Source organism: Lissotriton helveticus, chromosome 6, assembly GCF_964261635.1.
Source record: "Lissotriton helveticus chromosome 6, aLisHel1.1, whole genome shotgun sequence".
Taxonomy (NCBI): domain Eukaryota; kingdom Metazoa; phylum Chordata; class Amphibia; order Caudata; family Salamandridae; genus Lissotriton; species Lissotriton helveticus.
The window spans coordinates 2,074,196,150-2,074,268,238 of NC_136067.1; the positions used below are offsets into that span (position 1 = coordinate 2,074,196,150).

At 45.2% G+C, this 72,089-nt stretch overlaps 1 long non-coding RNA gene and 1 pseudogene across 1 annotated transcript; both read left to right on the forward strand.

Annotated features, from left to right (window-relative positions):
- The first annotated feature begins 3,764 nt into the window (after positions 1-3,764).
- LOC144762043 (homocysteine-responsive endoplasmic reticulum-resident ubiquitin-like domain member 1 protein pseudogene) lies at positions 3,765-5,098 on the forward strand (annotated as a pseudogene).
- Positions 5,099-18,961: 13,863 nt separating this feature from the next.
- Positions 18,962-47,371, forward strand: LOC144764016 (uncharacterized). The gene is made up of 3 exons (XR_013596296.1): positions 18,962-19,084; positions 21,604-21,750; positions 45,968-47,371. It is a non-coding gene; the product is annotated as an uncharacterized LOC144764016 (long non-coding RNA).
- Positions 47,372-72,089: the final 24,718 nt, after the last annotated feature.

The window sequence follows — 72,089 nt, forward strand, 5'->3', positions numbered from 1 at the left end:
TTCTGTCATAAATGCATCTGTAAGGAAATTTATCAGAGATGCGGTATTGGTATTCCCCACTAAACTGGTCATAATCCAATGAGAATTTGTAATCAACAAGAACCAGTATGAATTTTTCTGCCTACATGAAAACCTTCAATGGACGAATAATGTCAATACCAATTTTGTCCCAAGGTTTAGTAGGTACCACTACAGGCGACAATGGGGCATTCTTAGTATATTTTGTTTGATCACTCATATCACATATTAGTCAATCCTTATTTTTATCTTGAACTATCATGGCCATCTGGGGAACCATTATGTGGCTCTAACCTTGGATTTGGTAAGACTCCTAACCAAATGCCCTTCATGAGCTTGTTCAGCTATTCTGTCCCATACGTCTTAGGGGGGCACTAGTCTCACCCTTCACATAACCTGATTATTGACGTGCTTAACTCATGGCGTACGGCCAAGAAATCCTTTATCGCACCATCCAGATTACCAGGTTTAACAGTCCAACCCTGGACAATTTTCTCCTTAACTTGTCGAAGAGAATGATCTTTATCCATGCATTCTTCCCAATCTTCTTTTGAGATACCAGGGACCTCCACTAGCCCCACCAGATACTCAAAATGTTTGCCAATACAATTTAGCCTGTCACTCGGCAACCTAGAGAGACAATCAGCAAAAAGATTTTCATTTCCAGGCCCATACTCAATTTTGAATTTGTATCCTTCCATATCAATGAGCCATGTAGCAATAGGAGGAGTGGTGATATCTCTCCCTTTGGTTGAAAAGATGTACACCAGGAGTTTGTGGTCTGTACAAAGAGTAAAAGGAAAACCCCATAAGAAAAACCTAAAATTACCAATGGGCCAACAACACGCTGAAGGTTCAGCGGTGGAATAGCTACACTCCGCGTCCTTTAGAGCTCTTGAAGAGAATTGTTTTCTTTTCCTTCCACTATCTGAGACAATGATGCACCTAAGCCATTTCCACTTGCCTCAGTGGTCAAAATAGTCTTCCTGCTGATGTCAAAGTTCCCTAGAGACTGTGCCCCAATGATAGCCTTTTTAGTAACCTCGAAGTAACTTTGGCAATTCAAATCTCATTGAAACTGTACTCCTTTTTTTAATAAGGATCTCAAAGAGACAGTAAATCAGCAACATTAGTCACATATTTAGACTTGTATTCAACCAATCTAAAAAATGATTCAAGTACCTCTTTGGGGGGAGGTACTTCCCTCACTGCCTTAACTAGATCAAATTTAGGTTTAACACCCTGTTTTCAAATTGTGTGGCCTACCAGTCAACAGACTCCATACTAAACAAACACTTATCTTTCCTGATTGTTAACCCAGCCCTCTTGAGTGCCACCAATACTTATTTTAATGTGAAGTTGTGTTGTTGTTCTGAACTTCCATAAATCAGAATGTCATCTTGGAAACACAGAAAGTCTTTTATCTCTTCCAAGACATTTTTTATTACTCTTTGAAAAACTGCCATTTTCAGCTCAATTTGATGGTATGTGGAGGAAAGGTCAATAACACTAAAACATTCATCATCACCTATCACACAAATCATCTTTTTCATACGGCAAAGGGAACAGCTCTCCACCCAAGTGTTCGTTTTAAGGTCTCTCAAGTGCACACAGAGCCTTAAGCCTCTGCCCCCTGACTTCTAGGTGACAACAACCGGAGCTAAACATATCAATCTCTCTATTGGTTCAATAATGCCTTGTGACACTAATTTGTTTAATTCCTCCTTAAGATGTTCTTGCATCAAATATGGAATAGGCCTAACTTTGTGGACCACTGAGACAGCATTGTTTTTCACCTTAATCTTGGGTGGATTCATTGAGGATATTTGTGGGACTGAGTAACGGTCTAATTTTTGGGGTGAACAGGGCGAACTAGCGGGCAGTTTGTAGGTTGCGGGGGGGGGGGGTTGTTGGGGTTAGTTCATACATTGTTCAGCGGGAAGGGATTATACTGGTCTACCTCCTAGCTGAGCTGCCACAACAGTGTTCTATGACAGAGAGACTACCTCCACTCTTGGGAGGCAGGACTGAGAGAGGGGCACCGAAACAACATGGGAATTGGAGACGATTGCATTTTATTTTACTGCCTGCCGCCGGACCTCCGGGTTGTCGCCTAATTGGCTGTGTTTGTTCCACGCAGATAGCGTGATCTAACTGTCTATGTTTTGCTGCCGGCCCCCTGGGTTGTAGGCTGATAGATGTGTGTGGTGTACAATGTCTGAATAAAGGTTTTTGAAAAATAAAAAAAATAAAAAAATGATACCACTAGCAAATCATACAGACACATGCTTGCGTGCTTTTAGGCATATGGTGAGACTTATACTAGATATATGCGAAGTGTTGTTTGTTTAGTTTTGGCTAGGATCAACACTCCTAACTAATTGCTGAATAGCGAAGCTACAAGAGAAAAGTGAGGTTTAAGACATGCCTGCAGAGGAATTCGTGATTAGGTGACTTCGAATGAATCTGTGGAAAGGTACACTTCAAGTACGCCGTATACGTTTGGGTATCTGCTTGAGATGGGAAGTGCAGTCTTTCAAGTTGAAAGTACTGCATGGTCTTGTGACTGAGTTATGTCTCTACCTTGACATGTATTTCCACATGTGTTATGCATCTCAATATGCTAGACCTATAAAACACAAGTATAGATCTATTTGCATGTTTTACCTATGTATGATGGCACTAACAAAAGGCATAGGCACATGCCTGCATGCTTTCAGGAACATTGTGAGACTTACAACAGAGACATGTGAAGGGTAGCTGCTTTATATTTGGCTTGACCCAACACTCGTAGTAGTCACTGAATAGTGAAGGTGTAGGGGAAAATTGGTTTAAGACATGCCGGCAGAGAGATTCGTGATTTGGGTACTTCATATGAGTCTGTGGAAAGGTGTACTTGAAGTACTCCGTATACATTTTGGTGTCTGCTTGAAATGGAAATTGCAGTCCTTCAAGTTTAAAGGACTTCATGGTCTTGTGACAGAAGTATGCCTCTGTGTAGAAGTATTTTCACATGTATTATGCATCTCAAGATGCTAGACCTATAAAACACAAGTATATATCTATCTGTATGTTTCACTTATGTATGATGGCACAAGCAAAAGGTACAGACACATGTATGCATGCTTTTCGGAATATGGAGAGACTTACAAAAGTGACATGCAAAGGGTTGCTGCTTTATATTTCAATAGGGCCAAAACTCTGAGTAGTCACTAAATAGTGACGCTGCAAGAGGAGAGTGAGGTTTAAAACATGTAGGTAGAGGGATTAGTGATTAGGCGACTTTGTATGAGTCTGTGGAAAGGTATACTTGAAGTACGTGTATACATTTAGGTGTCTGCATGAAATGTAGAGTGCAGTCTCTCAAGTTGAAAATACTGCATGGTGTTGTGACTGAGGTATGTCTCTACTTATACATGTATTTTCACACGTGTTATGCATCTCAAGATGCTAAACCTATAAAACACAAGTATATATCTATTTGTATGTTTTACTTTTCTATGACGGCACTAGCAAAAGGCACAGACTCATGCCTGCATGCTTTCAAGAATATGATGAGACTTAGGTGACCCAGGGACCACTGCGTGCCCTTAAGGAAAATGGGTTGCCCGTAGAGCGCGCCCTTAAAGAGTTGTGCTCCGTGTTCTGCAGCCATGGCGGCAGCGCAAGTTACTCTGCTTATCCGCAGCCCCAGCCAGAAGCAGCAGGACCAGCTAGCCTAGGCGGAGTGGGACTGGACGGTGCGACAGCTGAAGGGACACTTAAGAGCGGTGCTTCCTGGAGGGCCGCTGGAACAGGGTCAGAGATTGATTTATTCAGGGAAGTTCTTAAGTGATGATTTACACTTGGATTAAGTGCTGCCAAAGCACGAGTCCAGGCATACTCTACATCTTGTTTGCAACTTGAAGAACACCTCACCAGTGCAGCCATTAAAGACCTCAGAAGTCCAGCAACAGTCAATACGTCATCCCACAACCGGACCGTACCCTTGGGCGATGCCTACAAATGATGGCCTGAGGCAAAGGGGTCTTCCTCAAGTCGTGGCTGCTCCACCTGGCAATTCGCCTGCCGCAGAGGAAAATATCCCTGGAACAGCCGCAGGTTATGCACCATATACTGCGTACAGTCCACAACACATTCTCTGGTACCAGCAGTTTTATGCAAGGCAGTACTACATGCAGAACCTGGCGGCAGCTGCTGTTGCTTCACCTTCTCGAAGAGCCCAAGAGATACCTGTAGTACCTGCTGCTGCTGCCCCACCAGATCCATTACGCAACCCCTTCCCTGTGGGCAACCAGCCCATCAATCCGAATGTCCAGCCACAGGTTGTTCCAGGTGCCAATCAGAACCTGCGAATGAATGCCCAGGGAGGTTTGGCAGACGACTAGGACGATGTTAACCGCGACTGCTTAGACTGGGTTTATACTGCTGCAATATTTTCAGTGTACGTCAGTATTCTGTACTGCTACTCCAGCTTGAGCAGGTTCAGGATTGTCATGGGAGCCATGATCCTCATGTGTCTGCACCTTGCCTGGATATTTCCATTTAGGCAAAGGCCTGCTCGTCCAGTTTTCAACAATCCTCCTCAAATTGCTCAAGACCAGAACAATAATTTACAGCAGGAACAACCAGCAGAAGATGGTAATGAGGTAGAGGGCTCTCCTAATGAAAGAGCGACTGCTGACTTGCACACCCCCAGGGTTGTAAGTACAGCCTGGGTATTTTTCAAAACGTTCTTTGCGTCGCTGATACCGGAGGGCCCTCCGGGTTTAGTCAACTAGCCACTTCTGTGAGCATTGTGAAATAGACTACAGACTAGCCTACAAGGAACGAGGTGAATCACAGTAGACATTGTCCTGCCTTGTGTGCCATTCGTCACTCATGCTCGTATGTGGTTAACTACTTCCTTGGACAGCAGGTGATTGGCAGGCCTCCACCTAACAAGCAGCAAGTAAGAAGCACTTAATCCTTTCACTTCGTTCTCATCTTGGATCCAGAGACACCATCTTCTAAACGCTGAGAAGTATGAGTGTCCTTAGCCAAATGGAAAACATTTTGAGGTTTTACGAAAGCTAACGAACTAAATGTTGTATTTAGCCTGTCTCTTTTCTGCCTGTGGGATTTCATTGTCACTCACATGATGTCACCACTGGAACATTGGGTGACATCATGGAGTGTTGGGGGCTTAGCCTGGTGACAACTGGCAGTTGAAACCAGGCAGGCTGAGTGACAAGCAGGTCACTCCTGGTGGGTCTCTTTATATTAACATCTTGAAAACTTGACCTAAATATCTATCTTGAATAAAACAACCTAAATTATACCAGGATCTAGGCTTCTATTTACAACATTTTTGGTGATGAGGTGTCACTCACATGATGTCACCACTGGAACGTTGGCTGACATTATGGAGTGTTGGGGGCTTAGCCTGGTGACAACTGGCAGTTGGAACCAGGCAGGCTGAGTGACAAGCAGGTCACTCCTGGTGGGTCTCTTTATATTAACATCTTGAAAACTTGACCTAAATATCTATCTTGAATAAAACAACCTAAATGATACCAGGCTCCAGGCTTCTATTTACAACACTAAATATAGAACTTCTCTTGCAATTTTGTAAATACATTGTGTATGTAATGTATAGCATTGCACTGTTGCACCTCTCTGTATGTGGAGCTGAAAGGACTGATCAGTGTTAAAGGAATAGTGTTGGGCCCACACCTGAGTATATTGGTTATTGGAAGCATACATTGGAACTGCAGCCGTCTTCATTTTTTGGTATTGTGGTTCCCACTTTAAAATCTTGATTTTTCCTAATTGTCCATCTGTAGGCATTGGAAAGTACTGTGCACCGATGTGTTTGCCGTGAAATCTGTATGTGGGTGTTAACTGAACGTTGAAGGGTCAGACAGTACCTGCAGAGGTTTGTGGATTGCTGTAATTCTCCTTACATTGTAATATAACCCCCCAGATCTACGTGTTTTAATGAAAATGTACTCCGCATGTTAAATACGGATCTGTATGTAAAATGTATATACACATTGCACACTATAGAAGCGGAATTGTTCTGTTGGTGCAATTGTATTGATGTTGGAATGTTTTAAAACAAAATCACATTACACTAAGTGCAGTACCTTATTGTTCAAATTGCTATATATGTTTTAGCAGACATTTGTAGCCTACATATATGCTTGAGCTGCATACATGTTGCATTCCAGTCAATTAAAAACTTTGTTGATGGAGTCTTCCTATTTATGTGTAGTCGTCTGAAAGGAAAATTGTTGATTCATGACTGTTAACATGTTAGGCTCCTGTTATGCAAAAGTCGAAGCGTTGGGTCTCAGGAAGCTTTCCCTTGGATATTTGTGAAATGTTCATTTTAAAATTTACCCAACTTGATTTTCTGAGTCAAAGCTCGTAACTTATCAGCAAAAGGTACAAAATCATGATAATTGAACATTTTATTTTATCTTTTTTGTTGCTGAACATTGCCTTGTCTGTTCAATAATCCAAGGAGCTTTTTAGTTTGAATGTTTCTTTGGTGGTGACATTTTTGTTGCCCATTAAGATTTCCAATCTACACCCCTCCACTCTAAGACATTGTTCAACAAGCCACTCTACCAAACATCACTCCACTCTGAAGCACAGCACGCCACTACACTCTAAGCCTCGCAACAATCTACTCCCCTCTATGCCCCCCAACGTATGTCACTCTACTCCCCTGTATGATGTCCTACAACATGCCACTCCACTCTACGACTCTCCCTTCCACACTCTGACATGTCACCCCACTGTAAGACACATCCCTCAAGTCTACGACACTCCACACCACACTACGACACTACACGCCACTCCACTGCATAACACCTCACTCCACACCACGACGCCACGATATGCCACTCTACTCTAAGCCACTCCACGCCACTGTACAACACTCTGCTCCACTCCACACCACTTTATTCCATGACACAGTACTAAACTATACTCCACTGCACTACAGCACTCCACTTTACTCCACAACACTCTACACCGTTGTATGACACTCCACTATATTACACTCTATGCAACTTCACTTTACCATGCTATATAGCATGCCACTCCACTTTGTACCACTCCAATCTACAACACTTTACTCCACTCTAGAACACTCTATGACATGCCACTCCACAGGACCACACCCCACTTCCCTCTAAGACACACCACTCCACTCTATGACATGCCACTCAATACCACTCTACGACACAGCACTGCACTGTACAGCACACCTCTCAACTGTACACCACTCTACTGTACGCCAATGTAGTGTATGCCAGTCCACTCAGCACTACTCAACTCTATGCCAGTCCATTCTCCCCAACCACACTCTATGTCATGAAATCCTATGCCATGACACTTGACAAAATCGCACTGTAAGGTACTCCACTCTACATAAGTCAACAGTATGCATCTCAATTGTACTTCTTTTAAAGACATACCACACTACCCTATCACATGCCACTCCACTGTACAATATGCCGCTACACTGTATGATATTTCATTCCACTCTTTGACACTCAACGCCAATCCATTCTGCGAAACACCACTCCATTGTATGACACATCGCTCCACTTTACGGCAATCCACTTTAATCCCCTCCACTCTTACAGCCACAAAGACCTCTATGACACACCATTCCACTCCACTCTATGATGCACCACTACAGTCTAATCTACTCTACAACATGCCACCCCATTCTATGCCACTCCACACTACCCCCTCCATTCTAAGCTAATCCTCTGCATGCCTCTGCATGGTACGCTATGACACTGTACACCATGACATTCTATGTCACAACATTCTTCTACACAACACTCGATGACACTCCACTCTACAACACTCCACTATATGCCACTCCACTGTACATCCCTTCATTCTACAACACTTTACTCCACTCAATGCTACTCTAAGACACTGTGCAACCCTATACTCCACGTTATGCAACTCCCTCTTCACCACTCCAATACTTAATTGTCCTCTCTATAACACTACTCCACTCCACTCTGCTCCATTACTCCACTCTACAATATTCCACTCTATGCCACTCCCCTGTAACACACTGAACAACACACCACTCTATGACATGTCCCCCCACTCTGCTCCACAGCACTCCATTCCACTGCATGTCTCTCCACTCTGCAACACCCTACTCCACTCTGTGCCCTTCAACTCTATGCCAGTCTACTTCACTATACAACACTGTATGGCATGCCACTCTATGACATGCAACTCCACTCCACACCACTACACTGTACAGCACACCTCTCAGCTGTACACCACTCTACTGTGCACCAATGTAGTGTGTGCCAGTCCACTCTTCACTACTCAACCCTATGCCAGTCCACTCTCCCCAGCCACACTCTACGTCATGACACTTGACAACATCACACTGTGCGGTACTCCACTCTACACAAGTCAGCAGTATGCAACTCCATTGTACTCCTTTTAAAGACACACAACTCTACCTTATCACATGCCGCTCCATTGTACAATATGCCAGTGCACTGTATGATACTCCACTTCACTATTTGACACTCAATGCCACTCCTTTCTGTGGAACACCACTCCATTGTAAGAGACATTGCTCTACTTTCCGGCAATCCATTTTATGCCCCTCCACTCTTACAGCCACAAAGACCTCTGTGACGCACTATTCCACTCTACTCTACGATATATCACTACACTCTAATTTACTCTACAACATGCCACCCCATTCTATGCCACTCCACTCCACCCCTCCATTCTAAGTTAATCCTCTGCATGCCTCTGCAATGTATGCTATGCCACTGTACACCATGACATTCTATGTCATAACACTATATGTCACAACACTTCTACACAACACTATGCCAATCCACTCTACAGCACTCATCTCTATGCCACTCCACAATATATCCCTCCACTCTCCAACACACTACTCCATTCTATGCTACTCCAAGGCACTGTACAACACTATACTCCATGTACGCAACTTCCTCTTCACCACTCCACGCCACTTTACTCAATTGTACTCCATGGCACACTACTCCACTCTACTTGACTCTGCTCCATTACTCCACTCTACAACATTCCAATCTCCGCCACTCTCCTGTAACACACTATACAACACACCAGTGGAGAAGTGTGGCTCAATGGTTAGAGCGGCAGACCCTGATGCAGAGGTCTAGCCCGGGACCAGGGTTCAATTCCCCGCCTCGGCGGGTCTTGGGCTCAAAAATTCCACGGACCTGATAATTCTCGCCTTGGTGCCTATTCCAATCATGGTGTCCCACTCTGCAACTCTGGGCAATAGCTTGCTTAATCTCCACAACGGCCCCACAACGCTAAAGATGCCTGGCCTCCACCTTGGGGGTGCCCAGGAGTGGACACCTCACAGGGAAAGCCAGGATGGGTTCCACAGCGGTATTCGTACAAGCGCCTTGAGACCCTTGCGGGTGAGTAGTGCACTATACAAGTATCAATTTACTCTGACATGACTCTCCACTCTTCTCCACAGTACTCCATTCCACTGCACATCTCTCCACACTACAACACTCTACACTCTACACTCTGCAGTCTGTGCCCTTCAACAATATGCCAATCTGCTTGACTCTATGACACTGTATGGCATGCCACTCTATGACACGCAACTCCACTCTACGCCACTGCACTCTACAAAACTCTGCTCTACAACACTATACAGCATGCCACTCTATTCCACGGCACAACACTCCACTTTATGATACACCACTCCACTCTGTGACACATCACTCCACTCTGCAGAACTCCACTCCACTCTCCAGCACTCTATACCACTCTACTTTAGGACACGTCACTACACTCTATGACATTTCACTATATTACTGTATGCCACTCCACGCCCGTCCACTCTAAGACACTGTACGACACAACAGTCTATGACATGCCACTCCACTCTGCTCTATGACATGCCAATCCAATCTAACACATGGCACTCCACTCTACAACAAACCATTCTACTCTGTGACACTCCACTCTATGTTAGACCGCTTCACTCAATGATATGCCATTCCACTCTACCACATACGACTCCACTCTATGACATGCCACTACACTGTACGCCACTCAACTCTGCAATATCCCAATTCATTCTATGCCACTCACATCTATGACATTGTACCACTTGACACTTAATAACACACCACTACACTCAATGCTATTCCACTGTACAACACACCACTCCTCTCTCTGACTGTTCACTCTACTTTATGACACTAAGCGCCACTCCACTCTATGACATGCCACTCCCCTCTACCACAAGCCACTCAACTCAACCACACATCACTCTACTGTATTCATTGATACTCCACTCAACGACATCCCACTTCACTCAATTTACATGCCATTTCACTCTTCGACATACCACTCAACTCTATGCTACTTTACTCCGTTTTATGACTTCCCACTTCACTCTAGGCCCTTCCACTGCACGACATGCAACTCTATCACATGCCACTGTACTCTACTGTACGACACATCACTATACTCTACTCCACTCAACACTCTACATCACTCTACGCTATATTACATGAATGGGGAATGTTCATACCCAATAAGATGGTGTTTGTTAACATATTAATATATGGAGCCCAGACAATTTGGTCCTCTCTTTACATATCACTTGGAATTCGGTCGGGCCAGGGGCTCTAGCCTGGATGCTAGAACTAATCGCCACCTGTGTTTCTTCCAAAAAGAACTCCACAGGCCTCCTTCGCACCACACAATGTTTACCCCCGGTTCAATTTGGCTCTCAATCTCATTACTACCTGTTGTTAACCCACTCTTCAGGTAGGACTGTGAACTCCAATTTAGTCTTTCTACCGCTTGTTTCCAGAAAGTCTTTGAATTCTTAACTGTAAGTGCCTTTTGTAGGGATGACCAGAGGGAGCTTTCCCATATTTGTTTGCAGACTCAATTGCTTTCCTATATCTTTTTCTACAAGCCACCAGATCTGAGTGTACATTAGATTTTGCTACCCGTACAAGGTCAGCCTTACCTACCCTATAGTCCCCATTATATATAGGGATGTTTGCTCCCTACGTGGTTTGCCCAGCAGATCCCTGATCTCATTAAATAAGGTTTCATGGTGGGTGATCAGTTTTTTTGCTACTTTATCTTTAGAGAGTTTTAACACCACCAGACGTGTTTTAGCTTTAGCTACTTCCAGGGCCTTCACCCTGTCCCATCTGATCGATCTCAAGTTGTTCGTAATGGACAATTCACCCAGGTCCATCCTACCTCTAATAGCGGGTTCACTTTTGCCCTGGTTTATTAAAGAAAGGATCAGGGTGTTATGGTTGCTATCTGATCGGTTGGCCACTGCCATATCGTAAACCAGTGACCGAAGACTTAGGGCAACCAAGCAATAGTCAATCGTACTAGTGTAACTAGGTCTGTTAAAGGTTAGGTCCCCATTTTGATCTGATTTCGTTCTCCCGTGGGAGGGTCTCAAATCATGGGGGAAGATCTGGCTGTGCGACAAGCCAAGCACTATCCCACTGCTCAGTCAGATCTCGTGGGTCAGAGCAAATGGTTCAATGGTGCAGTTAAAATGCCCAGCAACCAAGACAGGAACACTGTCTGTGGATTTGGATAGGACATAGTCGAGAACTTTTATGGTATTAGTTTTTTCAGAACCCCTAACAACTCTGTTGTAAACATTGCAAATATTGCTTTTCAAACCACTAATAGTTCCAAAACTATGGCTAAAATATCTGTGGAATCTACATGGACCTGCCTAACTCTTGACCTAAGAATGTTTTTGACCTAAATAGCCGAACCCCCCGATGGTCTCCCCTTATCTTTCCTTGTGGCACTTATCCATAGGTAGAAAACCCACTTCTATTTGGTGTTTACAAACTCCAGGTTTCTTGGAAGAGTATCACATCAAATAAGTCCACAAAGAAGCCCACGTTGGGGTCTGCCAGCAGTGTGTGAATCTCTGCCACGTTCAAAACCAAAACTTTAGTATTGATATCAGTAGTACTACTCTCAGTGATTGCTCCTCGTTGCTCATTATCGGGGAGATCCCCCTCTCCCCTTAGTTTCAAATTCAAATACTCACTATTAGCCTTGGATTTTGTGGCCAACCCTACATGGGCTTTCATTAGGGACCCGGTCAAATTTAGACCATGGGGGTTACATAAGCATCTTGGTGCTTCGGTCCTCCTACCTGTAGCAATAGCTTTGTTCCCGCGCCATTTGCTTTAATGGGGGGCCCCAATCTCATAAGGGCCCTAGGTGACCTGTATAGCTCTTTGTCCATTCCTGCTGGCAGTCTTTATCTAATAATGATAGAGGTATTACCAGTAGGGATGGTACAAGAATCTATAGACATTAAACCATCTACCGGGCCATACCAAAGAAGATAACTTTGGCTACATCGCTTGGTAACCCTGGAACAGTTACTTTTTCAACATACCTGATGTCATCTCTTATTATTGAATAGCAGTGTTAGGTATCCCTGAACCAATAGATGACCTTGTTCTTAAGTTAGTCACAGTCTTCATATCCATCCCTTGGGAATTTAGGCACCTCTGTTAGGTAAACTACCGTCTTGGTATTCTGGAATAGACTCCATCCTTCACTACCCCCTTCCTTAGAGATCCCCTGGGCCCAGAAATGGTTGGACACACTTCTACTGAAGCAATTTACATCTATCTATCACCCTATCCTATGCCTTCCCTGATAGGTGCTCTGGGGTACTGATAGCTTGGCAGAGTTATTACCAAAACAATTTTTGGGTCAATTAGGGCAAGTTGGAATAGTCTTAGCGAGGGCATAATAGGTCATAGGTGAGCTAGGGTGAGCAGGGACACCTTCATCCCCCCCCCCCCCGGAGGACCTGAAGCATGTAGAACCTAAATGCTATGGGGCACTAAGCGGGAGTTCTGAGCCAATCTCGAGGTGAGTATGCTTGTTAATTTTACCCCTCCCTGAAGACTCTTTAACTTCCGTCCTCAGAAGGGCTACCTCATCTCTCAAGGACTCGATGGAGGTTTTTAGAGCATGCAATAAACCAACCAATACTTTGCTTACATTACCATGGCTAGCTATGCCACTACCCAACTCTACACATGCCCCATCTGCTAGAACCTCAAATCTGTTGTGGCATTCTACTTCGGCTACGTACACCTCCTCACAGTGGTCCTGCAACTCAGTAGTAGATGGAATTAGATCTGATTGTAGCTCAGGGCTGAAAGGGCTTCTTATAGACCTCTTTCCTTCGTGAGAGTTCTTAAACATCAATGGAATTTGTATGGCAGTTTTTTTGTAGGGGAAGAGGAGAGCATTCCAACGGGGCTCCAGAGTTATTATCAAGGCTATTGGAAATTGCTAGTTTTGAGGGGGCAGAGAAATTCCCAAAATAGCTAACTCATGGCATTTGGTAAGAAGGGACTTAATCCTGTACCCCTTGTTTTTTAGTGTGGCACACCCTGGGCTTTGTCCTAGCCCTTCCTTTTTCCCATTGCCAATCAGTGGACCCTCCAAAGATACCAATGAACACAATTAGAGGGAAAACAAGGGTGGTAAGAAGAAATGATAAAACACTTTCCCTGTGTACCCAACCAAAATGGCTGGCAATGAAAAAAAAAACAACAGAAACTCAATGAGTAACCGCACACTCCCTCCGCAAGTTCCACAAAGTCAATTTCCAGTCATTACAATGGCGGAAAGTAGTAAAGAAACAATATGGAGAAGTAGAACAGTCGCTCAACACTAGGATCTGGGTGGATAGATCAGTACCTTGTTAGCAGGGGCTCTCCCAGTGTCAGGCAAATGATCTATGTTGTTTTCTCACATTATTGTCAGTCGTCCAGTGTCCATGGCCACAACCAAAGGATATGGCCCGCCCGCCTCTTCCTGACTCTGACGGGCACAGACGGCCTCGCCCTTGGCCCAGGCTTTGTCCAGGCATGTCTGCACATATCCCGCGCCGTGGGAGCCTTGAGCTGCTGATAAGCGCCTCCTGGCACACGGGCAATGTTGGCGGCGTGTCTGCCGCTGGGTATACTGCAGGATGGAGTCCTCTTGTGGCAATGACGGGTTCCTGCAGCTGCTGATAAGCGCCTCCTGGCATATAGGCAATGCTGGCGGTGTGTCAGCCGCTGGGTATACTGGGGGATAGAGTCCCTTTGTGGCAATGACGGGCTCACCAGCTGCTGATAAGCGCCTCCTTGCACGCGGGCAACGTTGACGATGTGTTAGCCGCTGGGTATGCTGAGGGATGGAGTCCATTTTGTGACAATGATGGGTTGTTATATTCATTTTATTTTTATTTCTGCAACCGATCTTGTCATACGCTTGCCTACATTCATCAAATCTTACATATCTATCAATTCAAAGTTAAGAACTTTGCCAGCATTTAGGTATTAATTGTCCAATCGATTCGGATCAGGAATGCAGCCCAACACATTTGAGTGTTTAAACGGCATTCACGCTTTGGGGCTCGAACCCTGGCCCCTCGTACCCAGACAGGTATTTACTTGATCAGCCATTACTCTCATTTCTTTAATGTACACTCCTGGGTGACGCATGGACCTACAGAACCTAATATAGTGTGTTTGTGTGGAGATAAACATTGTTTTGTGTTGCTGCATGGTGCAAAAGTGAGGGAGGGATAACGTGCATGTGTTTTGCACTCAATCAATCAGGACATTTGTAAAGCGCGCTACTCACCCATGAGGGTCTCAAGGCACTGGGGGGCGCTACTGCTCGAACAGCCAGGTCTTGAGCAGCCCCCTGAAGGTTAGTAGGTCTACAGTATGCCGCAGGAGAACGGGGAGGGTGTTCCAGGACTTGGCAGCGAGGTGGGAGAGTGATCTGCCACCGGTGGTCATTCTCCTAATGCGGGGAATGGTGACGAGAGCAAGTCGACGGAGCGGAGCTGGCGGGTCGGGGTGTAGAAGGTGAGCCGTTTGTTGAGGTATGCTGTACCGGTGTTGTGGAGGACTTTGTGTGCCTGGGTGAGGAGCTTGAAGGTGATCCTCTTGTTGACAGGGATCCAGTGCAGGTCTCTCAGATGGGGTGTGATGTGGCTGTGGGGTGGAATGTCCAGGATCAGGCGGGCCGAAGTGTTCTGTATGCGTTACAGTTGTTTCAGTAGTTTGGCCGGGGCTCCCGCGTAGAGGGCGTTTCCGTAGTCCAGTCTGCTGCTGACGAGGGCCTAGGTCACCGTTCTTCTAGTGTCAGTGAGACTCCGCTTGTAGATCTTTCGGAGCATGCAGAGGGTGTTGAAGCAGGAGGATGAGATGGCATTGACTTGCTTTGTCATGGAGAGTGTGGAGTCGAGGATGAATACCAGGTTGCGTGCGTGGTTGTTGGGTGTTGGAGCAGCTCCCAGGGCGGTCTGCCACCAGGAGTCGTCCCAGGCTGAAGGTGAGGAGCCGAGGATGAGGACCTCCGTCTTGTCCGAGTTCAGCTTCAGGTGGCTGTTCTTCATCCATTCGGCGACTGCTTTCGTACCTTCGTGGAGGTTAGTTTTGGCGGTGACAGGGTCCTTGGTGAGTGAGAGGATCAGTTGTGTGTCGTTGGTGTAGGAGATGATGTTGAGGTTGTGCAGTCTAGTGACGTGGGCAAGTGGGGCCATGTATATGTTGAATAGCGTCGGGCTGAGGGAGGATCCATGGGGGTATGCCGCAGATGATCTTGGTGGCTTCGGATCGGAAGGGAGGGAGGCGGACGCTCTGTGTTCTGCCAGAGAGGAAGGAGGTGGTCCAGTCCAGAGCTTTGCCTCGGATTCCTACGTCGTGGAGGCAGGTGCATAGGGTGTGGTGGCAGACAGTGTCGAAGGCAGCTGACAGGTCCAGGAGGATGAGGGCCGCGGTCTTGCCTATGTCCAGGAGGGCCCTGATGTCTCGGTGCTGTGGTTGCTGCTGAGCCAGGACTGTGATGGGTCAAGGATGTTGTTCTCCTTGAGGTTGCGGGTCAGTTATTTGTTGACCGTTTTCTCGATGACCTTTGCCGGGAACGGGAGCAGGGAGATGGTTGGAAGTGCTTGAGGTCCTGCTTTGGGCTTCTTGAGCATGGCGTTGATCTCCACATGCTTCAAGGTCTCCGGGAAGGGCACGATTTCAAAGGAGATGTGATGGCTTTGCGGAGGTGGGGTGCATTGGTGGTGATGGCTTTGTTGAAGATGTGGTGAGGCATGGGTCAGACAGGGGGCTGGAGCAGATGGTGCTCATTATTTTGATGGTGTCATCGTCGTTGATGTTGGTCCAGGTGACGAGGGGGTCGCCGTGGGCGGTAGCTGAGGAGTCTGAGGTGTCGTGGGCTGTGGAGGAGGCCTGGTTGTCGAAGTTGTTGTGGATGTCTGCAATTTTGCGGTAGAAGAAGGAGGCCAGGGAGTCGCACAGGTCTTGCGTAGGTTGGATGTCATTGGTGCTGGTGTTGAAGAGCCCTTTGCTGTTGGAGTGGAGAAGTGTGGCTCAGGGGTTAGAGGCGGCAGACCCGGAATCTGAGAGCGGTCCTGGACCAGGGTTCAATTCCCCGCCCCGGCGGGTCTTGGGCTAAAAATTCCACGGACTCGATAATTCTCACCCCGGTGCCTCCTCGACTCACGGGTTCACACTCTGCGACTCTGGGCAACAGCTTGCTTAATCTCCACAACGGCCCCTCGCGGCGGGATGCCTGACTTTCACCTTGTGGATACCCTGCGATCTCACAGGGGAATATCAGGAAGGGTTCCCTAAGCAAGCGCCGGGACACCTGCTTTGCGGGTAGCTGTGCGCTATATAAGCTCAACTACATTTACATTTACATTTACATTTACATTTGTGTGCGTTGAAGGAGGTTTTTTGGCGGATCTGATGAGGTGATGATGCTGACGTATGGAGTTCTTGTGGGCTGTTTGGTTCTCTGGTGTTTGTTTGTGTCGCCATTTATTTTCCAGCTTTCTGCAGCTTTGCTTGGAGGCCTGGAGGTCCGCGGTGAACCACCCGGCAGTCTTGTTCTTGCGGCTGTTGGAGGGATTCTTGAATGGGGCAAGGGTGTTGGCGCAGCATTTGAGGCTGCTGGCGGTGGCGTCAGGGTTGGTGGGGTCTGTGGGTGTGCTCCGGGCGAGGGCGGTGTGTAGCTGGTCTTTGGTGATTTTGCTCCAACAGCGGTGGGGGATCCATTGGGGGCGGTGGTGTGTGGTAGGCTTCTTGAAGGAGAAGTGGACGAAGCGATGATTGGTCTAGTGGAATTCAGTGGTGTGGGTGGGAATCGTGACAAGCTATTTGAGTCCGAGGTTGTCAAGCAGGGTGGTGAAGTTGGTGTCATTGTATTTCTCGAAGTGGAAGTTAAGGTCCCTGAGGACGATGTAGTCCGTGGACATAAGTGCGTGCATGCTGACGAAGTCGCCGATGGAATCGCTGAACTGTGCCCGGGGTCCGGGAGGCCTGTATATCAGAATTCCTATGAGGGTGTTGTTGGGATCAGTGTGGATATGGAAGTGCAGGTGTTTGGCGTGTTGAGGGTGTCGTCGGAGTTGGTTGAGATCTTGAGGGTGGACTTGTGGACGATGGCAATTCCACCTCCTACTCCGTTGGTGCGGTCTCTGCGGGTGATCTTGCAGCCGTCCTGGAAGGCTATGGCGATGTCGGGAGCCGAAGAGTCATTCATCGATGTCCTGGTCAGGAAGGCGATGTCCAGGGAGGATGTGTTGAACAGGTCCCAGAGTTCGATGGCGTGTTTGCGTGCGGAGCGGGTGTTCAGGAGTATGGATTTGAGGTGGTTGCGTCCTGTCCTGGTAGGTGGGTTGGTGGGTCTGTTGCTGGTGAAGGTGCAGTTCTGGCAGGAGAAGGGTCCTTGGGTGCGCTTTGGAGCAGCCTGGAAGCAGGAGTGTGTTCGACCGGTGTTCAGTGCGTGAAGAGTGCTGGCATCGTAGTGGAGTCGGGCATTATGGTGGTGTTCGTGGGGTGCAGGGGTTCTGGCGCTGGGCACAGTCTAGGTGCGGACAGGCGCAGACGAGCGCAGACGGGCTTGCCTTAGGCACGCCTTTGGCACCCCAGCGATTGCCATTAGAAGGGGCAGGGGGCGGGAGCACAGAGGGGGCGGGTGCGGGCTGGATCAGTGGGCGGGGCAGCAGGGGCAGCAGCGGCAGGAAAACACGGTCAAAACAGAAGGTGCCTGGAGGGAGGGGTGCACAATACCAGAACTACAAGTTAAAATGAAAACTTAACTCACACACAATACAGGGCACAAGAACGGTAGCAAGACAATTATGGCAAGCGCAGGATGGCAGGAGCAGTTACCGCCGGGCGGACTGCTGGCACAAACCAGGAGCTGGGAGTACTGACCTTGAACCAGGCATACCCTTGAATACTAACTCTCCTTACACAGATGACTGCTCAGGGGTCATTTGCATATTATGTCTATGTTTTGTGGCAAAGACATGCATTCCATATGGGAGTCTCACTCCTTTTGTCATGTACTTCTCGCTGTTCTGATTTGGCTCTAGGACGCCACTTAAATCAAAGACTCACTACCCATGACTTTAGCTGTTTTGGCTTTGCGTGGAAAAATCGGTGGTGTTAATCCAGTTCTCATCCTGTTACACCCCCTTTATATGAACTATATGAGATCAGTGCTATGTGACTCCGTCAACCTTATTAATTCTACACCATAGTTGCGTCATCCCCTCTGCAGGATCAATAGTCTTTGCCCCCATGGCAGAAGGAAGTTGGACTCAGTTGGAGCCATAAAAAGTAATTAAATGGCCTGGGGATGTCTCAAGTAAATGTATCTGACCTACTTTGTTGAATGTTCCAGTGGGAGATGTGTTTCGTAATGACCCAGTTGAGAAACCTTCTGGCAGCAGTGCTGGTTCATACCTACTCGGCCCCCTCCTTCCTGTTAAGGCAGAATGTGTCTGCCTATAAATCTGAGCCTCACACTCACTGGGCTTCAGATACAGGTCTGGAAGCCAAGATGAAGAGAGTCAATAACTACCTTTCCCTGGCACTTCTGCCTCTGTGCATGTGGCTACTTTGGGCAGCTGATAGTCCCTCAGTCTGTAATGACCCGAAGACAGCAGGTAAACAGTATTTCCTTACTTATGGCTGCTTACTAGGTCCTTTACCACTTGGCTTGACCCCTGACCTCTTGGCCCTTTTGTATACATCTGTTCATGCACTGACCCCATTCTATCTTTGCTCACTCCTCTCTCTTTCCTGTACACTCCACCCTTAATCCCACATATATTAGTGTCAGCTCTCATGCCCTTACCTGATTCCAGTAACCCAGTCCTGTCACCCCAGAATTCTGACCCAGCCCCCCCCTGCCTTGAATATACCCATCTCACTGGGCTTCCAGTTCTTCAAATCTAACCAGGAACCAAGTTTTCTGTACCAAAATACATCCTTCTGACCTGTATCCTCTTAATCTACCATTACTCTCATGCTGAATCTGTGTTTGCTCATTGCAGGCAATGCTTTAGGGAAAGCACAATGAACATTGAAATGAATGAATAAATAAATATGTCTACAGTCATCAGTCTGTCTGCTCCCTGCAGTGGGGAGATAGCGCTTTCCTGAATGTTGCTTTTGATATCCCTGTCCCCTGTGACGAGTTATTTTTAAGATAGTAAATAAACTAAATGTAAGGCAGTAGGGATATTAAAGACAGTTGTCTGGCTTTGGAAGGAGGCATTTGTTTGCTGACTCCTTCCCTCCAAGTAGAGGCAGAACAGTCCCACGGTCTGTGGGATCAGCGCGCCTGCACAAGAGATGGTGAGCTCAGAAGGACGGCAGCAGGAGCTGTGATCCAGACACACCATCATAACCAATTACTTTAGTTGGTTTCAAGACTCTCTGTGAGTATTTGGTGGCAGATTTACAAGAAAGTGACGCATCTGTAGAGATGCGTCACTTTCCCTGCACCACCCTGATAAACCCTTGCGCCACCATGGATGTGCTGAATTTAAAATACGGCGCACCATGGCGCAAGGATTGAGAGATGCCTCCGAAATTCTGATGCATCTGCTGGGGCAAATGTCACGCATTGCTAGAGTCGTGTCGCAAGCACGAGGCAACTCCAACAATGCATTTTGAGGCCTATTCCCACTACACTGCATCACTCCTTACGCATGCTCCAGCGTGGCGTCCTCGAAGTGCCGTAGTGAAATGTTGTAGATTTCCCTGCGTCACTTATGTGAGGCTTTGCTGCATGGGAACGCCCACCCCGCATACATTACACCTGACGCAGGTATAATGTGACACAAGGCTTTACAACGTGATGTATCTCCCTAGATGCTTCACGTTGAACATTGCCTGCATTTTTTACGCCGCCGCTGCGTCACAAAAGTACGCATCGGTGGCGCAAAAGTGTCACAAGGGGCTTGTAAAGCTGCCCCTTGGGATTTATTCAGATCACGGACATCAGGTACTTATATATAAAGGGATTTGCCAAAGATCACATAGCTCCACACAGGTGGCGGAACTAGCCTTGGAAATCAAGTGTGCGCGTTGTCTAATGAGCAACACAGCCAGTATACCCACATCTCTGAGACCCCTGCTGGGACAACAAAGATGGCGGCTGCAAAGGATGACTGTGTCAGCAGGGGGTTCCCTTTCATTAGTGGGTATTCGAGGCGCTATGGGTCAACTGATGCTGAGAGCTCTGATTGAGTCGTTTTCTGTGGAACAGCTGGTGTTAGGTGTGTGTAGAGCAGTGTTCCTTCATCGAAATGCTGCAGTGTGTCATGCTCATACTTTGAAAGTTACAGAAGTAAAAATGATTTCCAAAGTCGAAGGGAAATGTTTAATCAACGCCCTGTAATGTTTCTAAGCAAGACACGGTGCATGCATAATTCAGTAAAGTTGATGTGATAAAGGAATAGACATATCCGTGTAAGAACTGTATGTAGAGTTCAGCTTGGAGTTTTATGCTGCACAGTAAGGTGGCAGGACAGCAGCTTACCCTGGGTGGGGGGGGGGGGGGACACACATCACAGGAGCATTTTCTTGAATTCCCTTCCAAACACACAAGCGCTTCGGATAGAACTAAGATGCCACCCCTCACAGCGCTATTTTGGTACATTAAACCTGCAAACTGCAACAACATATGAAGAATTCAGTGCATTCCGCAGTGAGAGATACCTGCAAGCAAAGCTCCAGGCCAGGGTAACTCTGGTGGGAAGGTTTTTAGGAGTCTTGCAGCATGGTCAGGAATATCTGGTGTACCCCTGATCTGAGATATAAAGCAGACCCCACCCACAGGGATACCAAGGGGTGTCCTACAATTCCCCCCAGCAACCCACCAAACCGCCAGCTGTGGGGGCGGTGAGAGCCCTCAAGGCTCCGGGGGCTGCCCTGAGGCAGTGGGGGTCAAAAGGAGTATGAAGGCTTCGCCTCCACAACCGCTGGGAAATGTTATGCCTGTTCCAGGGCTGCCCTGCGAGGTCCCTACTGGCCACTACTACATGCTATGTTTATTACAGACTGGGTGCTAGACTCTTGTTATGACTGATGGTGATGATGATGGTGATTCTGGTAATCTTCAGGCTGTGAATGACACATCACTTGAATTCTCTACCTGCTTCCTTCTTATTTACAGTCCGACGCGGTGACTGCACTTATAAAGGACCTGTTTGCTTACCAGTGATCATGCCAACTTATTGCAAGTGCGATGGTCAATGCCCAACAGGACAGAAGTGTTGTCAGATGCCTTGCAACATCAGCTGCACAGATCAAGTGACGCAAGGTACAGTATCCATGTCAGCATTACACACTGTATCTCCTTAACCCCATCGCCGCGGGGCTAATTTCTCTGAGGCACGGAGGAGGGGGGCCGTGCTCGGCGCCGCGGTGCTGATGACGAGCTCAGCTTGTCATGGCCACGCCCGCTCAATGGAACGCCCAGCACAGCGGAAAAATTATCCCCGCGTGGGCGTTCCGCGCAGGCCATGACGAGCCCAGCTCGTCACCAGCACACGGCCACCGTGCAGCAGGACGAGCTGAGCTCGTCATCAGCACACAAGGTGTTAACCTACACTGGCCCGCCAAGACGCGAGTCTTCTGGATGGACGGCTGGCTCGGGGGGATATTTACAATGATATGGTGCAGCATGGCGCCGCAAGCAATTGTGCTGCACCGAGTTATGTTGTTTAAAAAATGCAGGGATGCGTCGCATTTAAAGAAATAAGTGGCACCCCTGTGCTCTCCCCTGCACAGGTAGCAACCATGCACCAACACAGGCACCCTTACACCATGGCGCAAGGGTGCCCGCGTTGCAGAGATGATTGTCTTGGTGCAGGAAGGGACACCTCCCTGCACAAAAACAATCTTTAATGGTGTTTTGCTTCTTGTATGTTTGCTGCAGAATGCAGCACAGATAGAAAGAGCGAAACATGACGAGAAATAGAAGTGTTTCTCCTCGTTGCGCCGCTCTAACGCCTCCCCTTGAACGTTTTCGGCGCGGCCTCAGATTTAAAAATTCTTTTATATCTGGGACAGTGTCAAGAAGCCATGGGTGTTGTGTGGGAACAACCACAGCATCACCCGTGACACCTCCCTTTAACACAGAATACTGTGTGAAGAAGTGCCATATTTACAAGGCTGCGTAAAGCCACGTAAAGTACCTTTGTGTGGCCTTGTAAATATGGGTCAGTACACAGCGCCACCAGAGCAACACAAAAGTAACGGTCGAGTGGTGGAAGGGGATTGTAAATTTGCCCCATAGTATGAAAAAAATTAAAAAAACAAATGTCTAAAAGTAATTCATTAGCAGACATGGCATGATAAAAAAAAGGTAAACTGTGGAAATCAATTGTTAAAAGAATATTTAGGAACCTCCATACTTTAGAGACTTGGAAATATGAGCTGCTTCATTGTTCAAAAAATAACCCTGAATATTTCAGTGGCACGTTGGAGGGAAAGAGCTCGCAAGCAATGAGAGATTTTTGCCCCAGAGAAACATTCATTCCTTTTTAGGAGGCACTGGAGGCCTTTGGTGTCTCCCTGGAGCAATTACTACTATGTGCCAGATTAAAGAAAACCTGCCTGGGTGATTGCATGAGTGCAACAGTAATGTCTGGGTGGTTACATGAGTGTAGTGGTAGTTCCTGAGTGATTTCATGATTGCATAAGTAGTGCCTGGGTGAATGGAGTAGTGAAAGGGTGGTGCCTGGGTGATTGGAGTAGTGCAAGGGTGGCACCTGGGTGATTGGAGCAGTGGATAGCTAATGTATTGGTGATTCCATGAGTGCAGGGGTAATGCCTGGTGGATTAGAGGAATCCATGGGTAATGCATGGTTAATTGCATGAGTGTAGAGGTAAGGTCTAGCTAATTGCATGAGTGTAGAGGTACTACCTGGGTAATTTTATAAGTGCATGGGTATTGCCTGTGTAATTATATGAGTACAATGGCAGTGCCTGAGTAATTGGAGGAGTGCATAAGTAGTGCCTGGGTTAATGGATGAGTCCATAGGAAGTACCTGGTTGGTTTTATAAGTGCATGGGTACTGCCTGAGTGATTGAAACACTGCAAGGGTAATAGCTAAGTGATTGCATGAGTGCAGAGGTAATGTCAGGGTCACTGGAGGAGTACATGTGTGATTCCCAAGTGATTGCATAAGTGCAGGGTTAATGTGTAGGTAATTGGAGGGGTGCATGAGTAATGTCTGGCTGATTGCATCAGTGGAAGAGTAGTGTCTGGGTCGTTGCATGACTGTAGTGGTAGTGCCTGGGTGAAAGGAAAAGCGTATAAGTAGTGGCTGGGTGAAAGGAAAAGCGTATAAGTAGTGCCTGGGTGATTTTGTAAGTGCTTGGATACTGGCTGGATGATTGATGATGATCGATGGCTCAATCGTTCTCAGGTAATACGGTGAGAATCTGGAACTCGCTTCCGCCATTGCTCCGTGCCATCACCTCCAACAAGATTTTCAAAGCTGACCTCAAATCTCTTCTCTTCCAAAGACACTTTCAGAACTAATACCCTCATTCTCAGACCCCTCCAGGAAGTTAGTTCATCATTGTAAATTTGTAACATCTTCTTATTTATTCCCCACCCTTGATTGCTGTGTCTGATATTTTGTGATGGTCTATATTGCTTTACTCTGCCTCTCCTGTTGATTTTTCTGACGTTCTATTTTGTACCATTTCTCTCATGTAACATAACTGGTTCTATTGTACAGCGCTCCGACACCTTCGGGTAAAGTCTGCGCTTTATAAAAATGCATTAAATAAATAAATACATTGGAGGAGTGCATGTATAGTGCCTGGATGATTACAGCAGTGCAAGTTATTCTATGAGTGCATAGCTAGTGCCTGGATGATTACATGAGGGCAAGAGTAATGTCTGGGTGGTTGCATGAGTGTAGTGGTAGTTCCTGGGTGATTGCAGAAGTGCATAAGTAGTGCTTGAGGTAATGCATGAGTGCATAGGTGGAGCCTGGATGATTTGATAAGTGCATGGGTACTGCCTGAGTGACTGAAGGACTGCATGGGTAATACCTAGGTGATTTAATGAGTGCTGGGGTAATGTCTGGGTCATTGGAGGAATGCATAGGCAATGCATACGTGATTGCATGAGTGCAGGGGTAATATCTAGGGGATTAGAGGAGTGCATAGGTAATGCCTGGGTAATTGCATGAGTGTATAGGTAATGTCTAGGTGATTGCATGAGTGCAGGGGCAATGTGTAGGTAATTGGAGGAGTGCGAGTAACGTCTGGCTGATCACATCAGTGCAACAGTAATGTCTGGGTCGTTGCATGACTGTAGTGGTAGTGCCTGGGTGATTGGAAAAGTGTATAAGTAGTGTCTGTGTGATCTGTAAAGTGCATGGATACTGGCTGGATGATTGCAGCAGTGCAAGAGTAGTGCATGAGTTATTCTATGAGTGTATAGTTAGTTCCTGAGTGATTGTATGAGTGCAAGAGTAATGTCTGGGTGGTTGCATGAGTGTAGTGGTAGTTTCTGGGTGATTTCAGGAGTGCATACGTAGTGCCTGGGTTAATGCATGCGTGCATAGGTAGAGCCTGGATGATTTTATAAGTGCATGGGTACTGCCTGAGTGATTGAAGGACTGCTTCGGTAATACCTAGGTGATTTCATGAGTGCTGAGGTAATGTCTGGGTCATTGGAGGAATTCATAGGCAATGCATAGGTGATTGCATGAGTGCAGGGGTAATATCTAGGGGATTAGAGGAGTGCATAGGTAATGCCTGGGTAATTGCATGAGTGTATATGTAATGTCTAGGTGATTGCATGAATGTAGGGGTAGTGCCTGGGTGATTGGATGAGTGCACATTTAGTGCCTGGGTGATTTTATAAGTGCCTGTGTACTGCCTGAGTGACTGAAGGACTGCATGTTTAATGACTAGGTGATTGCATGAGTGCAGGGGTAATGTCCAGGTGGTTGCATGAGTGTAGTAGTAGTGCCTGGATGATTGGAGTAGTGCATAGGTAGTGTCTGGGTGATTTTATAAGTGCATGGTACTGGCTGAGTGATTAGAGAAGTGCATAGATACTGCCTGGTTGATTGTAAAAGTGTAAGGGTAGTATGTGGGTGATTGCATGATTGCAGGGGTAAAGTTTGAGTAATTGAAGAAAAATATAGGTAATAGCTGGGTGATTGGAAGAGCGTATGGATAATGTGTAGCTGATTGCATGAGTGTACAGATAGTGCCTTGGTGATCGGTGAAGTACATAGGTTGTGTCCAATGTTCCCTCTAATTTTTTTCCTCTGTGTGCGGCAGTGTAGGGTCTCTGTGCGCTGCAGCCATGGCAATGTGCGCCAGGAACCAGACCGTGCGTGTGTGCAGCGCCAAATATCCCTCCAAACTTTTGCTTAAAAATCTGAAAAGATGGTGCATTTCCACACATACAGTGTCACGTTAAACTATACTGTGTTGTGTGGTTAGGTTTGCCGTAATTTTTAGCTGACAAAATAGCAAATACAAGTTAAAAGCACTTAAAAAGTATTTTAAAGTTGTGTAAACTAATTACATCGGTGGTACTCGTAGTACGGCCCGCGGGCCGCCAGCGGCCTAGCAGGCCTTCATTGGCGGCGCACGCACCTTGCCTTGTCGTTTCTAGGCAAAGTGGAGATGCATGGGCTGTAAGAAGGTGTGAAAAAAACAACAAAGCCTCATTAACAAGTAAATGGAAGCCCTGTCAAGTACTCAGGTACAGCTGTGCGCGCGCCCAGGAAGCTGTCTCAGCCCGGGCTGCCACAAACAAATGGGTAAATGGGGGAGGCTGGGGCTTAAGCCCTTTGAGCCCAATGGGCATTGCACGCCTGGATGTAAGCACATTCAGAATTTGGACAGATAGGGACAGAGAAAGACAGATAGATAGAGACAGAGGTAGAGAGAGGAAGGTAGAGGGAGGGAGGGAAGTGGAGGGAGGGAGGGAGAAGGGGGTAGAAGGTGGGAGAGGGAGGTAAGGGAGTGGGGGTAGATGGAGAGGGAGATAGAGGTAAAGGGAGGTAGAGAGAGAGGGAGAGGGAGGGGCAGAGGGAGGTAGCGGTTGAGGGAGTTAGAGAGGGAGGGACAGAGGGACGGAGAGGGAGGGACAGAGAAGGAGAGGGCGGAACAGAGAGGGAAAGGGAGGGACAGAGGTAGATGGAGAGGGAGGGACAGCAAGGTAGAGGGAGGTAGAGAGAGGGAGGTGCGGAGGGAGAAGGAGGTAGAGGGAGGTAGAGAGGGAGAGGGAGGGACAGAGAGGGAGAGGGAGGGACAGAGAGGTAGAGGGAGATGGAGGTAGAGGGAGGGACAGAGGTAGATGGAGAGGGAGGGACAGCAAGGTAGAGGGAGGGAAAGGGTGGGAGAGGGAGGTAGAGGGAGAGGGAGTTAGAGAAAGAGGGAGCTAGAGGGAGGGACAGAGAGGTAGGGGAAGGAAGAAGGAGAGGGAGGTAGAGGAGGGAAAGGGAGAGGGAGGGACAGAGAGGTAGAGGGAGGGAGATAAAGGGAGAGGGAGGGAGGGAGACGGAGGGACAGAGAGGTAGAGGGAGAGAAAGGGAGAGGGAGGGACAGAGAGGGAGAGGTAGAGGGGGGACAGGGGTAGCGGGAGGTAGAGGGAGGGACAGAGTTGGAGAGGTAGGTAGAGACAGAGAGGGAGGGAAAGGAGGGAAAGGGACAGAGCAGGTGAGGTAGGTAGAGACAGAGAGGGAGGGAGGGAAAGGGAGAGGGAGCTAGAGGGAGAGGGAGGGACAGAGGTAGATGGAGGGACGGAGGGACGGAGGTAGAGGGAGGGAAAGGGAGAGGGAGGTGGAGGGAGGGACAGAGAGGGAGAGGGAGGAAGAGGGAGGGACTGAGGTAGAGGGAGGTAGAGAGGGAGGGAGGGACAGAGCGGGAGAGGTATGTAGAGACAGAGAGGGAATTAGAAGGAGGGAAAGGGAGAGGGAGGGGCAGAGAGGGAGAGGTAGGTAGAGACAGAGATGGAATTAGAAGGAGGGAAAGGGAGAGGGAGGGATAGAGAGGGAGAGGTAGGTAGAGACAGAGAGGGAGGGAAAGGGAGAGGGAGGGAGAGGTAGGGACAGAGCGGGAGAGGTATGTAGAGACAGAGAGGGAATTAGAAGGAGGGAAAGGGGGAGGGAGGGACAGAGAGGGAGAGGTAGGTAGAGACAGAGAGAGAGGGAGAGGGAGAGGGAGGGAAAGGGAGAGGGAGGGACAGAGCGGGAGGTATGTAGAGACAGAGAGGGAGGTAGAGGGAGGGGGGAGAGGGAGGGACAGAGAGGGAGAGGTAGGTTGAGGTAGGTAGAGACAGAGAGGGAGGTACAGGGAGAGGGAGGGAAAGGGAGAGCTAGGGAGAGGGAGCTAGAGGTAGAGGGAGGGACAGAGAGGTAGAGGGAGAGGGAGGGATAGAGCGGGAGGGGTAGGCAGAGACAGAGAGGGAGGTAGAGGGAAAGGGAGGGAAAGGGAGAGGGAGGTCGAGGGAGGGACAGAGCGGTAAAGGGAGGGAGATAGAGGGAGGGAAAAGGAGATGGAGGGAGGGAGAGGTAGAGTATTTGCTACTTCTGTGGACATTGTGGACAATGTGCAGTCTTTAATTTTAAACTTTTGTGCATTCTAGGAGCAAATTTGAATGTTTTCAGATATGTTTTTGTCCTACCCTAACAAGGGTGTAAATGTTGATTTAGGTATTTCACTGGTAGTAAGGTCAAAATGTCATTTCTTAATTTTGAAGGTCGGTTGTGGGGTAGAACATTAGCATCAAACAGCCCGAGCATTGTTCATAATAAAATCAGTGTTGAGGCAATGCTATCGTTTTTAAGAGAACAATGAGACTGTTTTTATTAACCATATTTTGCTTAGTAGTATAGAGTGTAGCCCTCATATGCTAGAATCTGCATCAGGGCCCTTGGATACTTTTTAGGTCAACACTATACTTCCTAGATTACATTCCACATCACTATAAACCACTTCATAACACACCATAACACTCAACTCCACGCCACTCCATAACAATGCACTCTACTCCACGTTAGAAGGCTTCACTCCACGCCACTTTGCACCAGTAATTTTTAGCCATACTAGATAGCAGCCACACTGCTGTAAAACATGGCTAAGACATATTGACCCTCACCACTGCCTTCCTGTTCTAGAAAAATTGTGTTTTGATAGGGGGAGAGCTGGGGTTAACTCACTGCCTCCAAGGCACCTTATTCTCGACAAACACTGTGGGTGTTTCAGTAATGTATAAAGGGTGATACCAAGAACTGATTGAGCTAATTCGGTCTAGAAATGCAGAAATTTTTAAATATAGGGAGTGAGGTAGAAGGCTGCAGGTTAAAGTTAGGATGTTTCAGTGCCCTTTACACTTGTGACAAAGCCTCCTTTTAATGATGGTTTAGGGTCTTCAGAGCATGTAGCAAAACCCCTCTGGCTGCTCGTGATAAATAGAAATTCCCATTAATTAAATTGATGGTTTTGACCTGCTTTTTCCTCCACCGAGTAATAGTCTCCTGAAAGAGAAACCATGACTCATGACTCAGCACTTGGCACAATGCGATTAATCAATATTCTCATTTGAGCTGTCGAGGGGGGTGATGATAAAAAGGGGGGAGAAGGACGGCATCCAAATAAAACTGATAAAAAGTATCAGACCATTAAGTTACAGACTGCAAAACGACAAACCTTAACTCATGGCAGCCGAGAACTGCAGAGGTCAGGGCAGGGCAGAGGCCCGGCTGGGGCCGCTCGTGCACACTGCACTACTTAAATGTAATGAGAGCGAGGCTCGGCTGTGTGTGTCAGGAAAAGGCAGGCTGAATGTGATTGGTTGCGGATTTCAATTATGCAGATTTTTAAAGCAGTGAGTTACCCAGGATCTACTGAGAATGCTTTATTTCAAAGAATGCGTCTGCCTGTACATCTTTAAATAGTTATTTTGTGGTGTTATACATCCCAATGTTTTTGTTAGAGTTGGCGATGTTGAAACTTTTCTTACTGTATGTAAGAATGGTTTTTACTTTTTCTGTCCGTGTGAGCTGCAGTCGTCTGTTACTTCACCAGACTATCAGAGATTGTTTCCATAGTGCTAATCTAAGGAAATAAGTCTCTATAGTTTGTGGCTTTCCGCAAACTGCGAGGAAGAGTTTTAACTTCCGAGCGTGAAACGATCAACTGCCGCGTGTATGACACTCTGCATTACATTTCTAACAGTGCCTAGCTGCTGGTGTGCATTGCAAATAGCACAAGTACTAGTACATATCCCTCAGCTGTGCACTCGAGAACTGTCAGGAATTGTCAGTCTGAGAAAGGGCATTTTTTCGCGCCGGGCGCAAACGGTGTTGCAGGGAGTGCGCGGTAAATACAGTTCACTGCGCGCTAAGGGTGACCTCTGTGCGCGCGCGCTCACCCGCGCAGCTTATTGGGAACAGTGGTTGTGTCTAGGTGATATTAGTGTATGGGTAATGACTAGGTGATTGGAGAAGTGCATGGATAGCGCGTGGTTGATTGCAGGACTGTGGGAATAGTAACTGTATAGATGAGTGCATGTGTAGTGTTTTAAAAAAATGGATGAGTGCAGTAAAAGTGACTGTAAACATTACTTCATATTATCATGCCTATTACATTATTTCATCTTCCCTTTTTTATTAAAGAAGATACAAAACTCAGTGGCACTATTATACAGTAGGTTTGTTGTGAACTGAATTTAAAATATTTTCAAACTTCACCATTACCTTCTGTAAAAAATAAGAAAAACTGTTATTGATTATTATATTATAGTTTTAAGAACACAACATAATTTTAGAATTGCTTAACACTTTCAGTTTCCCTCTTTTGCTGTTCTCAGATTCTACTGAATTTCACCATACAAGGTGATTTCAATGAAGTATCATCATACTACAGCGGGGAAAAAAAGCAATCAACAAGATTGTAAAAAAAAAAACAGCGTTGATCATTATTTAAAACAAGTGTAACTATCTGTTTACAATTTTTAAATTACATTCTTCAACTACATTAAGTCTTTTATTTCTCTCAAGTACATTTTTTAAAATATACACTCTCATTTACATCGAGTATAATATACAGATCAAATATATAAACTACTTTTTCAAACACAATTTTCCAAATGCCATATGAATTAGCACAAACAATAATCCAAACAGTAATTGTTCACATCTTCCTAATAGGCCGAATAATGATTCCAAATCCATTTGCATTGAAAATATCCAAAATAAACTCGTTATTTCATTATCAAATCTTCCCAATAGGCCGAATGATGTTTTCAAAACTTTGGCATAAAAAATATGAGATATGAATTTGGTAATTTAAAAGGCAACCTACATTTGAATTCCAAATGAGCCTCCTTTATTGCACTTTACATACACAGTATAGTGTCCAGATGTTGTAGTAGGTCCATCGTGGAAAATAATAGCCACTGCTTTAAAAGTTCTTTCTGAAATTGATACTTCACTTGCCACAACATTTTTTAATTTTGGTTTCCAATTTTGTTCCATTTGCTCTACAACGATGTAGCATTAAAATGACATATTTTCCATATCTTTCTATATATAATGTTGACAACATTTCTGATTTACAATGAGAAGATTTCATATCTTGATTAGCTGTTTTCACTAATATGTTAAAAGACACTGATTTGCAATATGGTATCGTTAAGTATATGAATCGTTCAGTGTCTATTTCAGTAGTAGAAGAAAATGAACACTCTTCAAATTTATGATACCATCTGTAACTTAGTCCCAAAAAAATGTCAATTTCTATTCCTTCATCATTCAATACTGCAAGCATAAATGTAAGAAATTCTTGTGCATCTTGTTGTATATTCAATGTAAATTTCAATGAAGCATTACATATGTCCAAAATATGCCGAATGCCAGAAGCAGTATGGATTTTAGTTCTATCAGTTACCAACTTTTGAAAAATATAATGCATTAGAGAACACATTCTTTTTTCTCGATTTTCCATAATTTCATGATGAAGATCCTCTAGATAAAAGACAACAGTTACAATGAAATTAGCAGCTGATACCTGAACTATTTTCTAACTGGTATCCTACAATATCAACATCAGTGTCCATTTTCATTTTCTTTGCAGTTTCATCATTCTCTTGCATTGTTTTCTTTTTTGAATCTCAGTAGAATATTTGTCATATTTTCGTTTTGGACACACTACATGTTTCTCATACACTGGCTCTCCACCTAAGTAAGGAGCATAAAGTCTTCTTAACAGATTATACTCTTATACACAATTTACATCAGCACTAATCTTTTTCTCATCAAAATCAATCAAATACAGACCAGATAATGTTCTTACTTTAGATAATGAAACATTGTCCACACCCTCTTTAAACACTGTACTTCCAATATTTACCAAAGCATTGGCTTACTTAATCCTTGTAATTTATGAATGGTTACTGCATATGCTAAAGAAAGAGAAAACAGTTTTCTTGGAACATACAAGTCTTTTACAAGCAAAAAATTAACAGCACAACGTCCAATCTGTTTTAACTCTGCAATCTGATCAAATGAATTCTTCAAAAATTAAATTCCATCTCGGTTCTGAAAATTTCCCAAATCAACAACTTTTCCAACGGTTCCATTGACTAAACCTTCTTCTACATTTAAATTACGCGGTAAAATTACCCGACAGTTTACATATTATATAAAGTCTTCTCTAAACCTGCAATCTTAGACACCGACTTTTCCAAAGAATCCAATTTTGACTGCAATTTCTCTGACATAAGAATAGTAACTCCTTTGTGTTCCAATTTATCAATAGCATTCATTTTCACTTTTGGCTGTTTTTCCAATTTCAAAAGTTCTTGTTTGAATGTAGAACACCTGTTGCTGTGTTGGCATTAGGCAAACTATAGACTTCTTTTCTCTAATGTTATTTTAGGTGCTACGTTTTCATTTGCAAATAAATTCATTAAAAGCCGACTTTATAAAGCTTCTTTGCCATGTTTTGGCAAAACACCAATTCTAATATCCTGAAGAATTTTTCAATAATGTTCATCACTTGCTTGTCGCATAGTCTTAATACGTTCTTTATATTGAAAATAAGACCAAGTGTTGACATTTTCAATTCTTCCTAAACATTTCCAAGTGTCTTCATGGAGCGTTTAAAGAAAAAATTGTCCTTTTACAGGAGTAAGTTGTAGTAGGTCGCCAAATACAATTAAACGGTTTCCTCCAAGTAGAACATCATAATCTGTTTTTAAAATCTGTTGCATTCTTAAATGTACAAAGGCAAGTATTATGTTGGAAACTCATCAATGATTAGATTTTTCATTTCATCATCATAATAACTTTATTGCGACTATTACAGTCATAAAAGCACAAAGATTAAATGAATCAACTGTACAATACACGATTTAACCATAAATCCGGTGGTGACATTAACAAATGTAAGGATGCACAAACTTCCCAGGGTATTCAAAAAATAAAAAATAAAACAATTTATAGCCATAGATCCTCCCTGCCAATAGCACATAACAAATCCCTCACAAAAGACAGCCATGGTATACTACCCACGGCCCCTGGTAGCGATAGTAATGCCTTGAGTTCCTCCCTGTAGTGTCTTAACTCGGCTGTACTCCATAGCCGACGCCAATATAGCAGGGGTCGGCTCGAGATTAAGCCTCACTACTGGGAGGATACCCAGGTCCATTCTGAGGGGGACCAGTGGGGTATTTGTTGGCAGAGCCATATTATTTCTAATAAACTTGTTTTCAGTGAGGGTCAGTTTATTTGATTTGCACAGTCATCCCAGGTGGCAAAAAATCTGGGAGTCAAGTTTGACAACAATTTGACGTTGAGATTCCATATCCTTGGTCTGACGGGCACTTGCTTTGGCATTCTTAAGATGCTCCGGAAGTTTTTGCCTCTGCTCACAGAAGAGCATAGAAAGATCACTGTGCAAGCCTTAATTGGCTCCAGATTGGACTATGCCAACGTCCTCTATCTAGGTCCTCCGGACTATCTTGTTCAGCGGTTGCAGGTTGTGCAGAACTCTGCCGCTCGCGCTATCTTTGGCCTTCATAGGCGAGCTAGAGCCTCCGGTTTGGTGCAGTCGCTTCATTGGCTGCCCATCCGGAAGCGGATTATGTTCAAAGCGTTGACCCTGGCTCACAAAGCGCTTTTTGGCTTTTGAGCAAAGTACTTGCAGCGCAGGCTTGTCTTTTATCGCCCGGTCCGATCTCTGCGGTCGGAATCTTTGTTTCTGGCCGTGGTTCCCCGAGTGACGAAGGCCCGTATCGGGGGGCGCTCCTTTAGTTTGAGGGCCCCTCAGCTTTGGAACACTTTGCCTCTGGCCTTGCGCCGTACATCTAATCTTCTCTTGTTCAGGAAGGGCCATAAGACCTGGCTTTTTTAACCTTTAGTGGGTCTTTTTGTCTCCTGTTTATGTTTGTTTTTATGGTGTTATGTTCTTTTTCACTGAGCTGCCTAAATAAAGCGCCGGGACACTCTTATTGAGTAGCCGTGCGCTATAGAAATTAAATTTAACATAACATAACAACAGCAAGGAACTCTTCAACATCGTCAAAGAGCTCTCCAACCCCAACGCCGGAAACAACGACATCACCCCTTCACAAGACCTCTGCAACTCCCTCGCCTCCTACTTCCACAACAAGATCGCGGACATACACAACAGCTTCAGCACTCAACCGACGCACGCCACGACGGAACCACCGCCCCCCACCACCACCCTCCGCGCCTGGACCCCGATCAGCACCGAAGACACCATAAGCACGATGAACTCCATCCACTCCGGATCTCCGACCGACCCTTGCCCTCACCACGTCTTCAACAAGGCCGACGCTGTCATCGCACCCCACCTGCGGGACATCATCAACACCTCCTTCAACACCGCTACCTTCCCAGAGAGCTGGAAACACGCGGAACTCAGCGCCCTACTAAAGAAGCCATCAGCCGATGCCACCGACCTCAAGAACTACCGACCCATCTCACTGCTCCCGTTTCCCGCTAAAGTCATCGAGAAGACAGTCAACAAGCAGCTGGCCGCCTTCCTCGAGACGAACGGATCCCTCGACCCCTCGCAGTCCAGCTTCCGGGCCAACCACAGCACCAAGACCGCCCTGATCGCAGCAACCGATGACATCCGAGCCCTGCTCGACAACGGAGAAACAGCGGCCCTCATCCTCCTAGACCTCTCCGCGGCCTTCGACACTGTCTGCCACCGTACCCTAGTACAGCGCCTCAGCAACGTCGGAATCCAGGAGAAGGCACTGGAGTGGATCACCTCCTTCCTCGCCGGAAGGACACAGAGAGTCCGCCTCCCCCGTTTAGATCAGAAGCCACCGAAGTCATCTGCGGCGTTCCTCAAGGCTCCTCGCTCAGCCCAACCCTCTTCAACATCTACATGAGTCCCCTCGCAGCCATCACACGCCAGCACAACCTCAACATCATCTCCTACGCCGACGACAGCCAGCTGATCCTCTCCCTCACCAACGACCCCACCACCGCCAGAGCCAACCTACACGAAGGGATGAAAGAGGTAGCCAAATGGATGAAGAACAGCCGCATGAAACTGAACGCGGACAAGACGGAAGTCCTCATCCTGGGAGCCTCACCCTCCGCCTGGGACGACTCCTGGTGGCCCCCCGCCCTAGGCAGCGCACCCAAACCAACAGACCACGCACGCAACCTGGGCTTCATCCTGGACTCCTCCCTCTCCATGACCAGACAAGTCAACGCCGTCTCCTCGTCGTGCTTCAACATCCTACGCATGCTACGCAAGATCTTCCGGTGGATCCCCACCGAGACCAGGAAGATGGTCACCCAAGCCCTCGTCACCAGCCGACTGGACTACGGCAACGCCCTCTACGCCGGAACCACCGCCAAACTCCAGAAGAGACTCCAGCGGATCCAGAACACCTCAGCACGACTCATCCTGGACATCCCCCGTCGCAACCACATCTCCGGACACCTGAGAGACCTGCACTGGCTCCCGGTCAACAAGAGAATCACCTTCCGTCTCCTCACCCACGCACAAAAAGCCCTGCACAACCAAAGCCCAGGATACCTCAACAGCCGCCTCAACTTCTACGCTCCCAAACGCCAGCTTCGATCGACCGGCCACGCCCTCGCCGCCGTCCCCCGATCCGAAGAGCCACCACAGGGGGAAGGTCCTTCTCCTACCTCGCCGCCAAGACTTGGAACTCCCTCCCGACCCACCTCTGCCTGACCCAGGACCACCTCGCCTTCAGGAAGCAGCTCAAGACCTGGCTGTTCGAGCAGTAGCGGACCCCCCCTCCCCTAGCGCCTTGAGACCCTCCGGGTGAGTAGTGCGCTATACAAATGCTTTGATTGATTGATTGATTGATTCCTATTAACCTCAATCTCACCCCCTTTTTAAGACAACTACCCAAATGCAAAACTACCATCTAAATTATATTCTACTAAGTTATTTATTTAAGGAGGAACCGCAAATCTGATGCGACGTTACACGGGGGGCCGCGGTGAGAGCTGCGTTGGGGTCATGACTCCGAACTGGAAAGAAAAAAAAAACCCACCACTTCCATTATTTAAAAAATCACCCCGTGGACCTCATCCCCTGGGGCATTACCTCTTTTTAAAAAAAATAAAAAAATAAGGCATGGACCAACCTCTCAGTGCCATTCAAAATGTTCCTCAAAACTAAGGCTTGATGTCATATATATAATAACATCCGCCATGTAACCATGCTGAAGCTCCAGTCAGGCCGCCATTGTTTATTCTATTGTAATAGCTCTATCACCCTGCGGCCAAAAGCAAATAACAACATCTTGCATTCTGAACTTAGCCTTTGTGCAGACTGTTCAAGGTGTTCAGATAGAGTGCCTACAAAGTGGTAGTGTACGCAGACTGAGTTTGAGGAAGGTTATCCTGTGTGTGCATACAAATGAATGTGTGTCAATTGTCAAAATGTTAAAGGGAGAGCTGCAATGTAAGAATGTGAGCATGTAAAGATGGAGATTCTTAACCAGGCCTATTATCTCCACTTAATAATTCCCCATTCAAGATGAGATGCAATGTCAAGTGATACATACTCATCAGTGCTTGAAATGAAACTACAGCAGTGTATGTAGTCAATATTACTTTGTACTGATGAGAAGTGCTGGTACTCCCCTATTAAAAGTATTGCCCTGAAGTGGGCAGGTGATCCAGTGTGATATCTGGGTATATGGCTGTGCCATGATCCAGAAGAACTACGGCATGCAAATTATGGCCATGTCCTTGCTTGAGGACAGAATACCTTTGTGGGCCAAACTTTTACTCTCTCTAGCTGACTGTATCTCAGTTGCATAGATGGTTATTCTCTCTAAGTTTCTTTACTTTTTTCTTAATGTCCCCCTCCATCTCATGGCATAGTTCCCCAAGCATTTAAGATCTAATTTGATGACTTCGGCATGGGCAGGTAGGCAGCCAAGGGTTTCTTGGGAGCTGCTCACTTTAATGCTCACTCAGGGTGAACTGGGGGCAGCGAACATGACGTTGTATGCTCTGTACGCCAAGGCCCAGTTTCTCTAATACTGGCTCCACCCTACTCCATTCAAGCCACACATGGCAGTTGAGACAGACCACACAGCTCAATGGTCCCTATTGACTGCGCTATTTTTACAGTACAGCGTTCCTAAGGCTGAAATCAATGCCATTGAATGTGTGCACTGGGATTGAGAGGGTTTGAAGAAGAGAGCAGGGTTGACACTCCTTTATGCTTCCTCCATTCTGCTCGCCAGTAATCCCATGATACCACCCCTCTCTGAGAAAAGTGCCATTGCACCTGCATTAGATTGTTCTCAGTCCTCTACCCTGATGACCAGTTCCTCTCAATGTTTGATGCTGTGGCATCTCCACCCCATACTCTGATTAATACACTGTTATATTCACAACCACGCCCCATATCCTGCACTCTACATTACATATTTCCTTCTCTGCCAACTCCCCTCTGTTTTCTCCACTCTCCTGCCCAAGGCTGTTGTTGTATTGTTTATATTGACAAATGCCAATAAAAACATTACAAAAACAAAAGTATTGCACTTTTGCTGAGAAGTGCCTTTCAAATGTAAGAAGTGCAGATATTCAGTGTTTTCGAGTATCTTCCCATTTAAAGTCCTGCTTCTCAGACAAAGGCATGCACTCCTAAATGCGCAGAACACAGTGAGAGGACCCAGGGAGAGGAGTGGTTGCCGCTTATCGGTTTGTATATGCGCCTTTCCTTTCTTTAGCTGACTTCTAAGAACAATCAGTTCCCTTTGATGATAAATCCAATGCAAATAAAAGATATAGGGAGTCACTCAGGCAAAGGTTACACAATGAGTTTAGTAGGGAACCCGGAACTGAGATAAGGGTTTCCTCTAGATTAACCCATAGACAGCATCTCTTATTAAAATACTGAGAGGGAGTAATTAATATGAATTAACGGGGCAGTGCAAGGCCTGAATTCAGATGTGCAGTCTGAGGATCTAAGTGCGGGTACTAAACCTTTTTTCATAATGAATCGTACCTTGTAAAAGTTGCTTTTTCTCTCTCCTTTGCAAATTCTGGTCGTAAAGTCTGCACTTTTATTAGTTTTTCTTTTTTTCGTTTAAGCACACTGCACCAATCACATTTTTGATAGGTTTTAAATTGTTAGATTCCCAGCACTTGGCTGCTGGCAAGAGCTAGCTGAGAAAAGGTAATTGTGTGCCTTAAACATCGATCTGTATGTAGCGCCTCTGTCTTTCTTTGACTACAGTTGGGTTAAAAGGATTAGTGCCATGGCATATCTTAAAACTGAGTTCCCCTTTTGCTTTCAGGCGGTGTTTTTGCCACATGGCACAGGTTCAGCAGTTGTCATGCAGCTCTTTGTCTGGAATAAGCATATCTTACTGTGCCAGGCGGGGAGGCTGTCCCTGTCCAGTACAGCTCCAAGTCATTGGTGACATCAACAGTTTGCACAACTCACTAACCGTTCTCTTTGCTTTGACCCTACCTGCAAAACTTTTCTGCTGTTGGGCAACCTTTCAGGATGCATGAACATGCTTTTGATAAGGAGGACATTTACAGAAAAAACAAAGGTTACAGGGATGTTATAGCTAGGAATAGCATTAGAAAAACTTTGAAATTCACTGAAAAAAACAAAGGTTAAAGGGATGTTATGTTTAGGTTCAGTTAGAGTTAACTGAGCTAACTATAACTTACACCCCCTCAATGCTTTGCTAATCCCCTCAATGATATGCTAATGACCTCACATGTTACATCACTGATGACTTGGTCAGTGACATCCCAGATGACATCACTAATGACATCTCACATGACATCACTGATGACGTCATCCAGCAACGTAAACTTCAACATTCTTCATAAAATACCATTTAGATGTATTAAAAATAATAAGACATGTGAGAGATGTACAGCAGAGAGCTCAATGGAATCTTATCAACTACTACATTCACTTATCAGTCAGTTCTCATTTGATTGTCCTGTCTCTTCTGAACCACCACTGTGATCATTAACGACCAAAATAATATGTCTAACCATATAGGCTAGTCTATTGCAAACCATTCATGAACTTGGAAAGACATTTTACTACAAATGACAGATTTACACAAACCACCACAGCTTACAAACAGTAGAGAGGTGTTAGTGGACAGACCACTGTGTCACATCCCACAACGCAAATTATTCTTCATCTTGGACAGAGGTGTTAACATTGAGGTGAGTTTATTGTAATTGTCTACTACACTGAGAAAAAGGTCTCAGTTAACAGATATACATTCATTGCAATCTACTACTACAGTCATTCTTCACAAGGAGAGAGGTATAAGTAAACTGGTCGGGGTGTCATAAAACAGAATTATACTCAGTCTTCACGGTGGAGTGAAGTCTCAATGAACTGCTTAAACTGTCACCAAGCACTACCGTACACATACATCATCAGGGGACATGTGTACGATCAGATTACACATGTTAGAAATAGTATCACTAATAAGACGTACAGAAAGAAAACCAATGTCACTTTTGCAATAGCTTAGTATATATCTTTAAGTCTCTTAACATTTTACGAAACACTTACACTGTGATGTAAACACTGACCATGTCATGACTGATGTAATATTGGAGGTCATCAGTTATAGTTAGCTCAGGTAACTATAGCTGCTGAATTTCTATGGTTTTGTGTGTGCAAAATCTGTACCTAACTATGCCCTCTCTGTAACCTTTGGATTTTTAGGAATTGAGGGGAATGGAGGCTAAACACCTTTGAATAATTTTACTAGTTATTTGTTTCATTTTGTATTTAGCTGATTCACAGATACAAATCACAGTTAACCACTATGACACTGAGAAATGGATCTAATATTGACATAACCATAAATTTCTTTCTTAATCCATCTAAAAAAATCCCCTAAAAAGTGAAAGAAAAAAAATCAACCCTACAACATAGTATTTTATAAATATCAAATTCATATTGACTTCCCTCAGTTTTTCCAAATTATAGCTACTTTATGCATAGACATAGTTATTTTTCCATATAGAATTTCATGTACATGAAATCTAGGCATTTTATTAATCCACTGGGATACAGTGGGAACTGAATCTCAATTAGCTAAACTTGATGATCTGGTCACGAGCATAGAGGTACAAAATAGCTGACGCTGTCCGATTGACATTTCTCCAGATTGAACCATCATTCCTAATAATGCTCCCTAAGCATCTAGCAGAATAATAAGCTTGAGTTTTGCACTACTTTCCGCAAATATGTCTTGGCAAAACCCAATTAAATAACTAGAAGTGAATTTAATATGGAGCCAGTCTCCATTCAAATTTTTGGTTCTCTTAAGCATTTAGACTCAGCCCCGGGGTAATATTTATGAATCTTAGCTGGAGTGTGCTACAACATCCATTTACTAAAAAAAGATAGTCTTCTTAAGTTGGAAGCTCATACTGCCTTTAACGCTAATTTGATTAAAATATTTCCACCGAGAAATATCCAGCCTCCACCCGTGGAGGATTCAATTTGCAGTAATAAATCTGAATTTACTATCTCTTTACCTTTAGAGTGCAATAATCTATACTAGTTCTCTATGCCCAATAATTTGGCCAACAAATAAACTGTACTAAGGGAATATGAAAAAATTCCCTCCCTTATTACAAAGCCTGCACAGGATTTCTTAATTTGTACAATGCTATAAAAAAGCTATATTCCGTTCACATTCACCATTTACTGCAATTGCATCCTATTAAAATCCAGCCTACCCCACCTACTACACATGTGCGTAGTGTATTGCAAGGCCAAAAATCTACAATCTGCGGTTTTCTCCTGGGGATTAAGCCTAGGGATTTCCAATTTTTCCCAAATCCTTTTGACTCTTTGGACAATTATACGTGGTGACTTATACCTTGACTTCCTTGGAAGCCTTGGGATTTTAAAAAAAAAGTGATGGTTTCACCATTTGTTCTAAATAAACATTAGCCTCACTCGAAATACTGGAAGAAGACGTCATAAACCAGTCTAGAAAAGATGCCTGATAATACCATTTCACATTAGGCAACCCCAACCCTCTTTCCTCAAGTTCAAGCTGAATAGTCTCCATTTTTAATCTGTTTTTTGGCCCTTCCAGATAAAATTCTGACTAGCTGCGTCCATTTACACAAAAAATGAATGGAATTTTAATGAAAATATTTGCAAGTATAAATATTAGCAGCGGAAATATATACATTGTTACCAGGGCTACTCGACCTAAAATTGTAATAGTGCATTTTGCCATTGACTTACGTCCTGTGGATTTTATATATACATAAAATCTTGCATGAACAGATCCCCTATGTTAGTGATTACAAAACTCCCTAACTATTTTATAGGACCGACCGGGGAGTAATGAGATTGCATAGTTTGAGGTAATACGTCTACAGAACAGTTAAAAAGAAGAGTTTCTGATTTTGCATCATTTATCCCCTTTCAATTTAGAAAACTTAACACATTTTTCCACTGCGTTTGATATATACATTTTATCCACAGCTAACTACAGAACCATACGATCTGCAAACAATTTCATTTAGCTATCTCGGATATCAGAGCTATAATATTAGTGTCCTGGCGGATAGAGCATACAGGTGGCTCAATAAACAGTGAAAACAAAATTGGCGAGAGAGATCAGCCCTGGGATGTCCTGCAGCTTATAGTGATATCTCCTGCTGTTCTGCTATTTATGATTATGCTTGCCTTTGCTCCCACATATACATTTTTTACAACTGAAATAAATGCACCTGGAAAAGCAAATATTTCTCGAATAATAAACAAGGCATTCCATTGGACGCTTTTGAATGCTTTCTCTGGGTCCAAAAGGGGGTGGTACCCCCTTTTTGTACCACCCCCTTTTTGTACCGCTTCTCTGGGTCCAGCATTATAACAGCCACCTTCCTGCTCTGCACTAAAAAATAATCTAATCTCTGAATTAGAAAATGTGTTTTATCTTCCATTTGTCTATCCAAAATAAAACCCTTTTGATCGCTGTGATTGGTTGTAGGAGCTACCAAGGCTAGACGATTCGCTAAAATCTTTATAAACAATTCATAATCATGATTTGAGAGGCTAATCGAGTGATAGGAGTTTGCATCCTTTTTTGACTTGGCCTAGTTCAAGAAACTAATCATCACTGTTTCAGTAAAGGAATTTGGAATCTCGGCTCCTGGCAGTATAGTATAGCCCAAACAACAATCATCCCTTGTTCCTTCTGCAGACGACTCATGGATTTAAAGGATTGTGACTTGCTTCCAGCATAATTTTCTTCGCTGCTACATAGCCCACCCCTTGAGCCATTTAGATTAAAGTCCCCACAAACAACAAATGGCCCCGGCCAAGATGGTAGTTCGGCTGCCAAGAAATTAAACAAACTGTGGTCATCTAGTACTGGGGAAGAAATTGTACATAGAGTAAAATACCATCTGCCCAGCTTGCATTCCATTATTGCTCATCTTCTCAGCTTATCTACAGCGTTACGGCGGGGGGTGATAGAATTTCGCAACCCCTCCATGTGCTAGTTTCTTGTGTCATATGGCAAACTGTTGTTAATCCAAGTGTTCAGCAGAGCACTGTCCTTATTGGCCATGTGGGGTTATTGTAGAGAATACACATCTGCTCTTAAAAAGCTTAAACCCTCTTGTACCTGCATTCCTTTTTACCTTATCATTTAGCCCGCAGATGTTAATGGAGGCAATTCGCAATCCAGCTATAGCTCATAGAGGCTGTCAAAGCCAGCTGGCAGTTCCACCCCACTGAAGCAAATACCATGCTGCTACCCCATCGTGTGTTTTGTGCAGGGTCTGCTTTACACTTAAATGCTAGATACACGCTATCCTTGCTATATCCATATTCATAATACCGCTGTTTAAAGAAAAAACATATGACACACCATCACTCAGCAGGCCACCACCCCGTTCCCAACCTCCTCTGCCTCCCTGGCAAACCCCCAGACCCCTGTTGCCCCACCTCCTCCCGCCACCCCCACTAGTAAAAGCCACCAGACCAAATGGGTCAGTGTGATGGAGATCGGAGATCAACACTTGTCCCCTCTCAGATGTAATGTCTCTTGCTCCCATCGCAAAACAGTGCCCAGTGAGAAATGAGAGAAAAGGAAAACCAAAAAAAAAGAAAGCCATCTCTAATATTACTGTAATCAGGCCAATTCATAAAGAGGCCCCCAGAACTTACACAATGCTACTGCCTGCCAAGACCTAACACAGATATTTTATGGCTTTAATTTCTAATGCAAAGAATTTAACAGAACCACTAACAATAGTTTTAAGTCTGGCAGAAACCAATAGATATGCTTCAAGGCTAGCATCCTGAAACAGTTAGATCACCTGCCGCAAATGCCACCAGCGTATGACATTTGTATGGCAAAAGTCAGGGCACATGAAAAATGATCATCCTAGGTATTCTGTCTTGCATTCGGGCAGGCTTTCTCAAAGCTAGCCTGACAGAGTAAAATGTTGCCCAAAATTACTAAGATAGCCCGTTCTTGTCTTGAGTCCCTTCCAGCCTGAACTGATTTACTGCGGGTCATTTGGAAGCAGTGTACTCTTTGAACTTCTGTAGCCCAGTCCCCTCCTGACAATTAGGGAAAGGCAGTCTTTAAGAGATCCAGCATATATAAGAGCGTATATTATCCCCCTCGAGGCCCTCATCAATTCCAAAAAACCGAACATTATTCCTCTGTTGTCGGTTTTCCATGTCCTCCAACTTCCACTGTACATCTATTAATTGGGACTCATGCATCTTGTAATGTAATGTAATATATGTATACTTGTAAAGCGCACTGTTACCTCGTTATGTGGCGTCCTGGCGCTGTATACCGCTGGGGAACCCGTCCTGGCTTTCCCTGTGAGAGGGCACCCCAAAGTGAAGCTAGGCATCCACTACCAGTGAGCCACATCTTGGCTTACTCTTTCACCTCTGTGACCTCTACCTCCAAGGCAGTTGTCCTGTCCTCAATGCAGCTAAGGCACTTCCCAATCTCAGAGCATGCCTTCCCCACATTCCGAACTGCGACTTCTAGTTTTTACGTTGAATGTCTTGCCCTTTTGCTGTCTGCCCATGTTTCAGCCCAATGTTCTTTAATGTACTCCATAATTAAGCTTAACTCAGGGTTTGCAGACATGGTCACAGTTGGCTGTGCAGCAGATGAAACGGCAGATGCAACTATTTTGTTCAGAGCTTGTGCTTCCTCCAGAGTCCCGAACGTCATGGTATGGGAAATATCCCATTTGAGGCTTCTACCGGTTGAATTCTTCGCTCTTCTCCTCGGAGGTTCTGTGCTGCTTTTGGTGCTTTGGGCGCTTGAGCTCTGCTTCAGATTCTTCCAGTGTGCTGGACTCTGAGGTTGAAGAGTTTGTACTGTTTGTTTTGCTGAAATATGTGTTGGGGGCCTCAGAGTCTGAGCCATTTGTCAAGCAGAAGAATGTATCCTCCCTGTCCAAGGTGAGATCAGGCATTACCGCTGTTCTGCACTGATTTATGCTGTGCCCCTTACTGCTCCCTTACTTGCTGCACCCTGCCCCCTCGGGAGTGACTGGCTGAGGGATATAGTTGACTTGTTCACATGGCTGAGGTTATGTCCCGCCTGAATCACCTGGGTCAGCATCTGGCGCAAAAACTTTCCCTACCCAATCATCTGGAGCTAGGGTGGCACAGAGGTCTGACTCGTCCAGCTTCTCAATAGTGTCAGTTTGCCTTGGACCACCCCCAGGATTCTTGATGGCAAAGAATTTGGTTATTGCAGGTTGTGGCGTGGGCAGAGCATCATTACCAATACCTACAGCTCCTTCCTCCATGCCCAAACCTGCCCTGGAGCCTTTGGTTGAAACTTGATTCCACCCTTTTCCAGCCCCATACTCTCTGACCTGTGCTTCCCCACATGAGGATCAGTTAGCTTACCTGGCACTATGGTGATCTGTTCAAGAAAAGAGTCCTGTATGGTGGCTATTGCATGGACAGCAAGTCTTGCTGATGCAGAAAGCACTTCTCCAATGTCTTTCTGGAGTTTTGCGGGCTTTGGTGGCATTTTGACACACGCAGCCACCCAGACAGTACCGAATCTGAAACCAGCCACCAATCAAGAAAATCTTTGAGTCCGACCCACCTTCCAAGAGTGCCGAGACACCGTCGTGAAGCGATCTCCAGCACTGATGAGCACCATCCCGCAATCCTGCCTTCTCCCGGCACCAAGAATCTGGCCAGCATACTGCGTTAAATTGCGCATGTAGGAGAGCAGTACAGCCCGTTGAAAGAAAATCTTTGGCACAGGTCAGTATCCACAGGGGTAAGAGGGGGCGAGAGAGGTCCACAGGAGAGCTCCGCTGCGATGTATCTATGCGGCCACCATCTATGCTTTATAATGTATGGCCACATCATTGCCATCCTCTGAACATCTGATTACATTTTTTGTGTGTTGCTACTTCTGATGTAGCAGTTCTGGATACAGATATGTAGAGTAAATGTGAGAGATGCACTAAGATAATAAAATACCGCTATGCAGCTTGTTTTCTTTTTTTATCTCACTTTTGAGGCCAGCTTTGTATTTTACAATGTCTGGAGAAAAATTCAGTTTTGCTTGTAGTGAACTCAAAATAAGTAAGTACAGAACCATGAATCTCTTATTAGCCAAAGACAAAAAAAAGAAAGAGTGAGACCTTCCTCTTTCTTTTATTCTTTTAGGTGGTATTTGCAGTTAATCTTCAGACCCGGAAGATGCTATTCACATTATTGTCTGTCTATGTCAACCCTACTGTAGTGTCACTTGTATGAAGAATGTGTTGGCACGTTTTACGAACAGCGCCTGCACACATCCATGTATTGGGAAACCATCCAAATGTATTGTTTGTTGCTGAGTTATTTACAGAAGTGACATGTTTAGTTAAACTTGGATGTTATTACAGAAGCCATCTATTAACTGTTTCACACTTGAATGTCACTGGTACAATCCTTACATCTACTGAGTACTGCTGATCTGTTTCCTTCTATAGTTCCCTGAACTGATCCAGTCAACACCTGAAGATGGCCCTGGGTCACACAGCAATGAGGACGCTGTAACTTGAAGCTGGGAAGACTTTAGAATTGCTTTAATAGAGAATACTTAGACACAGCTTGTGTCATCTGATCTAATTCAAGTGCTTATCCAGTGCATTTCAAAATGTAATCTCTTATTTTAATAAATAGATCATTGTCTAATGTTTGATTAGCTCATCTCCCAGCCTCTTGAGCCCTCATGGTGCCGAAATAAAACTATTTCCTTCTATGTATCTCCTTGGTTTTAGTCATAATCGCTTTGGTTCATCATTTGTTTATGATTTTTACACCACATAAATTGTCAGGGTATCAGAGTGAAAGGTTTCACATACAATTTAAAAAAAACATTTTATATTTCAATAATTAAAATGTAAATTTAAAAACACATTTTAAAATTCAAAGTTAAACCATGCTAGCCAACAGAAATTAACCAAACTAGTTAAAAAAATATAAAATGAATACATAATTATATAAAAAATGGTTGGTATGGCACAGTGCTCAATTTGAGCCGGTGGTTTCCAGTTCTCAGCACCGTCACCTATTTGTCAGCACCTGTTCTAGTGATAGTCCAGCACTTGTCTAAATGTGAGATGAGCAGAACAACAGTGTTAAGTCAATATCAATATAAAATGAATAATACCTGGTTCTCACGTCAGATAAGTCTATTGCCTTTGTATGGAAGGGTTTAGCTCATCAGTGTTTTATATTCATCAGGCTGTATATCTGTCTATACATCTATAGATGGATATATGGCCTGATGATACACTTATCGAAATAAAAATATTACAGTGACGTTATAGTTAGGTGAAAATGTCAGTGACAAGGTGAATAAATCTCAATCGCAGGTAACATAACTTGTGCCCTAAAGTAACTATTACTCACGCCCCACCATGCACAAGGTTGTTATTATTGATGTTGTTTCAGATCTCATTAGGAATGTTATCAATGCAGTTTATGAACATGTCATGGGTCATGTATTATGTGAGGATATAAGAAGTGCATGGCAAGGGTGTGGCTTATAGTTGCTTAAGATGACTTGAATTCATTTCATTTTAACCTTGTTTTTTTCAGTGAATTTTGTAGGATATCGTGAACATAAAGTAACAATACAAAGGGTGTAATTTTAAGTAAGGCATAAGTTCTGGATTTATCAGAGGATCAAAATACCAAAATATAAAATGCTGGTCTATGGATTTATCAAGGAGTCAGCACATCAATGTAAATAAGGCAGACCCATTGGCTTTGTCAATAAATCAATGCAATCATTTATCAGTACTTATAATCAAATGTATTTCCATGTAGATGATACAAAAATTAACTGTTTCATAATACTTTAAATAAAGTATTTTTCTTCAAAACAACCGTAAATATTTGTTGAGTTTCCTTAACTTTCTTCAATACACAAAATGTAGCCTTAGAACTAACCAGAAGAAATTTCCCATCAAGTCTTCGGGTGTTCCATGCACGGCAACCACAAATTCAAACAAAGTCGTCAATTTGTTTGAATTTGCGGTTGCCGTGCATGGAACACCCGAAGACTTGATGGGTAATTTCTGAGATGTGGGGGAAGTCTTCACATTCACCTTTCCTGTCTAGGCCGTACTAATAGCCGGGACAGGCTTTATTTGAAAACTAGCATGTCTGCATGAATATGCATTTCCTTGCGACGTTCAACACTTAACGACGAATTAATTTAACTATGTCCACAACTGGACTGGTTTATAATAGGACTTTTTTCACAAACTATACAGTGAGCATTACCTCTTGCCTCTGTAATTTCCACAAGAATAGGATCTATCCACTTTAGGAAGAATTCCTCAGGCTTGGGTGCACAGAAGAAATACGCTATGGGTGAAACGCGTTGGCTGTATTTATTTGGCTGTATTTATCTTTGGAATCTTAAACTATTGAAATAAAGTATCAAGAAAACTCAAGACCTCCTCTCGCTTAATATCGTGTTTGCTAGGCACTTATGCCATGTACCTTGTTCAAATGCTTACATTGCCTCTCAGAGTCGTGTGTATAGTTTCATGAAGATTCATCAAACAGCTAGTGAGCTATGCATGTTCTGGGAAGTAAGGTTGCAGGATGGAAGAGCAAGCAGATTTAGTTCTTTCAGAAATGAAGAATACACCACCTCTGGAGTGAAGCAGCTTTGGAGTACAGATGCTGTCTTGATGCCTGAAAAGAATTTGATTGAGATCAGACTTATCACAGTTAGCTTAGCAGAGAGTTGCATAGATTTTTGGCTAGGCTGAGAAACCTAAGTGAACTGAGTGACATACCACAGGTAAGGGAAATGTGGCAAGTGAAAACTTTTTTGGTTCCTGGGGCACATGAATTTTCAAGGAAATGGAATGGTGCACTGGGTAGGTGATTATTTGAACTGTTAGTTCAGCGACCAGTCAAGCCAGTAGGGAAAAATGATTGTTCATGACTAAGGGGTGAGTATTCCTCCTCTTGAAGGGTAACACATGACTGAAGAAATTGAAAACATATTTATGGTGCTCTCCAGGAGAGGAACAACCCTGTGAGGTCCAGAGTTTTTATGAACCATTCAAGTCCAACAGTGGCAGAATTGAAGGGGAGGTGCAGAGAATTAGACAAAATGGGGAAAAGGCATAACCTATGGGAGAACCCTTGTCTGCGATGAAGACAAGCACTTTGCAGACATTCTGGGTTGGATGCCTATTCACACAGGAGGTGAAACAGTCTGCTTCTGATAGTCCCAGAGAGTAAACATCTCTGAGAAGTTTGGGTAGTCCAGCAGCCATTTGCTGGAATTGTGCAGGCAGCGGGACAATCAACCCACCTCAGAATTACCTTTAACTGGGATATACTCCAGCTGTGATGGTGGGGTAGAGTTGCACAGAAGACCCTGTATTTCCTCATGCCTCCTTTCTGCTATGATGCCAAGGGTGGAGCAGCCTCCATTTGCAGCATGTTCACTTTGTGATGTTTCCAAGAATTATTCGTATGATAAAAACCTTTTTATTTCTTTGCAATGCTCCCCTAATTTTAATACATTGGACTCCAACTTGGGTGTAACAAATCCCACTCTCCCCAACACTCCTTCCGAAAGATGAACCCACCCTTACCTGACATGAAATTAATGCTTTCACTCTGTAGCACTTCTTAGAGTTATACATTGTAGCCAGAAAGATCTCACCATAAGATATTTCTGCAAACAATGTGAAAAGGACCGTACCAGAGAACTTTCAGTTTTTTTGGCTCAATATTCTGAGCTTGAGCTTCATTCACCTTGAATTTCTTCATCATTTGCTTCAATTCTCAGCAGCAGTGGTAGTGTCAAGTTGAATTTCTTCTCAGATTCTCAAATCTTAAAAATAAACTAAGGTGCTCTGAGGTTTTGTTTCTTCTTTCAGAAGGTTAAAGGGCACCTTGTGAGCTCTTACAACTCATACATCTCTGTAGGGTCTCTCAAGCACACCTACCAAAGGTAAATTTGACCTCGGAGATTGATTTATAAGATCTTCATGTTTGAAATGATCATTTCTCATCTCCTTTTGGCATTGCAAAACAGCCTCCGAATGGGTAGCTTGTATGTCATCTATGGCTGAGGCTCTCTGCTCAATTTCCTCACAGCATGAATTTTAATCTTATAATCTTTTGTCTAGTATATCCAGTTTTGAATCTTTTCTTGCTGACATTTCTACGTATGCAGCTTTTATCTCATATACTTCTGAAATCGAAAACTGGAGCAATGGGAGCATCAGATTACTGGATTTGGCAGAGTCATCTCAAGGGTTATAAACAGCAAAAATGAGAAGCACTTGTCAAGATGTATTTAGCAAAAAGTTCAATAAGGGTCTACATTCAGGTCTGAAATTACATATAGGAGTCACAAATTCAGTTACAATGGAGTCAAATCACTGGCTATAGACATCACAAACTCCATATCTTGAAGAAATGTCATTCTTTATTTCTTTGCTTCAAATGTAAAAGCATGGACAAGAACGCAGCCAAGTGTTTCATTTAGTCACATTCGGGTCACCTTCTGGACAAATATTTCTGACACCATAAAACTTGCCATTCATGACCATTCACTTCTAGTTAGGTCCTCCCTGTAGTTAGTGAAATCATTTTCTGTACAACACACACACGCTGTCTGAAAAAGTACTGGCCATATGGGTCAGAAGGGTAGAATTGTCCCTCCATCAGGTCCTGGCATTTAATTACACCTGAATTCATGGTCCTTTAAAAGTCTTTGCACCATAGACAGAACAGAGTGACATTTGCAATAACGATTCTAATTGTCTCTTTTCAATATCTGGTGGGTTATGGCCATTTTTTATAACTTTGATTGCCTCTTGAACATAAATATCAGCTGACTTATTCAGGCTTAGGAATGTCTTATTGCACAATCAGGACGCATCCTATGCACCCTCATTTAGGTCATTTCATGTACAACTTCATTGCCATGTGAGTGCATTAATTGGAAATATAAAAAACATTCAAAGTGAAAACTGTAATTGTAAAAGAACCACTATTTCTCTACTTTCCTCTGAAATATTGGATTACAGCTATGCATACTACATAACTATGTAGTTGAATATTCAGTTGTGTGTACACACAATGAGTGTATATTGAAATGTTATACATCCTATTTCATTCTAACTCCTTTCATATCATATCATCCTACCATATGTAATTTGACTCCCCCCCAGACATTTCTCAAATGCAATGGGGATCTCTCAATACATTGAAAAAGATAGACTATCTAATGTACATAGTGGATCTTGAAGCCAACAGATTTCCAGTTGAGTGGAAAAAGTGCATCTTGCTGTGTCAGAAGGAAAGGAGATCTTCAGGCCTTCACCTACAACACTTTTTGCCTAAGTTGAAGGGGATTTGAAGGCTTTTGATGAAGCCATGAGAAGACGGAAACACACGTTCAAGAATTCCATAATTGAAACTTCAGAAAATCACTTTTACAGTCATGCACAAAAACCCAATGTAACTCTAGATTAATTCCTCACAGTACTGACGGAATGTAGCAAATTACAGGAATTCGGGTGTGCAGTAGTTGAGAAAATCCCTGTTTAGGGAAATCTGAGCAGAGTAAGGTAGGCCTGCAAAGAGGTGGAGAGCTTCCCACCCCAAAAGGCTCTGTGATGTAGGGGGCCAGAAATATTGCTTGAATGGAAAAACAGAGCAGACACAAGACAGGCCAGCTGTTTGCGGGATAGTGAGGGATGGAGTAGGGTTTGACAAATTTCTTACAAATGTGCCACAGCTTGTTTAATGGGAGCATTAGGAGACATGGTTATATACCTATTATAAAGGCCATTAAGTGTACGAGTTGAAATACACTATTATTCCTAGAGAATTAGATAGCGTGAGTGTAAGGGAGAGATGGAGGTCAAGTGTCTCTGCACATTGATCCATCAGGTGAATATCATCCAAGTAGATAATTAGGCAGATGCCACCCGTCCTCAGGAAGGAGATAGTGGTCCATAGAAGCCTGGTGAATGACCATGGGTCTGATAAGACACCAAGGGGAGACACTTAGATTTGTCAGAGGCAATGTTTCCGCTGGTACTTCAAATATTGTTGGTGACAAGTATGGGTTGGAATGGAAAAGAAACCATCTTTTAGGTTACAGTAGACCATCTAGTCACAGTACATGAGTGTGTCCTGGAGGAGGTGGATGCCCTCCATCCATATGTGGTGAGAGATGATTAAGAGGTTTTCTAGATTTTTACCTCCTGATCTACCAGAGGAGTTCTTACTGTAGAGAACGAGTGAAGGAGTGAAGGGAAAGGCAGCCACGTTGGATGCAGGGTTTTAGAGGAATAGGAGAACATGGGATGGACAGTTGACCCAAACATCCACTGTAATGTTTTCCCCATTGGGGAATTAAATGGTGATGCAGCCTCCTATGCAAAGAGAGGGAAGGGAAAGAGGAGGGGAAAAGTGGAAGAAGCTTACCTGAGATGGAGCCATATGGTGTCTGGAACAAATGGTGGCTGGCACAACCTCCTCGGCAGAATCATTCTCTTCAAGTGCATCTACTTCTGAAGAAATACTTCCAGCAATGCCAGCCAAAGATTCCAAAGAAATGGAAGCTTTGGCTGGCATTGCTGCATGTGAAGAAGCGGTGGGATGCCTGACCTTGATGGTCTTGTGGGACATACACACTATCACTGGCTGAGCCAAATACAAGCTTCATGATGAATTTTGAAATGTTCTCCAGGAAAATATTGCCGAAGAGACGTTCTGCAAGAGAATCAAAGTGTGTATCAGCACTCATGTCAGCAATCTTGGAGTTAGTGATCACGAGGACATAACTCTTGTGCTCGGATGAGACAGTAGGGCTGGTATTATTGGGGAAGCGCCCAATCCTTGGTGGCCATCCTCGAAGTGAAGGACTGTCAATCACATCAGGGGGCGAAGCATCGCACTTTAGCATGTCCAGCAGTCTCAATAGGTGGCCAGTGACATGAAGGATGTGCTCCGGGCAGTGTTTTGGAGCTTAAAAAATGCCCTTCCTGTGATCACCGCAGGAGCAGAGAAGAAAGGAGACCAGGTTACAGTCTACCTGAGCAGGAAAATATTCTGCCAGCACCAACACTTATGAGACCTTGCTTAAGTGAGGAATTCCTTCTGCGGACAGATGCTTCAGAGCATGGTATTGGGGCTGTTATTTAACTGCTAAACAATGAGGTCCTGTACTAACCTGTAACCATCATCAGCAAGCGGCTACTACCCAGGGAGCAAAGGTGGAATGCAATTGAGCGTGAAGCGTTTGCAGTGGTTTGGGCGGTGAAGAATCTGAGACCATATGTGTATGGCACTCATTTCTGGGTTAAGACAGACCAGAGGCCCCTCAGCTGACTGATGCAAATGCAGGGTGAGAATTCAAAATTGTTTAGGTGGTATGGTCTTTAAGCTGGAACACCATCCTGGGACTGATAGTGCCAATGCTATTGGTATTTCCACGTTGTTCTGCCTTAGCAATGAGAACTCCCATGGGGGTGGATCCATGATGGAGAAGGCTATTTCTTGCCTGGTGTACCCTTTTGCCTTGACTGTTTTTGTGTAGAACTTTGAGTACTTAACCTCTACTACCCATTGCAAAGTGCATGCGCCCCTCTTTTATCATGATGAATATGGTATACCTGTGATTGACATATTTAGTTTACCTATAAGTCTCTAGTAAGAGGTACAAAGGTTTACCCAGCACCTATAACTCAAATGTCACAATTGTATCGCATCACCAATTGTGCCATTCAGTACAATGACCATGTAAACATAACTGATGGCCTACCACCTGTAGTCTGACCCTGCAGTTTAAACTCCAAATTCAGCCTGTCAAAATAAACTTGTTTTGGCAAGCCTAAATCTTCCTTTTATGTAATAGTAAGTCACCCCTAAGTAGGCTCTACTGTCCATTAGGTAGGGGCATGGTATTCAAATGTGGGACATGCAATGATTTAATGTTAAATACCCCCAAAGCTATTTTCACTCTAGCAGGGTTGATTGATCGAACGGAAATCATAGAAAATTGCTTTACCCTGCGTAAAGCCTCTGGGAGACCCATGTGCATGAACTCCACCTGTCACCTGGAAAATGAATACCTTCCTTGATGAGGTGTGAACATTCTCCTAAAGCTGAGACAAAGGCCTCGAGTGTGGGCAGGTGTTTTAATGTGTTTTAATATAGAGCAAAGTTTACCCGAAGGTGTCAAAGCGCATTACAAAAGGACAAGTTATGCTACATAAGGACTTTAGAGTACATAAGTTACATAAAAGATACAAACAGAAAAGCTCTAAGTTCACATAAGAATTGTAGTAAATACAAAAGTCTACTACAGATACTAGTGGTTAGAGTTACATATATAAAAGTTGCAAATTAACTCAGGGAAAAGATACAAACAGATAAACTCTAAATTCACCCAAGAATGGTAGTAAGTACATAAGACTACTACAGATACTAGTGGTTGAGTTACATATATACTGAATGAAAAGATTCCATCAGATGAACTCCAAATTCAAATAACATTGGTAGTAAGTACATAAGTCTACTGCAGATACTAGGGGTAAGAGTTACATATATATACAAGTTGGAAATTCACTCAAGATTACATTTTAATGAAAGTTGAAGCGGTTAGGGTTGGACAAATATAAAATACATATTTATGCAGCATGATCTTCTTGCCATTGTTTGGGTTCTTGCTTTCAGCCAGGCCTTCATGGGGTTGTTACACTCATTGGCCGTGATCTTGGACCCCAAGCTGGTGATGTCCAGAGCATTCCACATGCAGCAGGGGAGGCCATGTTGTTTACAGGGACAGGCAGTCACCCACCAGCAGCGATCGCAGCTCCCCCAAGCTGTGGGCTACCAAGTGCGCCCCTACAGCACCTACCAGCAGAAGGTGAAGTGCGGTACAGGCAGTCCCTGCCCACAGGTGAGCATGCCCCTCTTCCCCGATCAGCTCTGATGTCTCTGCAGCAGACGCAGCATGCGTACCGCCTGGGGTTCCCCCATAGCACCTCAGCCATGATGGTGATAACCTCGCCACCCAGCAGCCATCGCAAGGGCTGATGTCCGCAAACCTTTCCAGTAACTGGTGAACAGCTGCTCCCACATCTTTGCGATTCGGCAGGAGGGTGTTCCATCGGCGGTAATCATTCCCCATCATGCCTGTTCTATAGGGGGTGGTCCGGGACCACACTTGTCGAACCCTTCCAGGTTGCGGTAACTCCTCTCCTCACATAGCAGGGCTCACCGGGCCTTCCATCGCTCAGCTCCTGAAAGTGCATTGGAGGAGAGTGCTGTCCTGTAGTCCCTGAGGGCGTCGCGATCTCCCACGTTACCACGCTTGCTTTTGGGTGGTGGGCTGCGTCCATCAAGGGGGGATTGCCTGTTTGCAGGGCCCAGGTAAAGCTCAGGTCCAGGCATCAATCGGGACCCCGGTGTCTAATAGGCCTCTCCGGGTAACGTTTTGTGGGAATGAGCCTCACTCCTCGACACAGCTGTGTCCTCCTTAGATGCACTGCACAGTCTCCCATGTAGCGGCCCATGGGAACCCATCTCAGGCCTCCGCCCTGTGTCACCTCCTCTCACACCACTAGGCCGTGCGAGGCTGCGATGTAGTCCACAACTGAATCAACCTCTCAGTAAGGTAAAATGTAGTGGCTGCTCAAGGGCTGGATGCTCCTGCCCCTGTGCATGACTGCGTAGCGGCCATTGGCCGGGCTTTGCGTCTGGCTCTACCGCAAAATGTGTACAACACATCACTCTGCTATCCTCTGCGCTGGTGCACAATTAGCTGATATGCACCAACACAGGCACCTATACACCACAGTGTAAGGGGGTCTGCATCATGGGAAGGAAAGTATTTCTGCCTGGAGGGATACCTAACTGCACACAAACGGGAAATTATCTTTACGCTGGGTCGTGTCAGACGGTAGCATGCATAGAAAGAGAATACAAACAAGCGAAATCTAAATCTCACTCCATGCTGCCCATCCCTACGCCTCCCATTGTGAGGAGTATCAATCTGATGAATTTCCAGGTGTAAAATTAATATCAGATGCACAAATGTAGCCAAATAAATGTGTGTTGTGTGGTAATACACATGACAATGTCAATGGCCTGCCCAAACACGCATTCAAAAATAACAGTTGATGGACAGAATGCAGAACAATTTTATTTATTTATTTATTTATTTATTTTGAAAGTTTTATAGAGCACGAACAAGATCCTAGCGGATATCAGAGCGCTATACAGACATTAAATGTTACATATACAGGAAATAATGGTAGATCCACATAGAACTACAAAGAATATGATAGAGAAAGACAATACAGTTATGTTTGGCATAGATAAGTGTCTTGTAGTTAGTGGCTTAGCTGCCTTTCCCCACCTTGATTCAGCAGAGCATACTCATGTGAATTGAGCCATGAGGATGGATTTAACTTCATTTTTAAACGCGATAGTAGAAGGGTTAAGTCTGATTTCTGGGGGTAAGGCATTCCAAATTCTGGGTGCCATCCCAGAGAAGGATCTGTTATAGTTTTTTTTCTTATTGAATTTTTGTGGTTTCAGTAGACGTTTTTCAGCACTTCTTGAGGATCTGGTCCCACCAGAGATAGTCAGTTTGTCTGCCAGGTAGCTGGGGGTCTTTTGATGTAAAGCTCTGTGCGTCATGCACGCAATTTTCATCTGAATTCTCGCGTCTAGGGGTAGCCAGTTCAGGGATTAAAGGTCTGGGGTGATGTGGGAGCTACGTTTGGATCCAGTTATGAGTCTTGCTGCCGCGTTGATTGAAGCTCTAAGGGGTGTGGTTGATGCTTTGGGCAGGCCACAGAGGGTGACACACCCATATTCCACTCTGGGTATAATCAAAGCTTGTACTGCCTGCTTAAAGTCATTGTGTGGTAGGAAGGGTTTTAATTTCCTCAATGTGTTTATTTGAAGGTTGGCTCCCTTTGTAGCATTGCTAATGTGTTTTTGCATGTTGAGGTTACTGTCAAGAGTTATTCCAAGGGACTTCGCTGAGTCCACGATGGTCGGTTGTACGTTGAACGCCGTAATATGTTTGATCCAGTCTTGCATTTTCGGGATTTGAGCCGGCGAGGCTATTAGAAGAAATTCAGTCTTTAAGGCATTCAGTTTAAGGTGATTTTCTGCCAGCCAAGTTTGGGTGTTCCTAAGAGCTGAGTTAAGTAGTTTAATGTTCTCTATTTGTGAATTTGTGAATTTGTGAATTTGTGAGGGTATTTGTAGAGCGCAGCGGTCACTCCGGAAGGAGCATCTTGGCGCTAACATTTCCCGGTAGAGGATCAGAAAAATTTCAAGGGGGGGAAAGGATTATATGGCAGCTTTGACGTAGTCATCCTTAAGACTATAGATCCAGGTTTTGAGGGATTTTCTGAAAGGTCTTTCATGGGTTACGAATCTCAGATTTTTGGGCAGTAGGTTCCAAGCTTTAGAGGCCAAGTGGTGTAAGGTTTTGCCACCTTTCGTCTTCAGATTGAACTTGACAGGGAGGATGAGGTTGTTGTGGGAGGAACGTAGAGATCTGGACGGGTTGTAGTGAGGGAAACGTTTAGTAAGGTATAGTGGGCCGGAGCTATTGAAAGCCCAGAAGGCGACCAGCAGCATTTTGAAAAATATTCTCTTATGGAGGGGAAGCCAATGCAGAGATCTTAAAGCGGCGGAGATGGACGATTTTCTGGGCAGTTTCAGGACAAGTCGGGCTGCGGTGTGAAGGACACTTTGAAGTTTGTTGAGAGTGGCCTTTTTGGCTCCAGCAAGGAGACCATTACAATAATCCAAGCGTGAGATTATTAGGGCTACTGCTACCGTTTTCCTGGAGTCAAGCGGTAGGAAGTCGAAGAATTCCGAAACAACGGCCTGCTACAGTCCTGACGTGATGGTCAAAGGATAGATCGGTGTCAAACAGGACGCCGAGGTTCCTTGCAGTGGTTACAGTCTTGGGAGGGGCAGCAGAGTTTTCAGGCCACCAGAGGGCTGGGCAGAAGGTAGTATTTTTTCCCATGGGGAGGATCTCCGTTTTGCTGGAGTTGCATTTAAGGTGGTTTAAGTCCATCCATAAAAAGACAGCTTTCAAGCAGTTTTTGAGGTTCAGCTCTGCATTTGTGGAGTTCTTCTCCAAGGGTACAATGAGTTGGGTGTCATCGGCATACGATGTTACAGGTATGCCAAAGGACTCAATGAGGGATATGAGAGGGATGAGGTAAACATTGAAGAGAAGAGGGCTTAAGATGGAGCCCTGGGGGACCCCCGAGGAGACTCTCTTCTCTTTGGAGTGGAAAGGACCGAGAGCGATGGTTTGGGATCTGTCGGTTAGAAAGGATTTTATCCACGCTAGGGCCACATCGGAGATCCCTATGTCTACCAATCTGCTAATCAGGATGGTATGAGAGATGGTGTCGAACGCCGCGGTAAGGTCTAGGAGAATGAGGACGACGTTCCTTTTCTGGTCTTGGAGCATTTTAATCGAGTCAGTGAGCTCGATCAATGCCGTTTCGGTAGAGTGATTGGGGCGGAAGCCAGATTGTTGCGGATGAAGTATGTTATGAGCTTCAAGATATTGTTTGAGTTCCCTGTATACCAATTGTTCTGTAATTTTTCCTAAAGCTGGTAGGAGTGAAATTGGCCGAAGGTTGGTAAGATCTGAGGGGGGTTTGTTAGCTTTCTTCGTCAGGGGTTTAACTATTCCCTGTTTCCATAGGCGAGGGACAAAGCCCGAGCACAGAGAAGAATTGACAATGTTGTTGATTATCGGGTTTACCATATCGATGAGTTGGTGGAGAATTTTGGGGGGACAGGGGTCGGTGGGCGACCCGGATTTGCATGCCAGGATAACTTCTCTGGATTGGTCTAGGGTAACCGGCGAATTTTTTTTTAGAGTGAACCCAAGGGGTGCATTATGAGGCGGATCCCGTGAGATTGGGCCAGCTTGAGGATGGGAAAAGTTTTTTTGGATGGCGTCAATTTTTTCCTCAAAGTAGTCTGCTATTTTGTTGCATAGGTCTTGGGATGGGGGTATTTCAGTTTGTAAGGCTTTAGGCTGGGTGAACGATTTCACTATGGAGAAAAGTGTTTTGTTTCTGGTTGGAGTCACTAATGGCTTTGATGTAAAAAATTATTTTAGCTGATTTTATGTTGGAGTGGTAGCTTTTCCTTAGCTGAATGTATGATAGTCGGTCAACGTTATCATACGTTCTACGCCACTTACGTTCAGCCTTTCTACAGGAGAGATGAGATGTAGCTACGTCAGGAGTAAACCAGGGGGCATTGGATTTGTGTTTTTTGTCTGATTAGGGGGGGCCCGTGCACTGACTTCCTGAGCGATCCATCTATGGAAGAGATTAGCGTCGAATTCGACGTTTCCGGTGAAAGTGGGGGCATGAGATTGAGAGATAGGATCGAGTTAGAAGGCTTCTTGCATCTTTTTCCAATTGACGGAATTTTCAGGAAGTGAATTGAATTTGCTGGAAGTAGGTGAGCGGAGAGTTTGAATATGGAAAGGGATCAGGCAGTGATCTGTCCAAATTTGAGGGACAGGGGGTAGGGTTGTGAGAGAGGGAAGGTTGGAACACACACCATCTAGTGTATGTCCAAGGGCGTGGGTGGGCAGAGTCACATCTTGCTGAAGGTTAAACATTTCTAGAGTCTGTAAAAAGTTTATGACCTGTTGATCAGAATTGGATTCGAGATGGAGGTTAAAGTCTCCAAGCAGCGTAAAATGGGGGTATCTGAGCAAGAGATGACCCAGAGTATCGTTCAGCGTATCTAAGAATCTGGATGGATTGCCGGGTGGGCGGTAGATAAGTCCACCTGAGAAGGAGGAGGAATCGTTTAGTTTGATTGAAAAGCCTAACCCTTTAGTGTCTTTTAGGGGATCTAGGTTAAAGGTATGACAAGTAAAGCTGTTTTTCAATATTAATGCGACTCCTCCGCCTCTCCCTTTCGGTCTGTCCTGTCTGAAGATGGAAAATCCCTGGGGGAGGGCAATAGCTAAATCCGGATTGCTATTATCTGTGAGCCAGGTTTCCGTTATCAGGAGGCAGTCGAGGTCTGAGTCGAGGATAAGGTCTCTTATGTCTTGGCTATGTTTGCACATAGAGCGTGCATTAATCAGTCCTCCTTTAAAGTGTGGCACATTATCCCTGTGGAGGGGAGTGGAGGGGGGTGAAAGGACTGGGGTTGTGGTGGGAGACCAACGGCAGATATTACAATGGAACGGGTTCGTGAGGTCTGCCGGATCTAGCTGGCAGGAGCAGCTGTTCTTACCGCGTAGCCGGTGGAGGTCGCTGGACAGATAGTTGATACGCGTGGGGTTTTGGGCAGGGTTTCCTGCGCTTGTCGCGGCCTTGGCGCGGACGGCGCAGACGGGCTTGCCTTAGGCACTCCCGCTGCGCTCGTCCGCTGCGCACGTCCGCTGCGCTTCCTGTGCATGCACATATCTAACAGGGAGGGGGGCGTGGCCTAAAGGGGGCGTGGTCTGCGAGCACGCCTGGGCTGATGGCGGCCGCTCGAAAATGCAAAGCGCGACAGCGATCAGGTCGGCTGTGCGCTGAAAAGGATTTTGACAGTGGCGCTTTGACTCAAGACAGCAAAGTAGGTGACACCACACAGAAGTTAAAAAGCAGTTTTGTTATTTTTAAAATCAATACAAACAGGTGAGCACTCGTACCACCAGCTCCCGGCTATTTTGCCTCAGGACTGGGAAAGGAAACTGACAGACGCTAGTTCTCAGCGTTTAAGTAGGCAGGTCGGGGGGCATGGCCTAAAGGGGGCGTGGTCTGCGAGCACGCTAGGGCTGATGGCGGCCGCTCGAAAATGCAAAGCGCGACAGCGATCAGGTCGGCTGTGCGCTGAAAAGGATTTTGACAGTGGCGCTTTGACTCAAGACAGCAAAGTAGGTGACACCACACAGAAGTTAAAAAGCAGTTTTGTTATTTTTAAAATCAATACAAACAGGTGAGCACTCGTACCACCAGCTCCCGGCTATTATGCCTCAGGACTGGGAAAGGAAACTGACAGACGCTAGTTCTCAGCGTTTAAGTAGGCAGGTCGGGGGGCATGGCCTAAAGGGGGCGTGGTCTGCGAGCACGCCTGGGCTGATGGTGGCCGCTCGAAAATGCAAAGCGCGACAGCGATCAGGTCGGCTGTGCGCTGAAAAGGATTTTGACAGTGGCGCTTTGACTCAAGACAGCAAAGTAGGTGACACCACACAGAAGTTAAAAAGCAGTTTTGTTATTTTTAAAATCAATACAAACAGGAGAGCACTCGTACCACCAGCTCCCGGCTATTTTGCCTCAGGACTGGGAAAGGAAACTGACAGACGCTAGTTCTCAGCGTTTAAGTAGGCAGGTCGGGGGGCGTGGCCTAAAGGGGACGTGGTCTGCGAGCACGCCTGGGCTGATGGCGGCCGCTCGAAAATGCAAAGCGCAACAGCGATCAGGTCGGCTGTGCGCTGAAAAGGATTTTGACAGTGGCGCTTTGACTCAAGACAGCAAAGTAGGTGACACCACACAGAAGTTAAAAAACAGTTTTGTTATTTTTAAAATCAATACAAACCGGTGAGCACTCGTACCACCAGCTCCCGGCTATTTTGCCTCAGGACTGGGAAAGGAAACTGACAGACGCTAGTTCTCAGCGTTTAAGTAGGCAGGTCGGGGGGCGTGGCCTAAAGGGGGCGTGGTCTGCGAGCACGCCTGGGCTGATGGCGGCCGCTCGAAAATGCAAAGCGCGACAGCGATCAGGTCGGCTGTGCGCTGAAAAGGATTTTGACAGTGGCGCTTTGACTCAAGACAGCAAAGTAGGTGACACCACACAGAAGTTAAAAAGCAGTTTTGTTATTTTTAAAATCAATACAAACAGGTGAGCACTCGTACCACCAGCTCCCGGCTATTTTGCCTCAGGACTGGGAAAGGAAACTGACAGACGCTAGTTCTCAGCGTTTAAGTAGGCAGGTCGGGGGCGTGGCCTAAAGGGGGCGTGGTCTGCGAGCACGCCTGGGCTGATGGCGGCCGCTCGAAAATGCAAAGCGCGACAGCGATCAGGTCGGCTGTGCGCTGAAAAGGATTTTGACAGTGGCGCTTTGACTCAAGACAGCAAAGTAGGTGACACCACACAGAAGCTAAAAAGCAGTTTTGTTATTTTTAAATCAATACAAACAGGTGAGCACTCGTACCACCAGCTCCTGGCTATTTTGCCTCAGGACTGGGAAAGGAAACAGTGTATCTTGAGGTATAGCTGTGTATCATCTGCATACATGTGATATTGCACGTTAGAGGTTTGTAGAATTTCAGTTAGAGGTTCCAGGAAGAGATTGAACAGTGTTGGAGATAGTGCTGATCCTTGTAGTACCCCCAGGGTCACCGTGACGGGTCTGGACAGGGTGTTCTTAATTTTGAATTGTTGTGTCCGATTTTGGAGACATGAGGTGAACCAGCTTAACACTTCCCCAGTTAGGCCCATTCTGTGTTTCAGGAGGTCTAGGAGGTTCTCGTGTTTAACCGTATCAAAGGCTGAAGATAGGTCAAGTAGGAGGAGCAGACAGGATCCATTTCGGTTAAGTATTTGTAGCGCATCGTCAATGTTATGTTATGTTATGTTATACCCCAGCAAAGGGGCTTCCTGGCGCACTAAGAAGGCAAACACAACACAACATTAAAAAGGAGCAGGCACAGTCAGAGATTAGGCAAACAAGAAAGTTTTTATTGCCCGCCTAAACTGCAGCAAATTATCTATTGCCCGCATCTCAACAGGAAGGGAGTTCCATAACTTTGCGGCTACCACTCGAAAGGAGCGCCCACCCATTCTGCTTAGTCTGAAACGAGGGACCATCGACAAGTGCATGCCCAGAGATCTCAAGGGTCGCAAAGGGACGTAAGGACTTAAGAGGTTTACCAGGATTTGTGGAGCCATGCCTTTGAGGATTTTAAAAGCCAGGCAAAGAACCTTGAATTTAATCCTCTGGCTCATAGGGAGCCAGTGTAGAGAGTGCAGTGTCTTAGAAACCGAGCACCGTTTAGGCAGGCCCACCACCACTCTGGCTGCAGTATTTTGCACTCGCTGCAGTCGGGTGAGTTCTGCCTGGTTGATCCCGGCCAAGAGAGCACTGGCATAATCCAACCTGGATAGCACCGACGCCTGAACCACCAGCTGTCTGGTGGGGGCGTAAAAAAATTTAAGTATTGGCCTAAGTCCTCTGATAATGCCGTAGCAAGAGCCTGCCACTCTCTTGGTATGGCAAGTGAAACTGAAAGCCGGGTCCAGCCAGACCCCAAGGTTTTTTATCTCCATTACAGGGGAAGGGGTCAGCCCCAGTTCCTGAGGCCACTAATTATCATTCCACAACCCCACCTGCTTTCCCACCACCATGACCTCTGTCTTCATAGTGTTCCATTGGAGACAGTTCCGGTTCATCCAATTAGCCACGGCACATATACCCTCGCGGAACCTAAGGGCCTCCACATCAGAATCCCCACTCAACGTGACCGCCAGCTGTGTGTCATCCGCATACGAGACCATTGTCAGGCCCCAGCGTTTGACAACCGCAGCCAACGGTCTAACGTATAGGTTGAATAAAGTGGGGCTCAAAGATGACCCTTGTGGGACCCCTAGTGTCAGCGGGTACGTTTTAGATTTGCCGGGAGGAATAGCCACCTGGAATGATCTATCCGTAAGGAAGGACCGAAACCAGCACAGCGCGGACCCCCTAACTCCCACTTCCTCAAGTCGTTGCAGAAGGATACCGTGTGAAACCGTGTCGAACGCGGCACTCAGATCTAATAACAGGAGTGCCGCAGTTCGACCAGTATCCAACACGGAACGCAAGTGCTCGACCATAAAAAGTAGGGCAGTGACAATGATGTGTGTCATGGCTGATTCTGTGCTGTGGCCAGCACGGAACCCTGATTGATGTTTGTTGAGTAGGTCAAAATGATCAATGTGTTTCGTTAGCTGTAGATGTACACATTTTTCTAGCAGCTTGGCTAGGGTAGGGATATTGGAGATAGGGCAATAGTTGTTTAAATCCAAGGGGTCTGCTGTGGGCTTTTTTAGAATAGGTGAGACCTGGCCTACTTTGAGGATGTCTGGAATGCATCCTTGTTGAAGGGAGCTATTTATGATCTTAGACCAGAGAGTTAGAAGCAGTGGAGTAAGGTCTTTGACTGCGTTTGCTGGAAGCGGGTCAGCGGAGTAGTTGGATGGGTTCAGTGCGCTGAGAATTTTTCCTAAAGCATCTTCAGAGTAGGAGGAAAAGGATGACCAGCTTGCATTATTTTTAGGAATAGGCTTTGATGGGGGTTGGCCGGGCATGGTACTGGAAGCCGGAGAGGTGAGTGTAGCCGGTCTCGCGTGTAAGGTTAGGTCTTTTAGGAGGTCTTTCTTGATGGTGTCGGTCTTCAGGGAGAAGAAGGTGGAGAAATCTTCACAGTTTGGCTGCGAGCATTCAACATCTAGTGGTCGGTGAGGAGCTTCCTTAGATTGGATTTTGATCAGCTCAAAGAGTTTTTTGGGACGATTTCTAGCCTGATCAAGTTGGAGGCTGAAATAGTCGGCTTTGGTGCGCTTGATCTTGCGGAAATATGCCTTTGTCTTTGCCCTGAGAATCAGAAGGTGGTTGGTAGATGGTGTTGACCTCCAGGCCCGTTCTGCAGTTCTGAGAGAGCGCCTATCCTCGTTGAGTATACCGTTATACCAGGGTTTAGAGTCTTTCACGGAGACTCTTTTTAGTTGCAGCGGTGCTACCTCGTCTATTATTGATGTCATGGTCGAGAGGTAGTGGTTGGTGAGCTCGTGTACTGTAGAGGATCCTACGGGAGGTAGCAGTAAGTTGGCACAGGAAGGCGGTATGGTAGTGGGCTTAAGTTGTTTTAGGTCTCTTTTCCACACTTTTGGTCTTGTGGGTTGGGTGGAAGTCAGTTTTACCTTTTCCTTAATGGTGAAATTGCTGATGTGATGGTCTGACCAGTCACAGGGTAGGATCGACTCTAGTTGAATGGCGCCTGTTTTAGAGATTAATAGGTCCAGGATCGATCCTTTGTCGTGTGTTGGGATGTTGCAGAATTGCATTAGGTCTAGATCTGCCAGAAAATTCTTAAGACTATTCACTGCTGTATCATTAGGATCATTCCAATGGAGGTTGAAGTCTCCGAGGAATATTTGGGTAGTTTGTCGACCCATGTATGTTGACACCAAGTCCATGAAGTGTTCGGTGAAGGTCAGGTTCTCGCCTGGTGGGTGATAAATGATATGCAGAGCGCAGACCGGTGAGCCCTTGCTGGTGATGTTAAGGCACATGTATTCACATGAGTGGAATGAAGGGGAGATGGCTCTGCTAACCGAGATATTACTACGGTGTATGCAGGCTATGCCGCCCCCGGACTTGTCGGTTCTAGCTCTGTCTAGTCTGATGATGTTGTAGTGGGGAGGGACTAAAATGTCAATGGTTGGTGTGGAGGATTCTTTTAGCCAAGTTTCGGTAAGCATTATCAAGTCTGGCTCATGTGTGAGGATGAGATCAGCTATGTCCGCTGCGTGTCTAGCGGCCGATCTGCAATTTAGGAGAATACATTTGAGTGAGGGCATGCTGGTGGTAGACAAAGGTTCCTGCTTGATAGGGATTCTTCTGAGGTTGTTGTTAGTGATTCCTCTGGGATTTGGTTTAGTGGTCCTATGGGGATTTAAGGGAATAGTAGGAATTAGTGAGCCAACGGGTGTGTTGGGCTTCAGTGGGGCAGGAGTTGGTGATGCTGGAGGTGTATTAGGCTTCATGAGAGCGGAATCGTATGAACTCACCAGGGAGAGTAAATCACTTTCTGAGAGCAGGTTGGTACTTCTGATTGGTCGAGAGGAATTGTTGGAGGAGGGGACTGAGAACCAGCTGGGGCAGTAGGGATTCGTGTTAGGGATAGTTTGTCTTCTATGTTGGGGGATATTGGGAAGTCTAGTTGTTCTGTCATCCCGTGGTTGTTTCGCTAGACGATTATTGAGAGCTTGGAGTTCTTCTTTGATTTGGCACAGTGAGAGTATTATATCGTCGAGTCTGGGGTTATGTGCATGCGGACAAGAGGTGTGCGGATGTGTTATGGGTGTGGGTTTGGCTACAGATTTGGATGTCTGCAACTGGGCCTGGCCTGGTGTAGAGATTGTGGAATGTATGAGTGTGGGTGAGAAGGGTGCTGAGGGTGGGAGTGTGTATGTTAGGTAGGTTGTGTGGGTGGTAGTATTGGTGGCTATAAATGGGGTCAGGTCTGGTGTGTGAATAGTTGCGTGTGTGAGTGTGGGTGGGAGGGATCCTACAGGTAAGAGTGTGTGTGATGGGTGGGCAGTGGGGGAGGGTATGAGTTGTGAGTACGTCTGTGTTGAGGGTATTGATGCAGGCGCTGGGGACTGGCTTGATGTGTGGTATGGAGCTGAAGTGTCATACATTCACCCCAATACAGAGATCTGGGCCTAAATCCATCGTTTTTTTACACTCCACATCACCCCAGTTCAGACATGGCCATATGCAAATCAGCCTTGACCCTGTGCCTCATGGGAACAGTCCAGCCGGAACTGCCAAGCCATGTCTTTCCTGGACCGAAATCAAGCATCCTACGACCGGTTTCTGGCTATCAGCCGTCTTCAGCCAGGATAGCTTGACTCCAGTGGTGTGGAGAGCATGGGACTCACGTCTGAGCATACCCATCCCACCCGGGGTGACAAATGCAAAAATAACAGTTGATGGACAGAATGCAGAACAATGTCATACATTCACCCCAGTACAGAGATCTGGGCCTAAATCCATCGTTTTTTTGCACTCCACACCACCCCAGTTCAGACATGGCCATATGCAAATCAGCCTTGACCCTGTGCCTCATGGGAACAGTCCAGCCCGAACTGCCAAGCCATGTCTTTCCTGGACCGGAAACACGCATTCAAGCACATTCAAAGGTACCATATCCCCATGGACATAAATAGACATGTACTTTGTCTTGACATGCCCCAATAAGTCGAGTGCACCAGGTGGCAGTGCTACTTGGTCTCAAACAGTGACCCATCTGGATTGCAAGGGGGATGTAACTAACCCACAATGAGTACAACATTTACCATCCAAGTACTTACAGTGCCAGCTATCCTCAGTACAGTAACTCACAATAAAGTATCTTGCTGATGCACATACATAGTAATGTGCCAAATGTAATGGGGGCTTCTTTACAAGCCCCATGTGCCACCGGTGCGTTATTTTCAATATGTGCAAAAGTAGCATACCAATGGCGCAAGGGGTCTGTAAATAAATCCAAAGGTGTTCTGAGTTACCCAGACATCCTGACAGTTACAACATGGAGATAATACACAGGGCATGGCAATGGCATCATGGTGATGTGTATACTGTAAAGTACCACAACATGTAGCAGAAAGTAAAAAGCTGCACAGTGTACGCAAAATAGACATGCCCACTCTCTAAAGACATCAGGCCAAAATACTGATGTGCACTGCTCTCCATTTTCTGTTTCAGGTGATGAAGGATATACACTGTTACCACGGCTGATGACCCCCATCATAGTGACCCATACACAGGCCCAGAGATACTACAATGTGGCACTGGGATGCACAAGCGCACAAGGGCCATCGTGGAACGGACCTTTGGAGACTTTAAATCAAGGTTCCGGTGCCTGTACTCATGCAGCTGGAACAGCGAGGAGTAATGCCAACATCCACAACTTTTTTTCATAATCACCATTAACTAATGTCTTGTTACAAACATTTCTTTTAACCAAAGTTTACACCTTGTGAGTTTGTAAAATAAAATATCACTACAACAATGTCTTACATGCTTGGTTTTGTGAACAATCATGTAAAGTCATGTTACCAAAACAACTGTGTCACACACATCACTCACCCAGCAGGGGGTATGACAACAATTAAAGAGAGTGGGAATGGGACAATGTATTGGGCATCTGAACGTATGTCTGTGTATGGTATCTCATTAAGAATCAAAAACTGTGTGTTGTGTTTTCACAGAAGCACAATCAGGTCTGTTTTCACACAAGAGCGTAGTACAACATACATTGTGTGTCTGATGCATCATTGTAGCTGGGGACACACAGCTCTTAACCATCATCAAAAGGTAAACACAACATATCTGTGAATTCTGTACCACAGGAAAAAAGGTAACTGCCAATAGTCACAAAGATACATGACAATTGTGGACAGGATCCACTAGCAAGTGTGGACAATGAAAATTGAAAGGATAGAACAGCCAGACTAACATATGCAACAATACAGTGCAGGGAATGCTTCTAACATTAATCATACCCATTCATGCAACATTAGTAGGTGACACTACCTCCCTATCTGACACATGTGTCACTGTAATTACAAATAAGCACATGTCCTGCAAGTGTGCATGATTCATCCATCAACACTGCATTGAACCAACAATGCTATAGTTCCATAAGCACTAACAATGACACATAGGTCAGCCATGAGACTGTCAAGGCATCGGCAATACCTTGTATGGACTATAGACATTAACATGCACAACAACATGAGTGTGGCATGGCAATGAAGGTGGAGAATTGGCTACATCCTAATCAAATAACACTTACTCTGTGTTGACAGCCCCAAGACAGAGAACAGACGTACACATGAGTGAAGTGCAACAGGTAAACCAATAAGTACAGCCAAAACATGCAAGTAACATACAACCAATTACACTAAAAATGGACATTGTATTGGGTTCGACGGACCTGAAAAAACATTGTAGCATCATGAAGTTGCAACACCTCTCTCTGGATGGTCACTACAAGTTCACTAATGCCAGTTGCATGATGTGTGTAATTCAGTGACTAATCACAACTACACCTACCAAAATAGCCACATATCTTCAGGCACAGTTGAACACAGATGCAAACATGCCTTTCAAAAAGAAATGTCAATGTCACATATAATTAAATCTCTAAAGGAATGTACAAAATACTTTAGAAAACACATTGTTGCGCTAGATGTCCATGCACCATGTATGACATGTGTTGCAGTCCAGTGTTGCCAACCAGCCCCCCATCTCCAGTCAGGTGTATTCTATACATAAATCTCTGTCCAGATAGCACCAAGGGAAATCACAGTACACCCAAGAGCTCAATAACATCTGCTGAGGAAAAGCAGCACCACCTGATTGCCTCCTGGATGCCAACTTTGGAAACCAAAATACATATTCCGCATATCCCAGTAAATCTGGGTTGTACAAGTGTGTCTATTGCTTTTGTCCAGATACCACCCCTGGGACTCCTCCGCTTCACAACAACCATCTCCCAACCTGGACAATGACACCAGGCCTCAAAGCGCACCACCCTCTCCAAATCAGTGACTCATTCAGCTGAATCCTCTGTCAGTCGAGATTACACAAGCCTGGGTACAGCAGGGTACTCTGAGTATGCAGGGGAACCCACAGGTGCAAGAGATACATTGGCCATTCTAAGTTATCCAGTCACAGGTTCCCTGCCACACAAGATTTGTCCAGGTCAGAGGCCTCACCCTCAGCAGCTAACAGGCAGCACAAACTCCTCCTCCTGCATGATGATGTCACTCCAGTGGAGTGTTGGTGTAGGTCATGCAATGCAGACTAGCCTTTGTTCCTGATCAGGAGAACCGTGATTGTTCACCACCACAAGGAGCACCATGGGGGCTTCTCATGTCAGCAATGTGTCTACATCTGACATGCCAGACTTTGCCACCAGGTAAGGGTCATTGCTGACACATCAGTGTCTCCAGCAAGGGCCAAAAGGCGTGTGTTTGACGCAGGCACAGCCTTCAGCATCAGACTACAGCAACTCTGCAGTACCTGTGTCCACCACTATGGCTCTCATACAAAAGAACATTGTGGACTTAAGTTAATGGGGACTATCTGTGCTTACCAGCATCCAACGCCATACCGTTGTAAAGCGCTGCATTGCTGTATCCAGCAAACAATGTCTGTCCACCTGGGACTCTGGTTCTTGAACATGTTTTTACATGGCTTTGTGTGGCTAGGTTTCCTCCTCATATTTTGTATGTAGCATAGGACATTATTAGTTAAACATATTCACACCCAAAACAAAAATGATTCCTGAGGTTATACTCTCAGAATTATTATGCCATTCCTTGTATCAATCTTTTAAGATATAAATCAAATATATCGTATCCCGTATGCCGCCTGTAGCATTAATCCCTTTTGAAAACACGATCTTACCAGCAGCCTTTAAACAATGACTGTGTATATCGCTCGTCCAATCGGACATTTATGAGCCGTTTGTATTTTACTGCATGGCTTTAAGTGACCGTTTCTAAGCGACCGGAACGCAGTATGCAGGCATAAATAATCACACAATACTACGGCGTTTTCTGGCATCATCAGCACGCCTCACTTGCGAGAGACATACTACCTGCGAACGTATCTCAATCACCGCGATAATACAATGTCCAAAATTGACACAGCCCTTTTTCTCCATTTTTGGATTCATTCGCATCCGACAGAGATCGACCTGACCTGCCATCCGTGTGATTTTGACGAGCACACTAGGCCGCATCTAGTGTGAGTAATTCTCTCTCCACACCACCGATTTAAATCTGTCTTTCTACCGGTATTGGTCCACTGGCTTTCATTCTTTATCCAACAGACAGGAGCTCGGCTGAGCCCGCTTCACCTTTTTACTCAGTGACAAGTAATTAGTTGGCGAATTTAGGTCATTTATTTTTAATCCCCTCCTAAGGCTGGACTCACCTAGCTCAATTCATTGGGGTCGAAACGTCGACACACACACACACACGAGTGCAAGCAAGGACAATTTGAGAAGAATGTTCAGTGTCCATATGTAGCTATGTACTTCTGAAACGTATACCCTAATGTTTAGGGCGGATTGATACTACAATTGTCATGTGATGATAACATGACACCCTTTCCGTGTCCACAACCCTCACTAAAACCTCATAAACCACTCACCAACTTCCTCCTTCCTTTTCCTTCATACCTGAGCACCATACTGTAAATATGTGAATATATTTGATTTACATCTCAAAAAATTGCTTCAAGGAATGGCATAATAAATCTGAGAGTATAACCTCAGAAATCATTTTTGTTTTGGATGTGAATATGTTTAACTAATAATGTCCTATGCTACCTGACCAATTTCCTCCATACTGATTCAGTAACCCGGGTCTGGTAGGCTTCTGGGTCCCCCCGTTGAAACGCAATACTCCTTGAGCAGGCACTAGCCTGCGAGGGTTCCGTTTCTTTCATCCTTAAATTCCTTTTCTACCTTCATTCTTTTCGGAAACAAAAGGTCCAAATATGTCAGAAAGAGAGACTTTGTCGTACACAGAAGACTATATAAACAGCTTGATACAAGGAGAACCCCGGCCATCATTTCTGCCTCCCGACACACCAGACATTGATTTCTCACTGAATGAGAAAATCAACATGTTGGTTGGAGAAAAAGTTAGTCCGCACACGCCTCCATGGCCTCCTACTTACAAAATATCTACAGGCAAATATTATTCCAACAGGACTCCAAGTGAAAAAACGAACCAGCTATTTGTCGATGTACCAAAGTTCACTGAGGGTTTTAGCTTTGTGGCGAACACATGCACTTGCCACTGGATGGTGTTGGGCATCGAAACAGCTATTGAACAAGTGGAGAAACTCCTCAAAGGAATCAACGAACTGAGGCTTGAAATCAATGGGGACTACGCTCTAGCCAATGCCAAAGAGACCCTGGAAAAATTGGAAAAAACAATAAAAGATTTTGATATCAACACACAAGCCAGAAAATTGGACAAACTAGCCAAGGACGTGAAATACTACGATAAGAAGATGACATATCCGTACCTACAAGAAGGGTATTTCAAACAAGACCAACCGGGACATTTTTCCAATCATGGGCGTGGTGGCTATAGAGGGAACAAACGATACCCCACTTTTTCGGAATCCTCTGTTTCAACAGGAAGTGACAACGAACAGGCAGGAACCAGCAGTGGGTATAATACCAAGACACCTGGTACCAACCACCACAGGCACAACCCTCTTCTTTTGTAGAGGTAGGCCGATGGCGCCCCCGCGAGGCAGGGGCTACAACTGGAACAGGACACCACGCCAAGGACAAAATCAGCAGAACTGGAACATGGGACGTGCGCATGCACAGAAGCAGGTGAGATTTCCCCAGGAACAACACAGGGAGATTAAGACCTGCAGACGAACCTACAGATGATGACGAGAACATACAATAACAACTTGACAGATGAACAGATGGAAAGAGTAGAAAAGAACTCCATCATGAATCTTTCTACATATGTATTAAAAGACAATACAATGCCCAACATAGACACAGCCCTTTTTTTCCATTTTTAGATTCATTCATATCTGACAGAGATCGACCTGACCTGCCATCCGTTTGATAAACCACTCACCCCCTTCCTCCTTCCTTTTCCTTCATACCTGAGCACCATACTGTAAATATGTGTATATAATTGATTTATATCTCAGAAAATTGATACAAGGAATGGCATAATAAATCTGTGAGTATAACCTCAGGAATCATTTTTGTT